Source organism: Megalobrama amblycephala, linkage group LG13 (assembly GCF_018812025.1).
Source record: "Megalobrama amblycephala isolate DHTTF-2021 linkage group LG13, ASM1881202v1, whole genome shotgun sequence".
NCBI classification, from domain to species: domain Eukaryota; kingdom Metazoa; phylum Chordata; class Actinopteri; order Cypriniformes; family Xenocyprididae; genus Megalobrama; species Megalobrama amblycephala.
In genome coordinates, this window is record NC_063056.1 from 36,549,864 (window position 1) to 36,620,915 (window position 71,052).

The 71,052-nt window shown below is 37.4% G+C and overlaps 7 protein-coding genes and 1 long non-coding RNA gene across 8 annotated transcripts in view; 2 read left to right on the forward strand and 6 right to left on the reverse strand.

Moving 5' to 3' along the window:
- The window catches only part of LOC125243692, a 5,960-nt gene extending 2,850 nt beyond the window's left edge, over positions 1–3,110 (forward strand). The window contains exon 5 of the long non-coding RNA XR_007179086.1: positions 1–3,110. This exon is cut by the window's left edge and continues 601 nt beyond it. This is a non-coding gene — a long non-coding RNA (uncharacterized LOC125243692).
- A 2,257-nt stretch (positions 3,111–5,367) lies between these two features.
- On the forward strand, positions 5,368–9,396 carry LOC125243524 (1-phosphatidylinositol phosphodiesterase-like). Its single transcript, XM_048153250.1, has 3 exons — positions 5,368–5,498; positions 6,179–6,231; positions 8,052–9,396. Exons 2-3 carry the CDS (start codon positions 6,191–6,193, stop codon positions 8,896–8,898), a joined length of 888 nt encoding a protein of 295 aa, XP_048009207.1. The 5' UTR covers positions 5,368–5,498; positions 6,179–6,190; the 3' UTR covers positions 8,899–9,396.
- Positions 9,397–16,836: 7,440 nt separating this feature from the next.
- Positions 16,837–20,575, reverse strand: LOC125244011 (transmembrane protein 176A-like). The gene is made up of 7 exons (XM_048153920.1): positions 20,429–20,575; positions 19,883–20,112; positions 19,125–19,241; positions 18,965–19,021; positions 18,624–18,860; positions 17,239–17,358; positions 16,837–17,152 (listed from the first exon to the last, which is right to left on the reverse strand). The coding sequence occupies exons 2-7, from the start codon at positions 20,054–20,056 to the stop codon at positions 17,096–17,098; spliced, it is 762 nt and encodes a 253-aa protein (XP_048009877.1). The 5' UTR covers positions 20,057–20,112; positions 20,429–20,575; the 3' UTR covers positions 16,837–17,095.
- Positions 20,576–20,719: 144 nt separating this feature from the next.
- Positions 20,720–23,106, reverse strand: LOC125244010 (1-phosphatidylinositol phosphodiesterase-like). Its single transcript, XM_048153919.1, has 2 exons — positions 22,824–23,106; positions 20,720–22,405 (listed from the first exon to the last, which is right to left on the reverse strand). The coding sequence occupies exons 1-2, from the start codon at positions 22,904–22,906 to the stop codon at positions 21,565–21,567; spliced, it is 924 nt and encodes a 307-aa protein (XP_048009876.1). The 5' UTR covers positions 22,907–23,106; the 3' UTR covers positions 20,720–21,564.
- Positions 23,107–29,786: 6,680 nt separating this feature from the next.
- LOC125243666 (transmembrane protein 176A-like) lies at positions 29,787–38,642 on the reverse strand. Its single transcript, XM_048153461.1, is given in 7 exon segments — positions 29,787–30,135; positions 30,248–30,367; positions 34,722–34,952; positions 35,029–35,085; positions 35,198–35,314; positions 37,910–38,139; positions 38,500–38,642. Coding segments are annotated over 6 exon segments (762 nt in total). The 5' UTR covers positions 38,084–38,139; positions 38,500–38,642; the 3' UTR covers positions 29,787–30,072.
- Positions 38,643–40,605: 1,963 nt separating this feature from the next.
- LOC125243665 (1-phosphatidylinositol phosphodiesterase-like) lies at positions 40,606–44,748 on the reverse strand. Its single transcript, XM_048153460.1, has 3 exons — positions 44,679–44,748; positions 43,041–43,093; positions 40,606–42,312 (listed from the first exon to the last, which is right to left on the reverse strand). The coding sequence occupies exons 2-3, from the start codon at positions 43,079–43,081 to the stop codon at positions 41,466–41,468; spliced, it is 888 nt and encodes a 295-aa protein (XP_048009417.1). The 5' UTR covers positions 43,082–43,093; positions 44,679–44,748; the 3' UTR covers positions 40,606–41,465.
- Positions 44,749–51,860: 7,112 nt separating this feature from the next.
- On the reverse strand, positions 51,861–60,062 carry LOC125243667 (transmembrane protein 176A-like). The gene is made up of 8 exons (XM_048153462.1): positions 59,936–60,062; positions 59,159–59,507; positions 58,602–58,831; positions 55,665–55,781; positions 55,495–55,551; positions 53,310–53,516; positions 52,067–52,186; positions 51,861–51,958 (listed from the first exon to the last, which is right to left on the reverse strand). Exons 3-8 carry the CDS (start codon positions 58,773–58,775, stop codon positions 51,902–51,904), a joined length of 732 nt encoding a protein of 243 aa, XP_048009419.1. The 5' UTR covers positions 58,776–58,831; positions 59,159–59,507; positions 59,936–60,062; the 3' UTR covers positions 51,861–51,901.
- Positions 60,063–65,733: 5,671 nt separating this feature from the next.
- Positions 65,734–71,052, reverse strand: part of LOC125244245 (1-phosphatidylinositol phosphodiesterase-like) — a 5,905-nt gene continuing 586 nt past the window's right edge. The window contains exons 1-3 of the mRNA XM_048154323.1: positions 69,803–71,052; positions 69,147–69,199; positions 65,734–67,381 (exon numbers count right to left, since the gene is read on the reverse strand). The exon at positions 69,803–71,052 is cut by the window's right edge and continues 586 nt beyond it. Coding sequence (XP_048010280.1) covers positions 66,535–67,381; positions 69,147–69,187 — 888 coding nt within the window. The 5' untranslated portion in view covers positions 69,188–69,199; positions 69,803–71,052 and the 3' untranslated portion in view covers positions 65,734–66,534. The remainder of the gene's footprint in view (positions 67,382–69,146; positions 69,200–69,802) is intronic.

The window sequence follows — 71,052 nt, forward strand, 5'->3', positions numbered from 1 at the left end:
TATTGACTACCATCCAATTCATGAAGCATGAGTACTCTTGCTGCACTCTGCCTCAATCTTTTTACTTTTGCTGAGGCTTGCATAGCAGGCGATGCAGCACTTCCTAATGGCCTGGTTCTCAACCTGGCAAGCAGGGCAATGTCTGAATATTGGCTTTGTCATTCTGAAATATACAATACACACACACAAAGGCTATTACAATATTTTAATATGTTACGATATTTTGAATTAAGCACATTTTTAAGGCAAACAGGTTGTCATACAAATATAACCACAACAAACACATACAGAAATAGCCTAAAGGCACATTCAATGTCAAAATTAAATTCATTTAGACCAACCCAACTGTGAATGGACACTGTTGCCCTACTATTAGGCTTGGAATAAGGTCTTTATTACCGTCAAAAATACACAGGTCTGAATGGTTTCAGTCATTGAATATACATGTGGAAGCCGTCTAACACAAACAAAGCCATTCTTGAATGAAACACTCCCTGTCATACCAAAGGCACTGGGATGGCTTGATAGTCTCAGGTTATCTACTGTTGATCTAAAAATTGGGTAGGTGATGTCAGTCAGGGAAATTTCACACTATGAAAGAAAAAAAAAACACTTACTGGATTACCAATGATGAACTTCATCAGCAATTAGGGTATATTTTAGCTGGACTAATTCCATGTCTTGAGTGATTTTAAACACTCTTAAATAGCCACGCTCTACAGTGTATACATCATCCAAACAAACACAGCATTGAAACTCCTGGCCGAGAGTTTTGTTAAACGACACCTATTCAGCTTTCGACTGAAGTACTGAACAGTGTTGTAGAGTTGAACACACTAGCCTAAAGGCCTGTTCACACCGGGACGAATATCGCGCGCGATTTTCGCCGACGTTTAACGCCTCGTGACTAAACAACGGCCAATGTGTCAATGTGAGTGTGCACACCGACGCGAAAAACGCAAGGCGTAAAAGCGTCATTTTTTAAAAAAACGCCTCGGGTTCTGTTTTTTGGTTTGACGCGCCGCGTTAAAAACTGGCCGACCAATAAGATTGGCGCATTTGTTCACGTGTCTGGAGCTGCTGAAGTCACAGTAAAACACGACTTGGTGGCGCTCAAGCACAAAACAGTCTTGCCGAGCACACATTGATACAAAGACGACCAAGAGGAAGTAAGTAGACAAAGAAGACCCCTACAAACTATCGGTTATGGGTGTGGGCTATGGGTGCTCTGCCACTTCTTGGCCATACCAATAGTTGTGTAATATTTCTGTATTTTTGCTGTTTTTTTTTTCTTTTACATTCAAGAAATATAGTTGAGAGTGTCTATTTCATAAATGTTTATTTGCACTACCATTTCTGACTACCATCTCTCATATATATGCCATTTCTAATATCTGCATTTTTTATCTTCTTTAACTTTATTAATATCATAAATATGTTTAATTGTACTACCGTTCAGCACCAGCGCCACATACTGTCAGGGAGTGAATTTGCACGTTCACTCTGCGCATTGCCAGTGAAAATCGCTTGGGTGTGAACACAAAAAAACGTCTCGAAAAACGCTGGCGAAACGCGTGCGATATTCGTCCCGGTGTGTACAGGCCTTAATGCTGCACTTGGTGAAAACACTATAGACCACAAGCTAGAGGCATTAAAATCCCCACAACCTGTTACAGACCCATGAATGGATTTACATTGAAAATCAATGCGTTTCAAAAACATTCAATACAATGGAAATGCATTTCAGGAACTTTCCTTGACTTAAACTGAAGGTGGGACGTGTGTTTAATCACATCTAGACAAGATAAGCTTTCTGAAAATGTATAGTTTATATGGATTTGAAGTTAGCTTACCCTATTCCCAAGATGCACGTAGACTAATCTTTAATGTTACTGTCTAGAATACTGTAAGGTGACCAGATTTCTGAAATGGAAACCAGGGACACTTCCATTTTTTTTTTATGTTTTTATTTTAAATTGTTGTGGGTCTCTTATATTATTACATTAATAATTATTATGATTTAGTTTGATTATTAGGATTTTTGCTCTGGTTTTAATACAATTTACCAAAATACTATTACAAGATTAATAAAGCATTGTAAAAGCAGTTCAAAACAATATGCTTGTTATAACACTATAACACAAGTATGACTTTACAAAATGACTTTACATTACAAAAATAAAACATAAGTATAAGATGATAAGACAAATAAAACGCCATTTAACAAATATTTTTTAACATTTTAGATTTAATATTTTACTTTTAACAATCTGTTTTTACAATACAGAAATTACAACTGTTTTAACTTTTAACTATTTTTAACTATTGTTTTGCATTTTAGACTTATTTTAAGCACAAAGTAAGTTGCACATGTATTATTTTTTACTTTATTTTATTATTATCACCTGTACCACGTGATATAGTTAAAAAATTAGTTCACTTTCAAATAAAAATTTCCTGATAATTTACTCACAGGCGCTTCTCTTCTGAAATGCTTCTAGTGTGAGTTGACCGCGTAGAGGACGGAACAAAACCTTAACGTAACGCACCGCAGACGTGTGCAGTGTAAACGAGGCTTAAAAAAGCATTGTCCGGAGTCCTCCACTGGGAAGCGAATATAGAGGCCGGACCTCTTGGAACTTTAATTGAATAGACCAAGCAAAGTGACAGAATCCTGACACTCAGGCATCGTTGTAAACTGCCAAATGAAAAAAATGTGGAGAGTTAGAAATGAAACGTCTAGATAAAATGTGCAATAAAAAAAGGGAAAAAAATGTATTACCATTGCATCATGCAGTGCAAAAAGGAAGTAGATTGACGCAGGCAGCAGAAATAATATGTGTAAATGTATATTATGAGTGAAAAGGGCAAGTTGCCGGTCCTGTTCACCTCCGGTAGGCTAGTAGATTTCACAGATCATAATAATGATGTTAACGACTCAGGGAAGTGTTATGGGTTTCTCCCTCGGCCGAAATCGCGTTCCGGCCCTAGTGAAAAAAAAGTATACTTTATTGTATTTGAAATATATTCCCTTTTTCTATAGTACACTGCAAATATACTAACAAAAAATGTACTATCATTAAATATATAAAAAGTATATTAGTATCATATTTTCACAAAGCAACTTTTAACACACTTTAAAATAATTGTACTTTAGTATATTTTCTAAAAATATATTTTAGAAAAATATACTTGAAGTGTAAGTTCAGTTTATTTTTTAAAAGTGTATTTATTTGCACTTTATAAAAATATATTTGAGGTATATTTTAACAGTGTGCTGAAAATGATCATTGTAACAATGCACTGAAAGTATATTTAAAAAATACATTATTTAATATCCTGAAGTTGTAGTGTATCTAATGTTAAATTTGAGTGTATTTTTAAGTTTACTTCTTCATCCTTGGAATTCATTATATTACTTGTGCTATTTATTTCAGTATGAATGCATTACAAGCCCATTTAGTATATGCAGTGTAGACTATACAATTTCCAAATATGTGTAAATGTTTATTAAGTTTACACTGGCAGAATCATTTTACAATCGTACACACAAATCTATATTAAACAACACACCAGCAGCACAAGTAATGCGAAAAAATATGTTGAGTGGTTAAACTCAAATGTCTCTTCAACTTGGTCTGTGACCAATCAGATTTTGTTGTTCACTGCCTTCAGCCAATCAGAGCTGCTGACGTCACGGTCGTCATCTGAATCCCCTCGCTCAGTCAGTCAGGTGAAGTATAATGTCGCAATGTATAATTTATTTAATAAAACACTGAAAGCGCAATACATCGCTCAATCTTGGGGATTCTGACCAGTTCAATCAAGTGACATCGCAGCCTGACCGTGATGGCGACGACAACCGGCTAATCTAATGGCCTACGCGATCCTGAAAGAACCGGAGAAAAGTGCTGCTATTGGGAGGTGAGTTGTAGTCTACCAGTTAACAAACTTTATTTTATTTTCTTTAACAAACGGAGAGCGATATTTCGGCTTGATATTTCCTTTTTGAGTTTTTGTGTGGTGTTTTATGGCACATGTTTGTATGCAGCACCAAAACATTCATATGATTGGTCAAATCGGCCCGTATTCTGTACGATATTAATTCATAAAGTGTTTTATGCTTGACTATGTACCGAAAACAATATCGACATGCCATTCTGATACAGTTCCTTGCTGCTAATCCTCATTTACTGTTCAAAAATAGTAGCCTATTGGTTCAGTGTAGGATTTTGACAGACTATTGTAAACGTGAATAAAGAGTTGAACATGCTGTCTTATATCTTTGGTATATTCTGTCAACAGATGCTGTTCTTCACGAGCCATCAGACACAATGAGAAGCTCATCAGAACATGGAATATAATGTGTAATTTGTATTTGTGTACAGAGGGTCACCATGGTCCAATATTTTTTTTCTTTAATGAAAAACATGGTAAGTTTTGCTGAATGTATATTAAGTTTAAATAAAAACCATTGGATTTGTCAATGAAATATGTCTCTTCATTATGTTCTTATATTTTATTTAATTTAGTGGCCTTGAAAACAAATGCATTCAACTTTGGGAAAATGTGTTAAACTGTATTTAAATGGTAGCACAACTGTATTGTGTGAGATTATGTAATTCAAAGTACAGTAGTCAACATTTGAAGTGGATCAAAAAAGTTAGGACAACTTTGATTAAAGGTTTTGATCCGCTTCAAATGTTGACTATATTATACAAAGTAGAAGTAATAACAAAGTGTATTGTTATTGACTGCAAAGTGTGTAATGTTTAATATTTGGAATAAGCCAAAGGTACTGAGCATACAGTATATACTATAATATATTCAGTGTATATTGCTTGTGTTTTGTAATGTACTTAAATCACAAATAAAGTGTACTTATAACACAAAGTGTACTCATAACAGAAATAAAGTATACTTATAACACAAATAAAAGTATACTTATAACAGAAATAAAGTATACTTATAATACAACGTATATTATAACAAAAAATATACTTTTAACACAAATGAAGTATACTTATAACACAAATTAAGTACACTTTAATATCACTAATCAAGCATGTAATTAGTCCCTACACAGACATATACTTAAAGTGTATTAAGTATACTTGAAGTTGTTCCAATTTAGTACACATAAGTATACTAAATATACTTAAAGTTGTATTTTAATACTACTTAATTTCAACTTAAATATACTTAGTACAAAATTAGTTGTTTCAAAATAGCACACTTTAAATGAACTAATCATTAACACACTTGAAATATACTAATAATTAGTCTTGCTGCAAGTATACTTAGTATACTTTTTTTCACAAGGGGGGGGGGGGGGGGGGGCGGGTAAGGGCACTTTCACTTTCGCGATCAAGGGGCAGGGGCTCTATAAGAAGAGGCGCTTACTTTAATGTGAGAGAAGAGCACACAAGCATCTCGACGAAATCAGCGCTGATACACAGACACCTGACAGTCTCAGAGACACACAGACGAAGGCTAGGGTAAGCTTCATGTGTACTTGTATTTTCTGGTCCACTGAATTCATAGGAAAATGAATTGATGCCGTTGATTGAATTCCCGACCCCAGAATTCCTGACTATTCAACATAGAACCAGAAATATGAATTATTTTGATCAACATGACATAAGCAATAAGGAAACAGCAGACAACAATCAATTTAATGAATGTAGGCTACCACAGCATTGGCAATTTGTTGATTTTTTTGTTGTTGTTGAAACTTTTGATGTGCACAAGTGAGTCGGTATAGAGGTTGAACAAGCTAGTTTTGACAATTTCAAATTTTTATCTAAGAAAAGTAGGTACCAAAACGACTGTAAAAAAAAAAAAAAAAAAAACATTAAGCCAACATGGCAAAGCAACCATGAGAGCAACTGATTATATTTAATTGTTGTCAATCGATTAAAAAACTAATTAATTGCACATTTTCTGTAATTAATCGTGATTAAACAAACACAACTTTCTTGAAATGGCTTAAACAACGTAATTTGTTGTTTTTATTTGATCAAAAATGTACCATTTGCAAATAATAATAATAATATTTGACCATTGTTTCCTCCAACTATAATCTCTGTGTAAATACACTCATGTCACCTCTGTACAGCATTAAAAAATTGTAAATGCAGTTTTGTATTAATGTATTGTTTTATTCTGCTATCCTCAGACCACTGAGAAGATGGCAGTTCCTGTGAAAATTATGTGTATCCTGATGCTGCTGTGAGTATATAAAAAACTGAATTAATGCATTTTTATGTGCTAAAATTGGGTAAGTTATTGTAAGTTCGGTTAATTAAAAAAAAGAAAAAGAAATCGAGCGTAGCATAGTGTTAGTCCTGGCAGGTCACGTTAGTCAAGCTCGCATCAGTTGACACTCAACTGATTCACATTTTCCTATAGGAATGCGACGCAGAATCTGGCAGTAAGTTTTGGAAGATCATTTTTAGTCCGACGGACTAAAGACGGACATTTCAGGATAAGAGATGGACTAAAAGTGAACTCCCACACCTTACTGCCAGATTCTGGAAGATAAATTCTTCAAACAGTGGTACAAGAGGATGTGCTGCTGGTACTTCAGGAGTCACTCTCAAGCTGTCTGTCTATAAGGCCTATAAAAACCCAGTCTTCATGTATTTTACAACACTTCAGCATGTGATTCTTATTAAGAGCGGGCCAATTTTTAGGATTTTTAGCTAACCTAAGTCTCTGAGATCCTGACACCTTGCACTTCTGGAGACTCCAGATAGGAGTGGCGCAATGCGACGCAAGGCGCAGCGCAAGTGTGTTTGCTAGTTTGCGTCCGGCGCCGTTCGCGTTTTCCCTTTCAGCGCCACGTCCTTAAATTAGTAAATGCATTTGCGCCAGTTAGTGTGCCCGTGGGCGTGCTGGTCTAAAAAAGAGGTGTGTTCAGGCGCCTTGCTATTTTAAGGAGCTGAAAATAGACTGTGCCATAGACCAACTCAAACCTGGTCTAAAGTCTAAAGTCAATGGCGCAATATTTTTTTGTTAGAGCGCGTTGGTAGAAACTGCGCCTCTGGGCGCGTCCACAGTGTGTGTTGACTTTGCTTATTACACACAGGGATGCGCATCACACAAACATGCCAAATATTAAAACCAAAAGGATTACAGGATTACAGTGTAAAAGAATATTATTGTGTAGGCTACATAAATATAAAAATGTAATGATGAATAGTCATTGCGTGTATTAGAATTAGGCTACCTATTTTCAATTCAGCCTATTACTACTTATAATGATGAACGAAATTGACTAATTAATTGAACAATCGTGCCAATACACACACATATATATTAACTGACTCATCGCGTGTACGCCATGTAAACAGCAATCCGCCATGGCGCGAGCGCATCTCGCTCTTAAAGGGAATGGGAGATGACACTCTGATTGGTTTATTGAACGTTACGCCCATTACTCATTAAGAGAATAGGGACAACCCATTTCAAAAATGCGCCCCGGCGCACGGACCGTTTTTCCGTCGTTAAAATAGCAAAAGTGGATTTGGACACGCCCTGAGTGCACCTGCACCGTGCTCTTTACACTTTGCGTTTAGATCGTTAAAATAGGGCCCATAGAGTTAACATTCATTAGTGTATACATGCAGGCTATTTGGTTTGCGGCGGGTCTACGTGTACACTCATTCACTTTACACATTATTGCGTATAATTTTGTGCTTTACCCTGGCTCACCTGTTAGGCTATCCAGCAAACATGAATGTCATACTATTCGTTAGATATTTGTAGAGCTGCTTCCCCTGATTCATTTGCACTATAATATGTTTTCCTTTGAAAAGCAACAGGATTGCACATAAAATTTCATTGTGCACAACTGATATGTCAGAGTTTCTGCCTGCTTTTTCCACTGAATTCTATTCAAACGTAGCCTCATTAAAACTTTTGGAAGAGCCTGCCTGCCAACCTGAATTTGATTTGTGTTTGGATTCTTGTAGTTTTTTACTCACCTGAAGTCTGTACTACTGTACAAAGTCTGTACTACTAATTCATATTCTGATTTTGTTCGACAGACTGCACAAGAGTAGTCAACAAGAAGTGTTTAATGATGGGAAAACACCCAATCTCCCTGCAAATTATTCAGTTGGCTGGATGAAAACTCTGGAAGATGAAAAGTTAATATCCACCATCACCATTCCTGGTACCCATGAATCCTTGGCTCTTTATGGAGGACCACCAGCAGAATGTCAGGCATGGTCACTAGAGAACCAGTTAATGGCCGGGATACGATACTTCGACTTGAGAGTGTCTGGGAAAAACTTGAAAATTAAGCATGGATGGATTGACCAAAAAACAACTTTCCCCGATGCTCTCGAAACAATTCGAAAATTTTTATCTAAGTATAAAACTGAGACCGTGTTGGTCAGAGTGAAGCCTGTTGACCCTGAGTTAAGCAAAGTTCCCAGTTTAGTTGAAAACAAGATCAGAAATGCTAAAGATATCTGGGTTAAGAAGTCAGTTCCAAGGATTGGTGAAGTAAGAGGAAAGATTGTTTTTGTTCAGAAAGAAAGCTTTAAGCTAGGCATTCTTTTGTCTGAAACTGACAAAAAAGGAGACTATAAAGTAACTAATGTTAAAGACAAAGAGGAAAAGATTAAAAAGCATCTGGAAGAAGCTGCCAATCTATGTAGAACAGGTTCTGCTCTGAGTCTGAGCTACTCGAGTGGCACGAGCTTAGGTACATATATGTTGATTCGTTTTTTGCCAAATGCATTGGCAAAGCAAATCAATCCTTGGTTGTATGATCATCTTGAAAAGGAATTTAAAAAGAAACCTAAGCCTTGTTTTGGGATCATAGCCATGGACTTTCCAGGTATTGACTTGATTCAAAAGGTCATCAAATTCCATAGGCTTACCTAAGATTTTTCAGTCTTTACTTTTTCCCATGGGTTTATCAGGAAATTAATGTTCTTGTTGCTTTCATCAGATAATTGAGAATGTTTAAACTTACAGATTATATAATCAATATTTCAGGTGTGTTATGTTATTTCAATAATAAGAATTCATTGTTGTCTCATGGGTTTGGAACAACATTAGTGTGAGTAAATGATGACAAAAGTTTCATTTCTGGGTAAAAAAGGTTTAATTCATGGGAAAACCATCTATGGCTCAACAATTGCCAGAAGTTTCAATTTTGATTAATTGGTGATTAATTTTTATTTTCAGTAATGAATTTTAATAATGGCTAGAAATATTTTTATATTTTTTAAAGTATGATCTAATTAAATGTTACATTTGCTAAATATTTTATTCATATTGTTTTCTTCACACAAGTTGCAACAGGCTGGAAATATAATGTCCATAAATGTATAAACACAGATTTGCTGGAAAATAATGGAATAAAATGTCAATTACTAATTGGTGTGTCGTTTGATCACTTTCTTAACTGTCTGATATGGTGATCATTATTTCTGAACTAAATAAAGCATTGCAATCCCTGTCTCATTAGCTTCTTCTTGAAGGTGACAAAGTCAACATGAAATCATAATGAATTACTTTTTAAATACATGCTCTTGTTATTAGCTTCCATCAATTGATCTATTAAAACATGAACAAAAGCTGAAATTCTTGGTGTTGTTTGGCGCATATATTAATGAGTCTTACACAAAACACACAAATAATCCACACTAAATGCATCGTGTGAATAGAGCAATCATTTCTAATAAATAGAAAACAGGATGCATTCCAAATACATGAAAACAGCTTCTTAACATGTTCATAGATCATTTGCAATGTAGTAATTTGTAAATTAAGTTATTTAATTTAACCACTTGGAAATGATACATGTAGTGGGACAGTGACAGTTAAGGGGGTACTAACACAAGACATGCATAATAGCATCCAACTGCAGAGCTGCAGTGCTGATGAACGGAAAAGAAGGCATGGCGCAATGGTCAAAGATGTCCATCTAGTGCATATTTACATAGTAAAACTATTAAAAAGCAGCGGAGCTTACTGTAAACAGCGTGGAGTAATCACATCATCTCAATAAGAACCTTAGGATTGGCCTAAAGCAGACTTCTTCAGACTACATCAGCGCGTTCTGACTTTGTATGTGCTCATACCAGTAATCTTCATTCTGCATTCACACAGCATCATACTGGTAATGTAATGGTAACTTTACAACTTCCATTACTGGTAAATTGCCAGAACTGATTTACTGGTATTTTTGAAAAGGTCAAGATCTCTTAACAGTAATTTACCAGTAGACTGTATGTGTAAAAGGTGCTATTGTCATGTTCAAGAAACCATTTTGAGATGAGCTTTGTGACATGGTGAGTTATTCTCCTGGAAGTGTTTAAATGATGCTCAATTGGTACTAAAGAACCCAAAGTCTGCCAAGAAAATATCCCCCACACCATTACACCACCAGCATCAGCTTAAACCATTGGTGCATGGTGCTTTTATGTTGTTATATATATATTATGACTCTACCATCTGAATGTTGCAGCAGAAATTGAGAATCATCAGACCAGGCAATGTTTTTCCAATTTTCTATTGTTCAATTTTGGTGAACCCGTCCGAATTGTAGCCTAGCTTCTTGTTCTTAGCTGACAGGAGTGGCACCAGTGTGTCTCCTGCTGTTGAAGCTCATCTGCTTCAAGGTTTGACGTATTGTACTTTTAGAGATGCTCTTCTGTATACCTTGATTGTAAGGAGTGCTTATTTGAGTTACTGTTGCCTTTCTATCTACTCAAACCAGTCTGGTCATTCTCCTCTGAACTCTGGCATCAACAAGGCTTTTTCGCCCACAGAATTGCCGCTCACTGGATATTTCCTTTAAAAAAAAAAACACTCTTTCTAAACCCTAGAGATGGTTGTGCATGAAAAGTTTCTGAAATACTCAGACCAGCCCATCTGGCACCAACATCTATGCCACATTCAAAGTCACTTAAGTCACCTTTCTTCACTATTCTGATGCTCAGTTTGAACTTCAGCCAATTGTCTTGACAATAGGTGTGTTCGACTTGAAGTGGCGCTGCACAGACCGATCGGCGTATGACATTAAAGTACCATGAGAGCTATTAGAGAGCAGACGGCTCTATATGCTTTCGAATCTCTCTCGTGGTACTTTGATGTCATACCAATCGGTCTGCACAGCGCCACTTAAAGTCAAACACACTTAGGCTGTGTAAGGAGCCCTTCACATGTCACGTATAAAACACGTGGAAAGCGCGGCCTCACCCCTTTCTAGTTCTTTCCAAAGCACTCCTGAGGCATCTGTAATAACTATGTAACCATGAACTGCGCTCTCCATGACGATGAGGAAGTTTCAGCAAAGGATAAATTGATTTTAAGCCCCAGTGAAGTCCACTATATGGAGAACAATCATGGAATGTTTTCCTCAAAAAAAAACTTAATTTCTTTTCAACTGAAGAAAGAAAGACATGAACATCTTGGATGACATGGGGGTGAGTAAATTATCAGGAAATGTTTATTCATGAAATATCCCTTTAATGACTACTTGGTTGCTTTGTGTTTTTTTGTGTGTGTTTTTTAATTATCTACAAAGTGAAACATAGTGGGGAAATTGTAAAAAAAAATAAAAATAAATAAAAAATAAAATGAAAAGAGTTGATGTCGAAGTGCTCCCGTCATTTATAATATTTTTTTTTAAAAACAAAGCCCCAAAAGTCACACCAAAATTGAAAAAGGAAATAAAAAGTAACATATTAATCTATATAGAGAGATCAACTTCTGTAAAATGGGGAAAAAAAAATAAGTGTAATTAAATAATAATAAAATACAGTGTTGCAGATGGAGCATCTGCATTAAATCATTTCACTACGATATTGAGACATTAAATGCCTTTCCGTTACTAAAAAAGAAGAACTGTTTATTTTGTGTGTTAATCTCGTCTCTCTAACATGCAGGAACAGCAATGGCGTCTTCCATGAGTGTAACGTGTGGTGCTGTATGGAAGAGGCAGTACTCGGTAATCCACAATAAAGGGTACTTTAATCAGACGAAGAAGAGATAAACACACTTTACACACGATAAACACAACAGAGAACGGACAGGGAGTGAAGGGAGTGAGTCCATTATAAAGGCAGTGATGATGATTAAGTCCAGGTGTAGATGATGAGTGCTGATGGGGAGATGACGAGGGAAGTGAGTGCAGGTGTGGAAACAGGAGGATCATGGGAGATGGAGTCCAGGAGACGAGGGAACTGTGACAGTAGCTCCCCCTCCCGGTAGGCGCGTCCTCGCGCCGTAGATGGAACAACCGGGAAACCCGGGGGGGTGGGCGCCCTGGAAACCTCACGCAGGTGCAGGGAGAGGAGCGGACTGACACTGAGGTCTCCAGGGCGGATCAGAGGTCGTGGATGACCATGGCGGGTCGGGGGCCAAAGGCAGCCATGGCGGGTCAGGAGCTGAAGGCGGCCATGGCGGGTCAGGGGTCTTGGCAGGCCATGGTGGGTCAGGGGTCTTGGCAGGCCATGGTGGGTCAGGGATCTCGGCAGGCCATGGCAGGTCAGAGGCTGTGGGCAGCCATGGAGAGTCAGAGGCTGTGGGCGGCCATGGAGAGTCAGGGGCCCTGGTCGGCCCTGGCGACCCCGAAACCCCACCCAGGAATTCCCCACCAACAGGTGCAGGAACTGGTACTTGGCCCCCCCCCCCAAAAAAAATACTTGGGGAGATTTAGGAGAGTCTTCAGGAGTCTAAGGAAAGGAGTGGGTCTGTGGGCTGGAGCGGGCTCGGGACAGGCTGGAGCTGCTGGCTCGGCGGCTGAGACTGGAGCTGCTGGCTCGGCGGCTGAGACTGGAGCTGCTGGCTCGGCGGCTGAGACTGGAGCTGCTGGCTCGGCGGCTGAGACTGGAGCTGCTGGCTCGGCGGCTGAGACTGGAGCTGCTGGCTCGGCGGCTGAGACTGGAGCTGCTGGCTCGGCGGCTGAGACTGGAGCTGCTGGCTCGGCGGCTGAGACTGGAGCTGCTGGCTCGGCGGCTGAGACTGGAGCTGCTGGCTCGGCGGCTGAGACTGGAGCTGCTGGCTCGGCGGCTGAGACTGGAGCTGCTGGCTCGGCGGCTGAGACTGGAGCTGCTGGCTCGGCGGCTGAGACTGGAGATGCTGGCTCGGCGGCAGCTACTGGAGCGGCTGGCTCGTTCAAAAAGTCTATTAGCCACCCAGCATTCCCTGGCGGCCCATGAAAGGCTTGAGCGGATTCTGGGAAGGTTGGTGATGGCTCGAAGAAGGCTGGAGCGGGCTCAGTGAAGATTGGGACTGCTGAGTCAGCCCTAAAATCAATTAACCATTCCTCCTCTTGGAAGGCTGGAGTGTGCTCGGTGATGGCTGGGGTGAGCTCGGAAAAAGCTGGAACAGGCTCATAGGAGATTGGAGCGGGCTCGTGACAGGCTGGAGATGCAGGCTTCTTTTGCTGTCTAGACTTCCTCCTCTTGGGTGGCTTGGGTTGAGGGTTAGGCTGAATCCTTGGTGCACACCCACTGGAGCGATAGGTGGAGGAAGTTGGTGGCTGGTGAACTGGCCCGGCCACCATTGTTTCTGAGGGAGCTGGACGAGGGGAATACGACTGCCTGTGAACATCTTCAATTTCAAATTCGGAACCATTAAGGAATAGAACCAGATTAATAACTTAGACAAGAGAATAGAGGCATTCAGGTTCACAGAAGCGAATCGTATTCTCATCCAGACCCCTCAGAAAACAGGAATTTAAAACAGCATCGGGCCAGCTCACCTGAGAAGACAGCTCAGCAAATTCCTCTACTTATTTCTCCAGTGGGCGACCATCCTGCCTGGCCATCCAGAGCCGATCTTCAACAGTGTCTTTTGGCTGGCATTCACGCTTCTTTGGGGAAACGGGAAGTAGGAATAACCCCATACTTGCTGTGGATATCCGGCGGTTAGGTCCGTTCTTCTGTAACATGTGGTGCTGTATGGAAGAGGCAGTACTCGATAATCCACAATAAAGGGTACTTTAATCAGATAAACACAACAGAGAACGGATAGGGAGTGAAGGGAGTGAGTCCATTATAAAGGCAGTGATGATAAATCCAGGTGTAGATGATGAGTGCTGATGGGGAGATGACGAGGGAAGTGAGTGCAGGTGTGGAAACAGGAGGATCATGGGAGATGGAGTCCAGGAGACGAGGGAACTGTGACAATGAGCTGCTTGTAAAGTTCTGGATCCTACAAAAGCACAAACAAACATGAACACACAGAGCAGCTCTCAGAATCTGTCATGATCACAGTGGATTTGACTGATTGTTTGATGTGATTGTGATGATGATACAGTACCTGTGCATCTTCATCCTTCTTCCACAAAGCTTTCCCAGTCAAAACACAGAAACTGATCGTCACACAGAGCTGAAGGACCAATTTATAAATCAAGATTTCTGTCAGTGCAAGTCTCTCACTCACCCCAGAAGTTCTCTGGGTGTCTGTCAGTTTTTCTTTACTATCCTCAGATACAGAACACACTGGACTGTCACTGCAGAACAGAGAACCCAGAATCTGACAAAATATGGGCCATTTGTTCTTTGGGTTTGAGGTGATAATGATGATCGTCGTTCCCTCATCCTGAGACACTGTCAGAGACATGCTGCTGCAGACACTGTGATGGACTTCAACTTTCCCACAAGGTAAAGACAAGAGAAACAAAGTAAGGCTTATGCACCAGAAAATCACAATGAGCCAAACAAAATGTTTCTTATGATAGTTATGTGATATCATAATATTTTATTTCCCATTCTCAAACAAGCTCTAGAATATTAATAATTATTCAAACATCATTGTTGACTGTCGTTTTCTCATCGACTGCATCAACGTTTTTTGTTTACAAGGAAGTGAACATCCACCTGCGCATGTTTGCTATTAAAACAAGTTGTTTTTTAGTAGGCTACTTTTTATTAGTAGCACGTGAATTTCACAGATCTTAAGAAACACACACATAAACTCAGACTCACCTTATGAATAACCTTTGTGGCTTCCTAATATTTAATCAAAATCTGAAAATGCTCCTCCCCTTTGCAACGGTGCCCCTTCTCTGATGACATCAGTTTGACGGCTTGGGTTGAAAACGTGTAAACCACTCCCCTAAAACCGTTAGTCTGCTATGAGCAAGAGATGGAGAGGAGGAGCGCTGAAATAAAACTCTGCCCTCTATTCAATATTCCGTTTCACTTGTAAATACGTCACAACACTGGAGAAAACTCGTTTGCAACTTCTGGTTCACGCGGACTTTAACAATAAAATATTAATAAACATCTGGTTTATATTTAGGTCAAGATAAGGTATTTAGAAAAATGTTTTATCCATACAGTGGAGTCCAAAACAACACTCTTGACTTCCATTGTATGGGCAAAAAAAAAAAAAAAAATCTTTTGTATTCCAGAAGAAAGAAATGAATACAAGTTCTGAACAACATGAGGATGGGTAAATAATTACAGCCTTTTCATTTTTGGGTGAGCTATCCTTTTATGCATAAATTTGCTTTGGTTTGATTGAAGGTGGTACCAGAACAGGTGTTGTGCTGAATTCTCTCCCCCAGATTATTATTACGCCCCAGTATAGGTAGGTTTAGGATTAGGTGTGGGGGTGTGGTTAGGATTAGTCTGTCAGGAACTGACTTCAGTGATGGGGGTAATAATTGGCATGGAGTTAGGAAGTTTGTGTTAAAAGTGCCAATCAAAATGTGACTTTGTGAAACAAAGTGTCCTTAACTAAAATGTGGCAATAGCCTAATATTAATGCCAGAAAGCCTATCCACTTGGCAACTGTGTTTATTTGAATATTATATTCTGTTTTCATTTTTGGGTGATCTATCCCTTAAAGACTTAAAGGAGGGGTAAGTAGTTTTTCAAAAACGCTGTTGGACATTGTTGATATTTGAAATTAACCCCAACCCCTTCCAAAACTCACCCTCCAATCCTAACCACCCTGCTCCGAGTCGGTCTCGAACCCCGGCCCGAACGCTGCTGGCATGTGAGGCGAGAAAACAATGTCACTAAACACCACATTCTCTAGCAATCGTCAGTGTGCAGTGGTTTACCTGCACAAATCTCACTATCTGGCCACTGTTACACAAGCAATGCGAGTGGATGTCCGTTTATCAGAGCTGACGCGCAACAAAATGCTTCACGAAAAATAAAGCGCAGACGATGAACGAACGACAAGGAATCACAAAAAATGATTGTAGAGTACACAAGAGTAAATACAAACAAGAGTTTGTTGTTAGTCGCCAACAGCACAGCAGCTCCAGACAATCAATGACACTCAAACCCAGTGTTACTCACTTGTGAAGCGGAATCAAAGCAGCCTCCACGTCTGTTTTAAGGCCTTCCCACTCAGCTCTCTCCAGCCCTGGAAAGCTTTTATAATATTAATGCGGGTTAATATTAGAACACTTGCCCAGTCATAAACCTTCATTCCAGGTTTTTCAAATCTCCCTCTTGCTCGTTCTGTCTCCTCGACCGTCATACGCCCCCTAATGCTGATTGGTTACACATTTGTTGTTGGTGTCGGCCCGACTAACTTCCAAACAGCGTTTTTGAAAAACCACCTTCCCTGCCTTTAACGACTAGATCGTAGGCTACTTGGTTGCTTTGATTTGATTAAAGAAGGTTTAGACTTTGATTAAAGTAGGTTTAGATATCCTTGAAATGGACTTTGGTGGTTCTTGGCCTTAACAGTTTGCGAACGACTGCTTTAGATAAAATCATCTGCTAAATAAATACATTTTTGTTGTTTTTAATTGTTCTACAAAGTGAAATATAGTAGGGAAGTTATAAATACACAAAAAGGGTTGATGCCAAAGTGTTTCAGTCATTTATTTAAAAAATAAAATAAACACAGCACCAAGATCACAGCAAAATTAAAAAGGACAATAAAACACCCATTCATCTATATTTATATTAATCTATTAATCAACTTTTTTAAAGGGAAAAAAATAAGTGTAATTAAACATGCAATTTACTGAGTACACTATTGCAGGCATCTGCTTTAAATCATTTCACTCCAATATTGAGACATGAAATGTCATTCCATTACACACACACAAAAAGAAGAAGAACTGTTTATTTTGTGTGTTAATCTTGTCTCTCTAACATGCAGGAACAGAAATGGCGTCTTCCAGGAGCTGCTTGTAAAGTTCTGGATCCTACAAAAGCACAAACAAACATGAACACACAGATCATCTATCGATTTGACTGATTGTTTGACGTGATTGTGATGATGATACAGTACCTTTGCATCTTCATCCTTCTTGCACAAAGCTTTCCCAGTCAAAACACAGAAACTGATCGTCACACAGAGCTGAAGGACCGCCAACACTATCATCATGATATCTAGTCCTCTGAAGACCATCTAGAGGTGAGTAAATACAAAGATTTTAGATATAGAAAGATGGTGCATTTACATTATTTATGAATTGGAAAAAATGCACTTTTTCTTTTTGATATTTTCAGTGTGAACACAGTACTCGCACTATTTATACTATACAACAGCATAAGTATGCAAATTGGGACAGATCTAGTCAGCATTGGCTGGTCTAGCCTGAAAAATAAGCTTTTTTAACAGTATTTGAGCACAAGAAACAACATTTATGGGTCAGTTCATGTCAGATTTTGTTGCTGATTTGAAATTGTTGCTGATGTAAAGTTATTTAAATGTGAGTGTGGTGAGCAGTTTTTGAGATTTCAGGACTCCTCTGTTCTAGTAGATAAGACTTAGTCTTGGATGCCCGAAAGAGTGCAACAGTCTGGTCCCGGAAGTAAAAACTCCATTCATTTTCCCCAAGGGGAAATAGATTTTTAACAATAACTTATAAACCTTCAAATACAGACCTACTGTGAACTACAAGATTGTTAATCATTGGTTTTTGCTTCTGTTGAAGACATTAGCCCACATTATTTCAACTTATTTTTAAAGTAATTATGTTTAACAGATGAATTCATGGTGAAAAACTACATTACCCATGACACTGTACAGAAAGATTCCACCAGAGAGTCGAAACAAGCAGCTCCAAAACAGACCTTTAGCTCCGCCCACTCCCATGAAGCACCGTGAATGCCTCGATCGAGTCGGTCTCCCTACACTCTTTAAATACTTAAATATTTGTATATATAAGCATATTTTGCATCAGTTTGTATAATGTTATGATTCACCTCATAGCTGTTTGACTTGGTTCATGGCTTTATAATTCTTTAACAAAAACTTTTTTTAAATCCCCATGTAGGAAATGAATGGAAAACTAATTCTGGAACCAGCGCTGCTGAAAAAGTTGACAGGCACTGTTGCGCTCTATAGTTGCCCGGAGATGTTGCAAATATGGCTGCAGAGTAAACAGACTTTCCTTGAAAGGGACTTTGGACTTTTAGTGTCAACTTATTAAAATGAAAATCATCCATAAATCCTGTGAGAAACATAAATCTCTATCACTACTCAGACTCAGTGCAGCATATATGAACCACTTTTGTGGTGCTATTTGTCTTTTTGGAGCTTGGCATTACATGGAAAGGAGTGACCAAGAAATTCCATTTTTGCCTTTTTGGAAAAGAACTTAAACTGTGAGAATGTTTGGAAGAAGATTTGATGAGCAGTATCTTGTCTTACCGCCATAGTATCATTACCTCAGTGAGATTCTTGTAGTACAGACAGGTCTCCATTCTCATGTTCTCTTCAGGGGAAGGGGTTCTATATCTATCATAATCATAGCGTGAATAGCCTGAATAAGAATTGTAGCTTTGATCACAAGAATAATCATAGTAATATCCATTATGACTATTTGCAAGGTCCACTGAATACAGCGCAACAGCTGTGATAGCCAGTGCAGCACTGACTACATTCACAATCATTCCGATGACCAGCTGTAAAACACAAACAATATATATAAATGTATATATATATATATATATATATAAACTTGCAAAACTGGAACTGTCAAAAACACAAATGCCTTTCAGAAACTTACCAGACAAGAACTGGGAAACTTAGCTGCAAGAATACACACAATTCCAGCTACAAGGAACTATAGACAAAAGCAAACAAACAAAAACATTTTTTTCTTTACATTTTTGCTTTAAATTTTGAATAAATCAAATGAATGATACAAAATGAGACCCAGGTCTTACCAAACTACCGAGCCAAAAGGGTCCCATGGCCATCATATACATGTTCCAGTATAACCCAAGGCATGTAAACACGATCCCCACCACAATATTGAGGATACCAACGATCATCTGCACAACCTATGGAACAAGAGAAGAATATTTTTTATGCCACCATCTATCAAGAATCTTAAAATAAGAATATCTCTAGTTTGGCACAATTACATTACAAGTAAACCAATCAAATTTTTGCTTTCAGTGTGGACAGGCGAATTACTTCACAACTTTTCCAAAATGTTGTATATTTTTTGAATAAATTTAATTTGCTTGCATAAATAAATTTGCAACTAAAATGTAACTTTACTAAAAGTTGCAGCATGGTACCAATAATTTTGACTAATCCAAAAACTGCGTTAGATTTAGGTGTTTTTAAAAAAGTTTCTAATATATTATACTGAGAAAAGCAACTGCAACCAAATTGTAAAACATTTAAAGCATCTTAAATCTTATGTCTTTCCTACCCCCAGTTTGAGGTTAAGCCTAAATGCAATTTGCATTGACAAATCTTAAAATATCTCAGTGCCATTGTTTTGTCTCAAGATGAACAACACCAGTAATGTTTTTTTCTAATGCACATTTAAAAAGACACTTACATGCCCTGATTGAACTAAGGCCTAATCCTGGCTTAATCTCAGCCCTCTCTGTGAAACCGGGCCTTAGTGTTTAAATGAAATATATTCAAAGTAGCCTAAAATGACAAGACCTTAAAGTGTCTGACTCACCCCAAGAGCTATGTGGCTGTTTGACAGCTTTCCTTTCATATCCTGAGATACAGAACACAATGGACTGCAGCACAGAAGTCTCAGAATCTGACACAGAACGGGCCATTTGCTCTTTGTGTTTGGGGTGACGGTGATGACCGTCATTCCCTCACCCTGAGACACTGTCAGAGACATGATGCAGACTAAAGTCTTCCCACAGGTAACAATAGCTGAACCTCCTGTTTGTTTAACTGCATAAAACAAAGGACAAAAAATGATTACTGCTCATCATTTTTGTACATAACATCATTATATCAGGTTCAGAGAACACAAAGCATAGACATTTAACACTTTAAATAGATGTTTACGTATAATAGGTTAATATGTTTAATTATCAAAACAAATTTAGACCTGAATCATATATCACATAAGGAAGTTACTGCAGTCTGTTTAAGCATGCACAGTTTGTTCATTAATATTAAAATTATTGTCTTTTTTGTTGTTGTTTTCAAGTTCATTAGTATATATTTGTTAATTATCTTAAGAAACACTGTAACTCAAACTCACCTTGTATAGCAGTGGCACGTCTATGCGAGTCTCAGTCCGGATTATAGATGGCACGAGTGTCTGTGGGGTTTTTAAAGGCGGAGTTTTGTTTTGTTTTTCCGGCAGTGACTTCCTCATAGAGTTCAAGTTTAAACTGGTATAACTGGAATGATGCTCATGATGACTTGTATTAGTGTTTAATATGGGAGATGTAAGAAATGTTGTTATTGTTAATAGTAACAAATGTTACTCTCACTCCACAATGGTGAATTATATAAAAGAAAATGGTTTCAGGGCGAATTTGAAATGCACTGTAAATAATTGATTATTGTATACAGTCAAACAGCGCCATCTATCTGCTGGTTATTGCTATTACGGTAGTAGAGCGAGACTGTGGGTTCATAAGGTACATGTATCGTTTCCAAGTGGTTAAATTAAATACCTTAATTTACAAAGAAGCTGTTTTCATATATTTGGAATGCATCCTGTTTTCTGTTTATGATTGCTCTGTTCACACGAAGCATTTAGTGTGGATTATTTGTGTTTTGTGTAAGACTCATTAATATATGCATCAAACAACACCAAGTATTCCAGCTTTCGTTCATGTTTTAATAGACAAAGTGATGGAAGCTAACACCAAGAGCATGTATTTAAAAAGTAATTCAATAATGATCATACATCACATCAGACAGTTAAGAATGTGTTAAAACGACACACCAATCAATAATTGACATTTTATGCCATTATTTTCCAGCAAATGTGTGTTTATATGTTTTTGGACATTGTAGCTGTATATTTCCAGCTTGTTTCTTTTTTTTTCCTTTTTTTTTTCTTTTTTTGTGAAGAAAAAATATGAATAAAACATTTAGCAAATGTAAAATGTAATTAGATCACAATTTACAAATATTAAAATATTTCTGTTGAGCCAGATGTTTTGCCCTTTCCTACTTTTTTTTTCACCCAGGAATTAAACTTTTGTCATCATTTACTCACGCTAATGTTGTTTTAAACCCTTAAGACAACAAAGAATTTTTATTATTGAAATAACATACATTATTAAATATTGATAATATAATTTGTTAAAATTCTCAATTATTTCCAACAAGAACATTAATTTCCTGATAAACCCATGGGGAAAAAGTAAAGACTGAAAAATCTTAGGTATTGAATTTGATGACTGTTTGAATCAAGTCCAAACCTGGAAAGTCCATGGCTATGATCCCAAAACAAGGTTTGGAATTATTTTTAAATTCCTTTTCAAGATGATCATACAAGCAAGGATTGATTTGCTTTGCCAATCCATTTGGCAAAATCCAAATCAACATATATGTACCTAAGCTCGTGCCACTCGAGTAGCTCAGACTCAGAGCAGAACCTGTTCTACACTGATTGGCAGCTTCTTCCAGATGCTTTTTAATCTTTTCCTCTTTGACTTTAACATTAGTTACTTTATAGTCTCCTTTTTTGTCAGTTTCAGAAAGAATAATGCCCAGCTTGAAGCTGTTTTTCTGAACAAAAACAATCTTTCCTCTTACTTCACCAATCCTCGGAACTGACGGCTTAACCCAGATATCTTTAGCATTTTTTATTTCGTTTTCAACTAAATTCTGAACTTTTCCCTTCATTGGAAAAATAGGCTTAACTCTGACAAGCACTGTCTCAGTTGTGAATTCAGATAAAAATTTCCTGATTGTGATGAGAACTTCTGACAATGTTGTATGTTGGTAAATCGGTCCATGCATAACTATTAATTCAAAGCCAGACACTCTCAAGTCGAAGTATCGTATCCCGGCCTTTAGCTGGTTCTCTAGTGACCATGACTGACATTCAGCTAGTGGTCCTCCATGAAGGGCCAAGGACTCATGGGTACCAGGAATGGTGATTTTAGAAATTAACTTTTCATCATCCAGAGTTTCCATCCAGCCAATTTTGTAATTTGCAGGGGGATTGAGAGTTTCCTTATCATTAAACACTTCTTGTTGACTACTCTTGTGCAGTCTGTCGAAAAAAATCAGAATATCAGGTCAACAATGTTCCTGTCACAAGTTCTTCATCTCCAAAAAAATAAAAGTTACTTTAAGAGGTAAGAATATCATAACATCATCCTGCCCACAGGAATTCACAAAATATTAAACAAAAATTAAAAGCCATCCAAAAATAAAATCAGTGGAAAAATGCAATGCTGTCATACATTCACTTTTTTCCAAACAGAAAAAAATTTTACAATGTAAGAAACTAAGAGCTGTTAGAAAAATAGCTTTATTAAACTCCTTATTAAGCCCTTGCAATGATGAGTATTCAATATAAATCTAAAATAACATTCCCTTTGTTGTAGTTTTTTAACTAACCAAACCCTAATAACATACTCAGTTTTAGCACATAAAAAAATAAATTAGTTTAGCGATTTCCTACTCACAGCAGCATCAGGATACACAGAATTTTCACAGGAACTGCCATCTTCTCAATGGTCTGAGGATAGCACAGAATAAAACAATACATTATTACAAAACTGTGTTTACAAAGAGTTTAACACGGTACAGAGGTGACATGATCACTCACAAGGTCTTAATTTTGTGTTCTGAAGATGAATGAAAGTTTTACGGGTTTGGAACAACTTGAGGGTGAGTAATTAATGATAGAATTTCCATTTTTGGACGAACAATCCCTTTTCAAGACTTTTTATGGCTTAAAATTTAATACATACAATTTAGCTGACCTTTTTTTTAAAAAACAATTATTACTGTAACAACAACAACAACAACAAAATATCTAAAATAATCAAAAATAATCTTGATGGTAACCCAGAGACATATGTCAAACCCAGCAGCATTTTAGTTCTGGTACATGTAGAGTTCTGTCTGGGAGATAAGAACTCATTGATATCGATTGGCTATTTGCATATAAAATGGCTCCTAAATATTTAAGCCACACTTTTATGGATGTCCTTGCTTTACTTAACCAAAAATATCAAACAAATTATCCTTTATTTTAAAGAGCACATGCAAACTATTTCATTAAGTTAAGTGTGCAACGTTTTAAATTGTAAAACAGACACACAAAATAGACACACTGTTCAAACTGAAGACAATAAGTATTAGGACTTTATGGTTGTTAAACATTAGTGGAACATTTTCAAAGTTAATGTGATGAACTACTTGTGGCTACCCTTACAAAAAATAAATGTAAGTATTCTTCATTTTATTAAGTATATTTAAGTTCAAGTATTTTAAGCACACTTCATGTAGTCAGTAAACCAATATCAATGTAGCAGTACAGGTCCGTAGCCAGCCTATTGAAAGGGGGGGTTCTTTTTTTCAAAAAGTGGACCTTTTTACAATTTTTCTCCTCCTTTTGTTATGAGGTTCAAATACTTCATTTTGGTGACCTTTTATACACTAATTTGTGCTGGATTAGCTTGTCTGCTGGTATATAACGAGCATGCTTTTTGATGCACCAAAAATATTTACTGCATTTTTGTCAAATTGCTTCCTCATGTACCATTTTTAATTTTTTTTTTGTATTTTTTATGCAATTATATATATATATATATATATCGTTATATATGGGAGCGTTTTTGCTCCAATTTATTTTCACACATCGATCACAGTGCATACAAAGTTAATCCCAAAGAGCGCACAACTGGAGAAATACACGATTACGTTGATTTCGTTAGCTAGAAAAGAAGCAGGGCCGTACGCAGGGTTTTATATTTACCGAGGTCAGAAAATGTTTTATGCCCCCCGAGAAAATTGTGATTTCCTTGGTGTACATATATGCATTTTAAGACGTTTTAAGGCCAACAAATTGGATAACAATAGCTTTAAAACCATGTCAACAAATACATACATATATGCACAGTTTTGAGGCAGCTTTAATCGCATGTTTGGTCATTTCATGACTTCATTTACAACAGAATAACGACGGTGCATGCCCGTAGTTTCTTTAGCGCTTTAGTTTTCCCATAATAAAGTAATATGCAGCGCGCGCCGGCGCATTTGCGCGAGCAATTCTTGAATTCACGCTTCGAGCACAGTAGGCTATAGCCTAACGGCTGATTGGAGTTTTACTGACATAACCTGACGACATCTCATCTGACTGTTGTTCAGCTGAAGCTACTCGTTTGACTTGCGGCTGGCGCTGAGGCGAAGTCGGAATGCGCGTCTGAAAAGCGTTTGTGGTGGTCGTAAAGAGACAGTTCTATATAAACGCAGCGTTTTACTTGGCGCTTGGCCTAGACGCTGGTGACTGGCAGATGGGTGATCAGGACCGAAGAAGAGGACTGAGGAAGGTTGAAAATGGTGAGGATCATGCGTGTAGCAAACAGGTGAGGAGTCAGGTAAGTTGAACGTTAGGTATCAACGAGACCAGACAAATGGTGAAGGGAAGAGTGACTGCTTAAAACTGGTGTGCTGACAAGCTGGTGCAGGTGCGTGCAATTAGTATTCTGGTGATGCAGAACGAGTTGGTGGAGCTGAAGGGTCTGGTGTGGAAGATGGTGTGGCCTCCATGACAATTTGGCTTAGTTGTACATGCGTTTACTCTTTTGATTGAGTAGCTCATTAAATAGGCCTAATTTTTTCCATAGTTTTACATACTATACACTTACTTGTTTGGGCATCCAATAGAATAGATTTGTTGGAAAATATTGATTTATAAAGAAAACAGATATGTTACTAATTCTCAGTATGTGAATTTTTGTGTAGTCTGCTTGTAGTGTACATAGGAATTTACTTCAAATCTTAAAGAGTTAGTTCACCCAAAAATCATCCTCATGTCGTTCCACACCCGTAAGACCTTCGTTAATCTTCAGAACACAAATTAAGATATTTTTGATAAAATCAGAGAGCTCTCTTACGGAGCCCCAGACATGACATGCAGGAAAAAAATAGTAGGCTAAATCGTTCCCTCGATTTACTAAATTGTGCGCCTCGATTTACTATTTTGTTCCCTCGAATTAGTAAATCATGTGCACGATTAAATTTTTTTTCTTGCATGTCATGTGCGGGGCTTCGTACTCTCTGACTCCTCAATAGAAAGTAATTTAACCACCACTTTCAAGGTCCAGAAAGGTACTAAAGACACCATTAAAATAGTCAACATCACTGCAGTGGTTCAACCTTAATGTTATGAAGCGACGACAATACTTTTTGTGTGCAAAAACAAAACAAAAATAATGATTTTATTCAACATTTTCTTTTCTTCTGTGTCAGTCTCCTACACTGTTTATGTTCAACACTTCCAGGTTCTACATCAGAATGCTGAGTCATTATTTGCCAGCTCCTGCGTTAGCAATACAAGCATGCGTCGAGCTGCTCACGTGAATAGTGTCGGCCAATACTGAGCCAGCTGTCTGATGTAGAACCAGGAAGCACTGCACTGTGTTTACTGTCAACTGCATAGGAGACTGACAGAGAAGAGAAGAAATTGTTGAATAAAGTCGTTTTGTTGCTTTTGCACACAAAATATATTCTTAGCGCTTCATAACATGTTGAACCACTGTAGTCACATGGACTATTTTAACAATCTCTTTACTACTTTCTGAGCCTTGAAAGTGGTAATTGTGTTGCAGACTATGGTAAGTCAGATAGCTCACAGATTTCATCAAAAATATGTTAATTTGTGTTCCGAAGATAAACTAAGGTTTTACGGGTTTGGAATGACATGAGGGTTAGTAATTAATAACTGAATTTTAAATTTTGGGTAAACTAACCCTTTAATACTCACGGGATGTGCCATCTGACAGCCAGCTTTCTGTGCACGCGGTTACAAAACTCAGTTACGCACTCAGAAAACCATGTATCAGAAGTTTAGACTGATACGGCTTTAAAATGCATGCAGATAATTAACTTTCAGGATGATGAAGAACTGGAATGTCACCTGAGCGTGGCCATGAAGGAGATGATAATCAAAACCAAACCTTACATTATGGGGACAAAATGGCAATATCCGAAATATTTGTCCTTGTGTCCCCATGAGGAAAACAGCTTATAAATCATACTTATGTTTTTTGAAAATGTAAAAATGCAGAATAGGTAGGTTTAGGGGTAGCGTCTGGTATATAACCGCTTGTTTCCTGCTTCTTGCTGTGCGTCAAGATGCTTGTGTGCTCTTTCTCTTACATTAAAGTAAGTACCTCTTCTTATAGTCAGTGTTCAGGTGTCAGGTTCTGACTCACATTTGCCTTAAATTTTCACACATAATATCTTTATTTGCACTTGGTATTTCTGCCTACATCAATCCACTTCCTGTTTGCATTGTTGTAATGGTAATACATATTTTTTTTCTTTCTTTATTACACATTTTATCAAGAAATTGCATGTAGTAATTTGCACATTAACTGTAAATATCAAAGATAAAGTAAATCATAGTTTAATTTTGAATAAAAAAACTTCTGTGTTGAAGTTTTATTCACAAATATAGGCTATATTTAAAAAAAAAAAAATGACATTTACAACAAACCTGTATTATTAAAATTGTAAATACACTGTCATGTTCAAAATTGAAAAATAAAAGTGTCTGGTTGTCTGTGTAGAGGGATTGACACAAGTTATCTTCTTTGGAAAAGAATCAAGGTGATATACATTAGATTGGTTATCACATGCATAATTCATCATGCCCCATTAAGACAATATTTTATTTAAGTACATTAAAGGGATAGTTCACCCATACCCCCTTTCCACCAGCACGAACCAGGTGCTAGTTCAGAGCTAGTGTTAGTGCCAGTTCGGAGTTAGTTCAACTGACGAGCCTTCTAAGAACCAGTTTGCCTTTCCACAGGCTAGAGCCACCACAGAGCCAGGTCTTGCGTCACTGTATACGTCTCATATTTCACAGCAAAGCTAGCGCCGCAGCGCCAAACACAAACACACCAGGCTCGTTTGAGATGCATCGGCTTCTCGCAAAGCGATCGGCGCATGACATCAAAGCTCCGCGAGAACGATCCAAAAGCACAAGGAGTCGTATGCTCTACAAACGCTCCCGCCGAATCGGTCCACGCTGCTCCGATGCATCTCGAACAATCAACAATCGCGGATGTTTCACTACTGTTGATGCTCATGGCTTTGCGAACCTACATCGGCATCCAAAAACGGCTCGCCGTAATTTGTATATAGACGGAGATTACAATCGAGCTACTATTAGCTCGATTAGCTGCTATTTCAAAAATGGCGGTCACAAGTTTCTTGTTGGTCACGGTAACTCCGCCTCCAGCCCCTGACGCAAGCGGTTCTTACTTTTAGCCCAGCAATGTTTTGGTGCTACTTACAAGCCACTTTTCCTGGTTCGGAGCTTGTGCTTTGTGTGTCTAAAGACAAAGAACTGATTTGAAACTAGGCTCTGGCTCCGAACCAGCACTCAAACCCCGCCCCCAGCCCCTGACGCAAGCGGTTCTTACTTCTAGCCCAGCAATGTTTTGGTGCTACTTAAGAAACACTTTCTGGTTCGGAGCTGGTGCTTTGTGTGTCGAAAGACAAAGAACTGATTTGAAACTAGGCTCTGGCTCTGAACCAACACTCAAACTGCCTTGGTGGAAAAGGGATACCAGATGTTTATCTGCTTACCCCCAGGGCATCCAAGATGTAGGTGACTTTGTTTCTTCAGTAGAACACAAAGGATGATTTTTCATATAATGCATGGCAATGGGAACTTCGTCTATAAGAGTAAAAAAAAACATGCTCAGACAAATCCATATTAAAACCTGTGGCTTGTGATGACACATTGATGTCCTAAGACACAAAACGATCGGTTTGTGTGAGAAACCGAAACATTTATGTAATTTTTTACCTCTAATACACCACTATGTCCAACTGCCTTGAACATCCGGTTGGTGAGGTCAGAATGCGCTCTGAAGTGATCTCTCGCACTCATTGAATTATAAGCGCGAGAGATCACTTCCGTCATTAGAGTGCGTTCAGACCTCACCAATCGGATGGTTAAGAGAAGGAGAACACTTCCCCAACATAAACAACCAGGTGTGCTCAGCTGTATATAAAAGACAAAGACGTAAAGAAAAGGTAATTTACAGCTGAAGCAACATATTCCCATTGTAAGGACAAGTCCCCTAAGATAGAGAGACTCTGGGTCACTTACGTTGGAAGTTTCATTCATAGCGTGAGTGCACTTGCTACTTATTTTTGTTTATACTTACAGTGCTCAGCGTAAATGAGTACACCCCCTTTGAAAAGTAACATTTTAAACAATATCTCAATGAACACAAAATAATTTACAAAATGTTGACAAGTTTAATATAACATCTGTTTAACTTACAACATGAAAGTAAGGTTAATAATATAACTTACATTACACATTTTTCAGTTTTACTCAAATTAGGGTGATGCAAAAATGAGTACACCCCACAACAAAAACTAGTACATCTAGTACTTTGTATGACCTCCATGATTTTTAATGACAGCACCAAGTCTTCTAGGCATGGAATGAACAAGTTGGCATCATTTTGCAACATCTATCTTTTTCCATTCTTCAAGAATGACCTCTTTGGATGCTGGATGGAGAGTGATGTTCAACTTGTCTCTTCAGAATTCCCCATAGGTGTTCGTTTGGTTCAGATCAGGAGCTACTGAATCACTTTCACACTGTTCTTCTTCAGGATCACTGTCATGTCAAATGCAGCTCCCTGACACCAGCAGCACTCATGCAGCCCCACATAAGGACACTGCCACCACCATGTTTCACTGTATACACCATGCATTTTTCTTTGTGTTCCTTGTGTTTTGAAGCCATCAGTTCCAAAAACATTCATCTTGGTCTGATCACTCCATAGTCTTCATCTTTGTCAGCATGGGCCCTGGCAAACTCTAGGCAGGCTTTTTTGTGCCTGCGATTTTGGCAACGATTTGGTCATCTGAGACAAATTTTGCAAATCCTAAAAGATTCCTAGCCTAAAATCTGTAGTCCTTGATCGCTAGTTTGACATGTTCACAGACAGCCGTTTAATGACCGCTGCGATCAAATTTTACCTCCGATGAAATTCTGGCAGTGTCAGAAGATTTGGCGTACAATCCTTCAGTGTGACCTCTCCTACGACGAACATCAAATTGTCTTTGTTTTTCAAGACAAGCTGTGATCAAAATTAAGAGATGTCTTTGTTAGCCACCATTTCAGTCCCGCGTGTAATGCAGCTCACTGTCACCGATTGTGTGTGGGTTGATGATGTAATACTCCGGACAAGTTTTCATGTGCGCGTCCGTTTTTAACGCGTCTTGACTGTCGTACAGTCTGACTTAAAGGACAGTTGAGATCCCACAGTGTGACATGAGGATCATGTTCATACAGTCTGACAAGCAACCATCGTAAAGGACTATTATAAATCACACAGTGTGCACCCGGCTTTAGTAGGGAAATGAAAACAAACATGAAAAGGTTTGATGCAAAAGTGCTACAGTCATTTATTTCTTAAAAAATCAGCCCCAAAGATCGTAACAAAACTGAAAAAAGTAATAAAAGTTAACACCCACTAATCTATATATAGAGATCAATGGTAACACCACTTTTGTAAAAGAAAACAATTTGTGAAATGGTAATTAAACATGTAATTTAACAATGTTGCGGATGGAGATCTGCTTTAAAATCATTTCACTACAATATTGCCATTCCATTACAAGCAAAAAAAAAAAAAATGACTTTGACTATTTTGTCTGTTAATCTTGTCATGCCGCTCCGGCAGTGGTGTCTTCCAGGAGCAGCTTGTGAATTTCTGGATCCTCCACCGCCTGCAAAACCACAAACAAACAAACATGAACACCCAGAGCAGCTCTCAGAATCTGTCATGATCACAGTGGATTTGACTGATTATTTGATGCGATTGTGGTGATGATACAGTACCTTTGCGTCTTCATCCTCATTGCACAAAGCTTTCCCAGTCAAAACACAGAAACTGATCGTCACACAGAGCTGAAGGACCGACAACACTATCATCATGAGATCTAGTCCTCTGAAGACCATCTAGAGGTGGGTAAATACAAAGATTTTAGATATACAAAGATGGTGCAACATGCACCATTGGAGTCTGATAGCTCCTCCCCCTCTGCTACATAATAGGTTGTTTGCAATCACATGGTTCTGGTGACATGCGAAATTAACATGGAGGGCAAGCAGTGAAAATTAGAATGGAAGAGATGGAGAAAAGTCCATACTGTGCTGGTTTAGAAAGGTATAAACAGAAAATCACAACATATTTTGGACGTGAACCTTATGGTATGAAGAGGAGCGATTTCTCTACTTAACTGAAAGACTTGACTGCCATCGAAGCGGTAGATATAGAGAATGTGAAGCTGCTGTCACGCCATGTCAAGTTCTAGTCTGGTTTGTTTATATCGCGCTGCCTTTCAGCTTACACGCAGCCACTTCAAAACTGTTCACAAGCTTATATGGGTTTGATTTTGGTTGTCATTTGTTAAAATAAATACATAAAAAAATAAATAAAAACACAGTGTGTCGGTTTCTGTCAAAGATTATTAAAGGTCCCGTTTTTCGTGTTTTTTTGAAGCTTTGAGTGTGTTTATAGTGTGCAATATAACATGTGTTCATGTTTCGCGTGTAAAAAAACACAGTATTTTTCACATAATTTACTTATCTGTATACCGCTGTTTCCACTGTCATAAAAACGGCCTGATGACTTCCTTGTTCTGTGAAGTCCCTCCTTCAGAAATACGTAACGAGTTCTGATTGTGCCAGCGGTTCCTGTGTTGTGATTCGACAGCAGCTTAGCGAACCCAGAGCGAACCTTGCCCAGAAAGGTCACGCCTCTTACCATAACGTATGCTGCACATAGTTTTACATGTGGATTATTGTGGTGCCGTGCCGAATGAACACAAAAGACAATAATTCCCGAGAGACTGAACTCTTTAATCTCCACAAGCAGCGACAGAAAATGTACAACGTTAGCACTCACTCAGAAGAGTACCTCATACGGCAGGGATGGGCAACTCCGGTCCTGGAGGGCCAGTGTCCTGCAGAGTTTATCTCCATCCCTGATAAAAACTCACTTGCCTATAACTTTCTACTAATCCTAAAGACCTTGATTAGCTGGTTCAGGTGTGTTTGATTAGGGTTGGAGCTAAACTCTGCTGGGCAGTGGCCCTCCAGGACCGGAGTTGCCCATCCCTGTCATACGGAAAACAGCCATATACATAAGCATAGTCCCCTCTTGTGGCCATTATGTGCACTGCAGTCCAACATTAACTATTGCAGTAAAGATACCACAATTATAATTTTCGGGAACCGAGTTAAACATAAATTGTAACCATTGAGCTCTAAGTACAGTGTCCCTGGGAAGGCCAAACAAAGGTGATTGGACTGCGGGATGAAAATAACAGCGTTTCGACGACATGGCGACAAACACACTCTACAAACGCAACTCTTGCTCTTCTCCGTGGGAGCGCAACAAGACCACGCCCCCTTTTTTGTGTATTCCTGTGGGCGGAGGTTAGTCAAAAAACTGTTTTAGTGACGTCATTAAAGAAGGAAGTAGAGGGATGTAGTCCAAACTGGCCGTTCGATGTAGGCAACTTCTGTTAAATAAAATATCTAGCTTGGCATTGAACTTTGAGCTTTAAAATTTTACAGATTTTATTTATACTATAACAACAACATTACACACTAACTAAACATGTTTTGAAACATGGGATCACGAAGAACGGGACCTTTAAAAAGGGTGGCTGTCCGCTGAATGTGACCCTCCGATTCTCCTCTGTGGTCATATGGGAAAGTGAATATTTACAAAGAAAACATTAAAACTACAGTTACATTTACACCCTTCCAACAAAGAAATGGATCGACTTCTGTCAGCTTGTTGAACACTTTTTTTTTATTTGGACATTTTCTACCATATGATGGCTGAAGCGGCAGCGCATGACACTGTTTTCACAGTAACCAGATCAACATTGTAAACGGAATTCTACAAAACTGAAGTGAAAACACCAAATGATCATGAAATGGGATAAAATAGTTTCACTTCCCTGCAAACGATACCATGAAGGATGTGAATACTAAATCAAGTCAAAAACAAAAAAGGTAAGCAGGTATCCGTATTCATTTCAGTTTTAGCAGACGCAAAATGCTATAAAAGGTGACAACTTTTAAAGTTAAAAAATGATATAAGTTGCGTAAATGAAAAAAGCTCATTGTGGTTTCTAAGTTTGATAGATTTGAGCAACCATAAATGACACAAAACATAGGAATTTTGAATTTGTGATAGGATTCCTATATAGAAAAATCACTCCTTGCCCTCCAGCCGCATTTCGCATGCAATAATGACATCATGTGCAAACAACCTATTAAAGGATTAGTCCACGTTCAAATAAAATTTTCCTGATAATTCTCACCCTCATGTCATCCAAGATGTTCATGTCTTTCTTTCTTTGGTAGAAAGAAATTTAGGTTTTTGATGAAAACATTCCAGGATTATTCTCCTTATAGTGGACTTCAGTGGCCTCCAGAGGGTTGAAGGTCAAAATTACAGTTTCAGTGCAGCTTCAAAGGGCTTTAAATGATACCAGACGATGAATAAGGGTCTTATCTAGAGAAGCGATCAGTCATTTTTGAAAAAAATACAACTGTATATGCTTTAAAAACACAAGTGATCGCCTTGCACGTGCTTCCGCTTTCCGCATTCTTCAAAAGGCTTGTGCTGTATGTCCTACGCCTTCCCTATTCAACTTACGGAGCGAACGCGGCGCCAGTTCCGTTTTTTTCTGTAAGTAGAATAGGAAACGTGTAGGACATACAGTGTATGCTTTTTGAAGAATACAGAAAGCAGAACCACATGCAAGGCGATCATTTGTGTTTATAAACATACAGTTGTATTTTTGTAGAAAATGACCGATTGTTTTGCTAGATAAGACCTTAATTTCGACTGAAGAAAGAAAGAGTAAATTATCAGGAAAATTTTATTTGAAAGTGGACTAATCCTTTAAAGCACATGTCCCACATAAAATTTAAAAAATGCACTTTTTCTTTTTGATATTTTCAGTGTTACTCGCACTATCTATACTTTCAAAACGGCATAAGTATGTTAATTGGGATGCATCTAGTCAGTGTCCTGAGACGCACTCTTAGAACTGAACGTGAGCATTGGCTGGTCTAGCCTTAAAAATAAGCTTTTTAACAGTATTTGAGCACAAGAAACAACATTTATGATACAGTTCATGGCAGATTTTGTTGCTGATTTGAAATAAGTGATTTAAATGTGAGTGTGGTGAGCAGTTTTTGAGATTTCAGGACTCCTCTGTTCAAGTAGATAAGAATTGGTCTTGGATGCCCGAAATAGAGTGGAGCAGTCTAGTCCCGGAAGTAAAAACTCAATTCATTTTCTCCATAGGGAAATAGATTTTTAACAGTAAATTATAAACCTTCAAATACAGACCTACTGTGAGCTACAAGGTTGTTAATCATTGGTTTTTGCTTCTGTTGAAGACATTAGCCCACATTATTTCAACTTATTTTTAAAGTAATTATGTTTAACAGATGAATTCATGCTGAAAAACTACATTACCCATGACACTGTACAGAAAAATTCCACCAGAGAGTCGAAACAAGCAGCTCCAAAACAAACCTTTAGCTCCGCCCACTCCCATGAAGCACTGTGAATGCCTCGATCGAGTCGGTCTCCCTACACTCTTTAAATACTTAAATATTTGTATGTAAGCATATTTTGCAATAAACTTAAAATATATTGTTTTATACACATAATCAACAGTTTTAAATGAGTAGTTTTATATTTCTCCATCGTTTTTAAGTTTCATGGGATTGTAGTTCTTTCCCTCACTAAAGATATTAAGTACACAGTTTTGTATCTTTGTGCTTTTGTCTGCTGATCAAATACTTTTTTGTGTGTGTGTGTGTGTCAGTTTGTATAATGTTATTTGGTTATAATGATTTATAACTCTTCAACAAAGACTTTTTTTTAAATGCCCATGAAGGAAATGAATGGAAAACTAATTCTGGAACCAGCGCTGCTGAAAAAGTTGACAGGCCTGGAGATCATGTTGCAAATATGGCCGCAGAGTAAACAGACTTTCCTTGAAAGGGATTTTGGACTTTTTAGTGTCAACTTATTAAAAGGAAAATCATCCATAAGTCCTGTGAGAAACATAAATCTCTATCACTACTCAGACTTAGTGCACCATATCTGAACCACTTTTATGGTGTTATTTGTCTTTTTGGAGCTTGGCATTACATGGAAAGGAGTGACCAAGAAATTCCATTTTTGCCTTTTTGGAAAAGAATTTTAACTGTGAGTATGTTTGGAAGACGATTTGATGAGCAGTATCTTGTCTTACCGCCATAGTATCATTACCTCAGTGAGATTCTTGTAGTACAGACAGGTCTCAATTCTCATGTTCTCTTCAGGGGAAGGGGTTCTATATCTATCATAATCATAGCGTGAATAGCCTGAATAAGAATTGTAGCTTTGATCACAAGAATAGTAATATCCAGTATGACTATTCCCAAGGTTCACTGAATACAGCGCAACAGCTGTGATAGCCAGTGCAGCACTGACTACATTCACAATCATTCCGATGACCAGCTGTAAAACACAAACAATATATATTAACTTGCAAAACTGGAACTGTCAAAAACACAGATGCCTTTCAAAAACTTACCAGACAAGAGCTGGGAAACTTAGCTGCAAGAATACACACAATTCCAGCTACAAGGAACTATAGACAAAAGCAAACAAACAAAAACATCTGTGCATTTTTTTCTTTCACATTTTTGCTTTAGATTTTGAATAAATCAAATGAATGATACAAAATGAGACCCAGGTCTTACCACACTACCGAGCCAAAAGGGTCCCATGGCCATCATATCCATGCTCCAGCATAACCCAAAGCATGTAAACACGATCCCCACCACAATATTGAGGATACCAACAATCATCTGCACAACCTATGGAACGAGAAGAATATTTTTTATGCCACCATCTATCAAGAATCTTAAAATAAGAATATCTCTAGTTTGGCACAATTACATTGTAAGTAAACCAATCAAATTTTTGCTTTCAGTGTGGACAGGCGAATTACTTCACAACCTTTCCAAAATGTTGTATATTGTTTGAATAAATTTAATTCTGTCAGACCACTACCAATAAAGATTATTAATGATAATAAAGAATGTTAGCAATAAAACAATTTAAACGATAGTAATAAGCAATAGCAATTCAAAGGATTAGTTCACTTTCAAATAAAATTTTCCTGATAATTTACTCACCCCCATGTCATACAAGATGTTCATGTCTTTCTTTCTTCAGTCGAAATTAAGGTTTTTGATGAAAACATTCCAGGATTATTCTCCTTATAATGGACTTGAATGGCCTCCAGAGGGTTGAAGGTCAAAATTACAGTTTCAGTGCAGCTTCAAAGCCGAACTTTATATGATACCAGATGAGGAATAAGGGTCTTATCTAGCGAAACGATCTGTCATTTTCAAAAAAATACAACTGTATGTGCTTTATTAACACAAACGATCGCCTTTCACGTGCTTCCGCTTTCCGTATTCTTCAAAAAGCTTACACTGTATGTCCTACGCCTTCCCTATTCAACTCACGGAAAAAAAAGGAAACTGGCGCCACGTTCATTCCCTAAGTTGAATAGGGAAGGTGTAGGACATACAGCGTAAGCTTTTTGAAGGTTCTTGCATGTGCAAGGCGATAATTTGTGATTATAAAGCATATACAGTTATATTTTTTTCGAAAATGACAGATCGTTTTGCTAGATAAGACCCTTATTCCTCGTCTGGTATCGTTCACTATATGGAGAATAATCCTGGACTGTTTCCATCAAAAATCTTAATTTCTTTTCGACTGAAGAAAGAAAGACATGAACATCTTGGATGACATGGGGGTGAGTACATTATCAGGAAAATTTTATTTGAACGTGGACTAATCCTTTATGGTTGGTGGTACTCTTCTGGGCAAAACTCCCCACTCATTCAAGCAGCCATGCCTGGACAGAGCAGGGAGCGCAGTGATACTGCGAATTACGCATATCATCCTAAACGATCCAGCCGGAGGTGGTATGATTCTTGCAACAAGCATGATGCTAATCACATAGCAACAAGCGTGTTGCCAATTGAGTATCGTGCACCTTGGCAGCAAGCATGCTGCCAAAACACGTATCAGCAATAGTAACAAGCATGTTACTGAGCCCCGTTGAGCCTTTATTGCAACAAGCATGTTGCAAACCTAATTCGGATGGGTTTTTCCTTCTCTAATGGGGAAGCTTACACCCCTAGTGGCAGCAAATCTGATACAACAAGCATGTTGAAAATCACTAACTAGTATAACGGTACGCGTACTCGTACTGAACAATGTTGTTGGTGTCAAGCAGTTTCTCTAAATAATGCTGCTTGGCTCCATTTGTCCATTTCTTTTTACCGTATTGCAAAAGGCAAACAAATATCAAGCTGTTTCACGATTTTTCTCAGTCTCACTGTCGAAGTAACCATGGTAACGGATAGCTATCCTTCTAACATGGCGATGCCTTCCCAAAATGAAATGAGGAGTGAAAACATTGTGACATAACTCCTCATTCTCTATAGCAACTATAGCTTTAAGGCCGAGCATTTTCCAATGTCAGGTCAGGTCACCTTTATTTATATAGCGCTTTTTACAATGCAGGTTGTATCAAAGCAGCTCTACATTGATAACGGGTACATAATTTTTGCTGCACAGCAGCTCTTCAAGAATAGTGTCAATGCAGGCAGATCAAAGCACTGTTGAATAAATGTCAAGAATACTGTTGAATATCAAATGTCAAGTCAAATGTCAAGTGTCCCCAACTAAGCAAGACAAAGGCTTGATATAACAACTATAGATTTAAGAACAGCATGTTCCCACTTCCCAATAGCAACTATAGATTTAAGAACAGCGTGTTACTGGTGTTACTGAATACTGGAAGGTGTATTTGAAAGACGCGGTCTAATCTGAAATGTATCATGGATAAGCTGAATGTCAGATGACGCGAGCTTGACTGACGTGTCTGCCAGAACTGACGCTTGATTCTGCTTGCATAAATAAATTTGCAACTAAAATGTAACTTTTCTCAAAGTTGCAGCATGGTACTAATAATGGTACTAATAATTTTGACTAATCCAAAACTGCGTTAGATTTTGGTGTTTTTAAAATGTTTCTAATACATTGTACTCATTGTACTGACAAAAGCAACTGCAACCAAATTGTGAAATGTTGTAAAACATTTAAAGCATCTTAAATCTTATATCTTTCCTACCCCCAGTTTGAGGTTAAGCCTAAATGCAATTTGCATTGACAAATCTTAAAATATCTCAGTGCCATTGTTTTGTCTCAAGATGCACACCAAATTTTTTTTTCTAATGCACATTTAAAAAGACACTTACATGCCCTGATTGAACTAAGGGCTAATCCTGTCTTAATCTCAGCCCTCTCTGTGAAACCGGACCTTAGTGTTTAAATTAAATCTATTCAAAGTAGCCTAAAATGACAAGACCTTAAAGTGTCTGACTTACCCCAAAAGCTATGTGGGTGTTCGTCAGCTTTCCTTACATATCCTGAGATACAGAACACACTGGACTGCAGCACAGAAGTCTCAGAATCTGACACAGAACGGGCCATTTGCTCTTTGTATTTGGGGTGACGGTGATGACCGTCATTCCCTCACCCTGAGACACTGTCAGAGGCATGATGCAGACGAAAGTCTTCCCACAGGTAACAATAGCTGAACCTCCTGTTTGTTTAACTGCATGAAACAATAAGGACAAAAAAAATGATTACTTTTCATCATTTTTATACATAATGTCATTATATCAGGTTTGGTGGATACAAAGCATAGACATTTAACGCTTTAAATAGATGTTTACATATAATGATACACAATGGATGAATATATTTAATTATCGAAACAAATTTAGATCTGAATCAAAGTTAAGGAACACAATCCATCGGCTTATGTTTCCTATAAGGAAGTTGTGGTACTGCAGGCTGTTTAACCATGCACAGTTTGTTCAGTAATATTAAAATTATTGTCTTTTTTGTTGTTGTTTTCAAGTTCATTATATATTTGTTAATTATCTTAAGAAACACTGTAACTCAAACTCACCTTGTATAGCAGTGGCACGTCTATGCGAGTCTCAGTCCAGATTAGAGATGGCACAAGTCTCTGTGGGAGTTTTTAAGGCGGAGTTTTGTATTGTTTTGTTTTTCCCAGCAGTGACTTCCTCTATAGAGTTCAAATTTAAACTGGTAGAATTGGAATGATGCTCATGATGACTTGTATTCTACTTGTGAGCAAGCTCATTCTATTCAACTGTTTAATAATTTTACCTTGACAAATCCAACCTTAATTGCTGAAATAATAATTAAACAATTTTTCCATTGGCTACTGTCAGAAATGTAGGAGTTACTCTTGATCCTTCATTGACTCTGGATGTTTACATTAGTAAACTTTCCAAAGATGGATTTTTACAGCTTCACCGTTTAGCCCAACTTCTTGCTTATGTCTCCCCAAAAGATGCTAAATCATTGAATCCAGAACTTTTAGAAAACTACAGAGCAGTATCCATTCTTCCTTTCATTGCAAAGACACTTGAGAGAGTTGTGTTCAACCAACTGTCTACTTATCTCACACAGAACAACCTCCTTGACAACCACCAGTCTGGCTTCAAGAGTGGCCACTCAACTGAGACTGCCTTGCTCTCAGTCACTGAAGCCCTGAGACTGGCACGAGCAACTTCAAAATCATCAGTACTCATCTTGCTGGATCTGGAACTCACTACTTCAGACTTATGCGCCCTCCAGAAACTTGCATTCTGCAAGTGAACGGCGCCTTGTGGTGCCATCACAAAGGGGCACAAAATCGCTCTCACGGACCTTCTCCTGGTCTGTTCCTGGCTGGTGGAATGACCTACCATGCTCTATCCGAGCAGCTGAGTCTTGAGCCATTTTCAAAAAAATGCTAAAGACGTATCTTTTTCATCAGCACTTAACCCAGTAATAGTAGCACTTACCTTGATTTCTATTCTTGTTCCATCTATTTGTGTATTTATTAAAAAAAAAAAAAATTCCTTTCTACGAGCACTTTACTGAGGTAACTGTGACTTCACACAGCACTTACATACTGTTGTTCTCATGTTGATTTGATTGATTGTACTACTCTCATTTGTAAATCCCTTTGGAGAAAAGCGTCTGCTAAATGACTAAATGTAAATGTAATTAGTTTTTATTACATCACGCCTCGACTACTGTAATGCTCTTTTTGCTGGATCACTCTATTTCTCGTTTACATTACATTCAAAATTCTGCTGCAAGAATATTAACCCACACTAAACGATCTGCTCATATTACCCCTATCTTATTTAAACTCAATTGGCTTGCTGTATCATCTCGCATTACTTACAAAATCCTTCTGCTTACTTTTAAATCACTCAATGGCCTTGCTCCTTATCTCTCTGATCTACTGTCTCCTTATGTTCCGCCTCGATCACTTCGATCCTCAGGGAGCGAACTTCTTATTGTACCTAGATTTTGTCTATCTTCAATGGGCCGCAGGTCATTTTCCATCATTGCACCTAAACTATGGAACTCTATACCACTAGCACTAAGGACAATAACCTCACTCTCTGTATTTAAATCACAACTCAAAACCTACTTGTTTACCCAATACTATCAGTCATAACATGTTCAGACACTCTCCTCATCCTAACAGCTGTAATTCTCTGAGTACTATTTTTGTTCTGTGTATTTGTTGCATCTACTATTCTTTGTTTGTCACTTATTGACACAATCCTTTTTCTGTTGTTACTTATGATGTATCTCTGTTTTATATATGTAAATTGTACCATGATATGCAACTGCATTCATTTCTATCCCTGGACTGGGCAAATGTCTACTGTCCACTTGATTATGATACGACTGTTTTTGTTCATGTGAATCGATTGTCTATTATGTTACTGTTTTTGTAAAGCGTCCTTGAGCTTGGGAAAGGCGCTATATAAATTAAACATATTATTATTATTATTATTATTATTATTATTATTAATAATAATGTTTAATATGGGAGATGTAAGCAATGTTATTATTGTTAATAGTAACAAATGTTAACCTCACTCCACAATGATGAATCATATAAAAGAAAAGAAAGATGGTTCCACAGCGAATTTGAAATGCGCTGTATTGATTATTGTATACAGTCAAACAGCGCCATCTATCTGCTGTTTATTGCTATTACGGGACGTGCGTAGAGCGAGACTGTGGGTTCATACTGTATATCGTTTCCAAGCGGTTAAAATAACTTAATCTGCAATGTAGTCATTTTTAAATTATCTATGAACGTGTTAAGAAGTTGTTTTCATGTATTTGGAGCATACCCTGTTTTCTATTTATTAGAAATTACGTTGCTTTTAGTGTGGATTATTTGTGTGTTTTGTTTTGTGTAAGATTTATTAATATATGCAGCAAACAACACCAAATATTTCATATCGTGCAGCTTTCGTTCTTGTTTTAATAGATAAAGTGAAGGAAGCTAATACCAAGAGCATGTATTTTAAAAGTAATTCATTATGATTTCATGTTGACTTTGTCACTTCAACAAGAAGCTGATGAGACAGGGATTGCAATGCTTTATTTAGTTCAGAAATATATGATCATCACATCAGACAGTTAAGAATGTGTTAAAATGACACACCAATCAGTAATTTTCCATCAAATGTGTGTTTATACGTTTTTGGACATTATAGCTGTACAAGCTTGTTGCGTTTTTTTTTTTTTTTTTTTTTTTTGTGAAGAAAAAATAAGAATAAAACATTTAGCAAATAAAAAGTAATAACAAATTAATCAAAATCAAAACTTCTGGTAGTTGTTGAGCCGTATGTTTTGCCCATGCCTTTCTTTCTTTCTTTCTTTCTTTCTTTCTTTCTTTCTTTTGAGTTCACCCAGAAACTAAATTTTGTCATAATTTACTCACGCTAATGTTATTCCAAAACCATAAGACAACAAAGAATTAGGCATATTATTATCTGATGAAAGCAACAAGAACATTATTTTCTTGATGAAACCATGTGAAAAATCTTAGGTAAGCCCATTGAATTTGATGACCATTTGAATCAAGTCAAAACCTGGAAAGTCCATAGCTATGATCCCAAAACAAGGCTTGGGATTCTTTTTAAATTCCTTTTCAAGATGATCATACAACCAAGGATTGATTTGCTTTGCCAACTTTTTTGGCCAAAAACGAAACCACCAAACTGTATTTAAGCTTGTGCCACTCGAGTAGCTCAGACTCAGAGCAGAACCTGTTCTACACTGATTGGCAGCTTCTTCCAGATGCTTTTTAATCTTTTCCTCTTTGACTTTAACTTTAGTTACTTTATAGTCTCCTTTTTTGTCAGTTTCAAACAAAAGAATGCCTAGCTTAAAGGTGTTTTTCTGAACAAAAACAATCTTTCCTCTTACTTCACCAATCCTTGGAACTGACTTCTTAACCCAGATATCTTTAGCATTTCTGATCTTGTTTTCAACTAAACTGGGAACTTTGCTTAACTCAGGGTCAACAGGCTTCACTCTGACCAACACGGTCTCAGTTTTATATTTAGACAAAAATTTTCGAATTGTTTCGAGAGCATCAGGGAAAGTTGTTTTTTGGTCAATCCATCCATGCTTAATTTTCAGGTTTTCCCCAGACACTCTCAAGTCGAAGTATCGTATCCCGGCCATTAACTGGTTCTCTAGTGACCATGCCTGACATTCTGCTGGTGGTCCTCCATAAAGAGACAAGGATTCATGGGTACCAGGAATGGTGATGGTAGAAATTAACTTTTCATCATCCAGAGTTTCCATCCAGCCAACTGCATAATTTTCAGGGAGATTGAGTGTTTTCCCATCATTAAACACTTCTGGATCACTACTCTTGTGCAGTCTGTGGAACAAAATCAGAATATGAGTTTAACAATGTACTGTACCTGTCACAAGTTCTTCATCACCAGCATAATGTATAGCTTGAATGCACTGTAAGCTGCTTTGAATAAGTGTCTGCCAAATTAATAAATGTAATGAGAAGTAACAGACTTAAAGTTAAAACTACAAGAATCCAAACAGAAATCAAATTCAGGTTGGCAAGCAGGTTCTTCCAAAACTTTTAATCATGCTACATTTGAATGAAATTCAGTGGAGAAAAGCAGGTAAGTATTCTACTTAAGTAAAGTTGGCCGCATATTCACAGATTTGAACTTCCCGAGTCAATAACTCCTGAGCTAAACGCTGTTACTACACAAATAACACTTCTTTTCTATCATAGTAATGTAGAGAGGCAGCTACAACCCAATTTTCCTCAAAATCAGCTTTCTTCCGTGGTGGACAAAATACACAAGTCTCTATGTGCGGACGACTGAGAGACAGATTACAAGGGACCGTCTGCAAAGTGCAAAACTCGAAAAGCGAATACTACAAAAGTAACTTAACTGTAATACACTGTACTGTCACCAAATTCAGCTCACGCAGCACTGATGTCCTGATAGTTATACTACAACACTTATTTTGAGTGAATCACAATGTGAATCAGCTGAGTGTCAACTGATGCGAGCTTGACTTAATTAACCAAACTTACAATAACTTAAAATGCATTAATTCCGTTTTTTATATACTCACAGCAGCATCAGGATACACATAATTTTCACAGGAACTGCCATCTTCTCAATAATCTGAGGATAGCACAGAATAAAACAATACATTAATACAAAACTGCATTTACAATTTTTTAATGCTGTACAGAGGTGACATGAGTGTAATTACACAGGGATTATAGTTGGAGGAAACAATGGTCAAATATTATTATTATTATTATTATTATTATTATTATTTGCAAATGGTACATTTTTGACAGATAAAATAAAAACTGCAAATTAAGTTGTTTAAGCCATTTCAAGACTACATTAAATTTTGCTGACCTTTTTAAACAATTGTTACTGTTACAAAATAAATAAATAAACAAACAAACAAATAAAAAAAAGATCTTGATGGACACCCAGAAAAAAGTTTCAAATACTGCAGCGTTTTAGTTCTGGTACAGAGTTATGTGGGACCTATAAGAACTCATTGATATCAAGATTGGCCAAGTATTCTTAAGTAAAGTTCAAGTATATTTTAAGTATACTTTAGTCACTAAACTAATATCAATGTACTATTAATATACTTTTAAGTGTACTATTTCAATACTTCTTGGGACTAAATTGGCCCTCTTTTAGTGTATAAAAGGATACTAAATAGAATATAGTGTAACAGTAGTAAACTTTGAGTATACAACTAGTTTCCAATACGTTTTTCGTTTGTACTGCCACCATACTATAAGTGAACTTACCTTTACTAGTTAAATAATAATAGCACTTTTTTTTTTAGTTTATGAAAGTACACTTTGAAGTATGCTTTCAGTAAACTACTAGTTATTAGTATTAGTATTAGTTTTATACTATAGTATACTTGTACGTTTTCTTTGTAAATCAATATTTTCAAACAATGTTAGTTTATAACACAGTATGTAAAACTATGTGAAAAAAGTATTTAGCTACTCAATCGAAAGATGTTAAATTAAAGCCTATTAAATGTTATAATGATAGCTTTCAAATGTTGAATGGCTATAATTAATGGCTATTATTTAATAGAGACTTTAATAGAGAACAGTAACAATACTGGTATTGTGAATGAAGGCCTTCATTCATAGTGTGTAGTAAAAATATGCCATTAAACACACATTTAAAATACTATCTTTATGTTTTTTCTACATTATTTCAGAGATTCAATGTGAAAATATTACAATATAAAAACAGGCCTATATTACAAACATAAAGTTGTGTTCGATTAATCACGACTAATTACAGAAAATGTGCAATTAATTCGTTTTTTAATCGATTGACAGCCGAATTAATTAAATATAATCAGTTGCTCTCATGGTCACTTCGTCATGTTGTTGGCTTAATGTTTATTCATTTTTCTCAATCAGACATACTTTTCTTAGATCACAATTTGAAATTGTCAAAACTAGCTTGTTCAACCTCCATAATGTCTCACTTCTGCACATGTGCACATCAAAAGCTTTTTTTTTTTTTTTTTTTTTTGCCAATGCTTTGGTAGCCTATGATTATGTACAGTTGTCTGCTGTTTCCTTATCAATTGCTTATGTCACGTTGATCAAAATAATTCATATTTATGGTAGTCTTCTGCGGCAATGGCATCAATTAATTTCCCTGTGAATTCAGTGGACCAGAAAATACAATTACAGATGAAGCTTACCCTGTCCTTCGTCTGTGTGTCTCTGAGACTGTCAGGTGTTTGTGTATCAGCGCTGATTTCGTCGAGATGCTTGTGTGCTCTTCTCTCACATTAAAGTAAGCGCCTCTTTTTATAGGCCGGTAAGTAGGCTAACCGCATAAAGATAGTTTGCGGTTTGATATTCAGATATCGTTTGGCTATGAATCTGCAGTGTGCTGTCGTAGACATGCAAATAATAGGCCTATTGCATTCTTCATGATCTGTGAATTCAGGTGACGTGGCCCTCCGGTCTAAAATCTGTTGTTTTTCCCCCCTTCATAGTGACTCTTAATTTTATAATGTGCATAGCTCCAAAAGATTGACACTAAGAAGACTGAAAACAGTGTCATCTTGACCTGCTTGATTTGTGAATTTTTTCACAGAAAAGCACTTGTCAATAAACCCCGTGGTAAGTTCGCTAGTCAGGAATGTGAAAAATAGGCATCCTTGTTTAATGTTAATACAAAATCACTTGTTTTATATTGAGCCTGATTTGTGAAAACTTTCACAATCACATTTTATTGTGTTTCAGTGTGTTTCTCACTGCTCTGTCCTCTATTTCTTGTGTAATAATGACAGGCTGTGTCATTGAATAATGGTCCAAGCCATGAAATCTGGAGGTGACCAGGACCGGCAACTTGCCCTTTTCACACATAACATCTATACATGTTATTTCTGCCTGTGTCAATCTACGTCCTGTTTGCATTGCATTGATGCTATGGTAATACACAATTTTTTCTTTTTTTATTGCACATTTTATCTAGATGTTTCATTCCTAACTCTCTACATTTTTTCATTTGGCAGTTTAAAAAAGATGCCTGAGTGTCAGGATTCTGTCACTTTGCTTGGTCTAGTTCAGGAGTATTCAATTAAAATTCCAAGAGGTCCGGCCTCTATATTCCCTTCCCAGTGGATATCCTGCCAATGCCTTTTTGGAATAGTTATACATTTCCATCTGGGCAGCAGTAATAACCAGTCAAAGTGTAGTTCTTAAACATAATTTAGGGAAGAGTGAGCCCATCTAATCTTCCAATCAACAGCCAGAGTAGCAGCTGCTTACCTCTCTTCAGTCTCAGCTGTTCCAGCATCCCTCCACCTTCATCTCAGGTACCTTGCCCTATCTATGTAATCATATCTTATATTTATTCATACATCAGAGCTCAAGTTGAAGCTGCTTCATCAAGCCACTCATCGGTGGACAGCAAGCCAAATTAGCTAACCTGGGTAAACAAACTCGTTAAATAGTCATAAAAGATTGCTTTGGGCCCTGAGATATTGGGCCCTGAGAGCCAAAGAAGTGGTGTCTGAGAATTTTATACCAGCGTATATGATCCTATGATGCTGGTTTTTGCCTTCTCATTCAGCGCTCCAGTTACTCCAACAGTACACTGAACTGAGGACAGTACAGACATGTCCAACACATTGAGTACTGACTGCCAAAGGTTTCGAAAAGGGGGCAAAATGTTTCTGATATCGATATATAATCACCAGCCACTTTATTAGGTACACCAGTACTGGGTTAGGCCTCCTTTTGCCTTCAGAACTGCCTTAATTATTAATGTCATAGATTAATGTCAACAAAGTGCTGGAAAAGTAGTTGCTGTAGATTTGCACATCCATGCAAATATCCTGTTTCACCACATCCCAAAGGTGCTATATTGGATTGAGATCTGGTATCTATGGAGGCCATTTGGTTATGGTGAACTCATTAGCCCCTTTCACACAGCAATCCTGGTAAATTACCATAGAATATTACCTATGACGTATAAGAAAAAATTATTCTTATGATTATTATGATTATTCTTTTATGGTTAGGCCTATGCCTATTAATCCTGTCAAACATTATTCTTGAATCAATCCATTTATGAATGTTATTTTTATTTATTATATCTTTTGATGTCATATACTCATAGTTCATATATTCATATATTCTATTCAGACATTCAGTTCACCTCTTTAAAGGTTCTTTACATGTTGTAACAGCTCTATTTGGAACTATATCATCCTGAAGAACCCTTTACATGCTGAAATGGTTCTTTGTGTTAGAGTTTAGGGTTCTTTATTCAACAAATCTGTAACTGTCAAAGCTTCGTTACTGATTTTCAAGAGCTCAGCTATACAACACAGACTGTCAACACACTCTCAACATTTCTTTCTTATAATTTTAACTTTAAAAATTGTAACTGGTTTCCTACCAATCATGTCTTTTTCTCTTTTCAGAACATGTGTGACCAGCTTAATTGTGTATTTCAAATGCTGTCACATACCATAACTTCATCATCTGCAGAGAGAAACCGCCACTCAGAATACACACATAATGAAGGACGTAAAGATATCATAGAGGAATGTGAAGATATTTCACTGGAACTACATCTTCATTTCATCTATATTATGTTCAATGTCAATTAATATTTATTAATGTATTCAGCTAACAGTTGTTGTTAGAGCACTGTCGTTTTTGCTACAATTTGCCATGTCAAATTGTATGTTCTATATGGAACTTTATAAAAAAGGGTTCTATTTAGCATCAGAAATGGTTCTGCAATTGTTACAAGCCAAAGAATCCTAATTTGGTACTGTTTAGAACCATTTTTCTTAAGAGTGTGCCCTGAAGATGTGAGTCTAAATTTTGTTGCCACATCTCCAGAAGTTGAGACATACTATGTTATCTCCTATATTGATATTTCATATCTTTATCTGCAAAGTCTGGTATCCTGTCTCATATCACATGTGTCGCATAAACTCGTTGTCTTACTTGGAATCAAAGTGAAAAAAAGTATTCTTATGGTTTCCAGACATCAAAATCAGAATCAGAGAGAGCTTTATTTTCAAGTGCACTTGCACATACAAGGAATTTACCTTGTGTAGAACCTCTGCTGGGCCTTTTTCATAAAGGAGTCTATGTGATTGTCCTACTTCAGGTCCTGAAAGATGGTGGAGCCCAGGAATGACTCCACTGCTTCCATGGTGCTGTTCATGATGGTGAGTATGGGGAATGCTGGGCTGTTTCTCATGAAGTCCACTATCATCTCCACTGTTTTGAGCATTTTAAGCTACAGGTTTTTATGACTGCACCAGACAGTCAGTTTTTCGACTTCTTGTCTGTAGACTTGACACCATCCTGGATGAGGCCAATGACTGTGGTGTCATCTACAAACTTCAGAAGCTTGATTGAGGTCATGGGGTCATGTACTTGGTGATGTTCCTTAGACCTGGTTACACAAGATTTTTTTTTATCCCCACTTCTGTAAGCATCCTCTTTGGCGTGACAAAGCTGTTTGAGTTTCCCAGTAAACCATTATTTATGATTATTGAATGATAAGAATGTCCTGGTAGGAATGCATGTATCCTCACAGAAACAGATGTATGATGTTACAGTCTCTTTAGCTCGTCCAGATAAAAAAACACTGCAATAAGTGCAATCGAAGGCTTGTAAATCCCACTCTGCTTCATTAATTCATCTTTTAACATGATGAAAATGTTTATTTGACTCTTTCTGCTTCAAGAGTGTTGAACCCACAATGCTTATCTACTCTTGCAGGATGTAGAACCAAGAGGTCAGAGCTGAGGTTATTTTTTGACAGTGATCGACTTTACTTTTTCCTTATCTGATCTTAACATATGTATGATCTTAAGTGTTGCCTCTCTTTCTTGCTCTTGCATCCCGCTTGTAGCAAGAAGGGCCCTTTTGCTCCTTTTACTTTCATGGCAATATTATTTTACTCAGATGTATTTTGTTATTGGTTTATTGTTACTTTGTTACTTACTTTTAAAAAGCTGATTATTACTTAAGTTCATTTAACGATATATTGTTTTATTATTTATATTATTCTTTAATTAAAAAAATAAAAGTATTTTTTTATCCATTAATTTCTTCATCTGACTGGATCTCACTGCATCACAGTAAATACACAAATATGCTGTTCACACAAGCAACGGCATTCTGACTTTTTACTTTTGAGAGATCATTCACACATTAGCAACAAAATACCGGTAAACTCTGTGGTGTCAGTTGTGGAAGAAATTTTGAGTTTCTGTATATTTCCGTATGATTTTACTTATATGCTTATGGTTAAATGATTTTGTTTGTCTCAGAAGTGCTTAAGTATGCATTCTTTGGGTGACAAGTGGAAAAACACTGAAGTGGTAAACATGTTCCTAATATGGTAAAAGGACAGAGGCTTCAGTCTTGGAGGTTAGAGATATAAAAGTGTGGGGAAGCTTTCATTCTTTACACTCTGCAGCTACTTGTGTTTCTGTATGACTGTCTGACCTTTCTTGCAAGAAAAAAAACTTTCGAAAGACAATTGGAAGTGTTTGTCCAAGTCAGTTTTTATTTTGCCACAACAGTCATCTGAAATGATCTTTAAACGCTGCTCCATTGTTTTTATTCACCTGCATGAGGAGAAGTGCTTTAGTTTCATTATCTATTCAATTTGACAAAATGTTTTGATGTTTGAGTGATAGACATAAGGGGATGATCAAACAGAATGTGTGTTTGCTTGTAATCCCTTAAATGTCACTCCCATTTTTGGGGAACAGACCCCAACTTAAATTGTTTTAAATCTTGAATACTTTTGAGAACAAACTTAAGTCTGGTCTCCTTTTAAAGAGGACACTTATTTTAAAAGTGAAAGAAAAAAATAGTTATTTAAGTTTTAGTTTATGTAAACTGTAAAAATATGATTTCTGATCATTTATATAAAATATGTTTTACAAAAAAGCTAGAAAATCAAAGTTAAAATCTAATCAAGTTGTGTTTAAAATTTTACGTTGATATCTCAAAAATTAAGCTTTCAGTAAGACTTTGTTTTGATGCACTTCAAAACTTTTCCATTAGATCCAGGGTCTGTTGGTGACTACATAAGGACTCTTCCATTTCCATATAGCCTATGGTTTGAATAACCTAAACCATTTATTTCCATAAAGTTCATACAATTTATGAAATTTATGTAATATGGGCAGAATGGCAGTATATGTTATGAATTCGACCTTTAACAAACATAAAAGACATCCAAAAAGAACAAGATTTTTCATTTCATGAAAAAGACGTGGACATAAAAAAGACGAGATGTGGCGCAATGGTCAAAGATGTCCATCTAGTGCATATTTACATAGAAAAACTATTAAAAAGCAGCAGAGCTTACTGTAAACAGCGTGGAGTAATCACATCATCTCAATAAGAACCTTAGGATTGGCCTAAAGCAGACTTCTTCAGACTACATCAGCGCGTTCTGACTTTGTACATGCTCATATCGGTAATCTTCATTCTGCATTCACACACCATCATACCGGTAATGAACTGGTAACTTTACAACTTCCATTACTGGTAAATTGCCAGAACTGATTTACCGAAAAGGTCCTGCACATGATCTCTTACCAGTAATTTACAGACATTAAAAAAATCATCTTTTGTATTCCACCAAAGAAACTACATACATTCATACATGTTTTGAATGACATGAGGGTGGAGAGTCTTTTTATTTTTGGGTGTACTCAAGTTGTTCCCAACTTGTATGAATTTACTAATTCTGCTAAACACAAAAAAATATATTTTGAATAATATGGGTAATCAGAAGAAAGAAACTCATACAGGTTTGAAACAACTTGAGGGTGAGTAAATGATGACAGAATTGTCAATTTTGGGTGAGCTATCCCGTTAATGACTAGGTATTACTTGGTTACTTTGTTTGGTTTTTGTTTTTTTAATTATTCTACAAAGTGAAACATAGTAGGGAATTGTAAAAAAAAAAAAATAATAAATAAATAATAATAATAATAATAATTTTATTTTTAAACAAAGCCCCAAAAGTCACACCAAAATTGAAAAAGGAAATAAAAAGTTACACATATTAATTTATATAGAGAGATCAACTTCTGTAAAAAGGGGGGGGGGGGGGGGGGGAGTGTAATTAAACATGTAATTTAAAGAGTACAGTGTTGCAGGCATCTGCTTTAAATCATTTCACTCCAATATTGAGACGTCTTTTTTGGACGTCTTCTGAACATCCGATATAGACGAACACGCAGAATCACCAAAGGAGAAAAATCACAATTTTTAAGCCACCATCGTGGAGATGAGTGTTTGCTTTAGTTGGGCTCTTGACCCTTGCCTTCTTAATATTAGAGTTTGTTTGGGCTGTTAACTAAGTCATAATAGCCAGACAAGTAAAGAGAAATGGTCAGGTGTTGGTTATGTTTTCACATAATCATTACTTTGACCTGAACTCATAAAGAGCCCAATCTCTGAGTTAGATTTACATTATTGATTACAGCAGCACTGTGATTCTACAGGATCAGTTTTATCAAAATAATAAGGTTTTCACATGATAAAAAAAAAGTCTTTCTTTTAGGCACACACAGACATCAAGAATCAGCCTGTGAATCTCAACGACGGTGACAAGCAACATATTCTGATCAACAGATCAACTCTGAACATTAGAAAACAAGCTACTAAAAAGTCACATAAAAACAGAAAAATTTAAATAGTGAGAATAAAGGAAATTACTAAGATAATTCAGCTCATAATTTATTCATGAAGCAATGCATGATGGGAGCCATGGGTGAATTTTGATTGGTGGCTCCCAGAATGCACTGCAACATGCTTTTTGATGGCCACCACTGTTGAGATTCACAGGATGATTCTTGATGTCTGTGTGTGCCTAAAATAAAAACTTTTTTTGTTGTTCAACACACCTTTTCTGAAATCACATTGTAAAAGCAGATCTTGTGCTGTAGAATCACAGTGCTGCTGTAATCAATAATGTATATCTAACTCAGAGATTGGGCTCTTTATGAGTTCAGGTCAAAATAATGATTATGTGAAATCATAACCAACACCTGATCATTTATCTTTACTTGTCTGGCTATTATAACTTAGTTAACAGCCCAAACAAACTCTAATATTAAGAAGGCAAGGGTCAAGAGCCCAACTAAAGCAAACACTCATCTCCACGATGGTGGCTTAAAAATTGTGATTTTTCTCCTTTGGTGATTCTGTGTGTTCGTCTATATCGGATGTTCAGAAGACGTCAAAAAAAGACGTCATAAAAACTTTCATTCTGGCCCCTCAGTGGACGTCTTTTCAACCTGAGACAAGACCTCAAAAAGACGTCTTTTGGACATAATTTGCTCAGTGGGAAATGTCATTCCATAACACACACAAAAAAGAAGAACTGTTTATTTTGTGTGTTAATCTTGTCTCTTTAACATGCAGGAACGGCAGTGTCGTCTTCCAGGAGCTGCTTGTAAAGTTCTGGATCCTACAAAAGCACAAACAAACATGAACACCCAGAGCAGCTCTCAGAATCTGTCATGATCACAGTGGATTTGACTGATTGTTTGATGTGATTGTGGTGATGATACAGTACCTTTGCATCTTTATCCTTCTTGCACAAAGCTTTCCCAGTCAAAACACAGAAACTGATCGTCACACAGAGCTGAAGGACCAAATACACTATCATCATGATATGTAGTACTCTGAAGACCATCTAGAAGTGGGTAAATACAAAGATTTTAGATATACAAAGATGGTGCAACATGCACCATTGGAGTCTGATAGCTCCTCCCCCTCCGCTACATAATTAAAGCCAACATTCCACACTTCATTTTTTCAGTTAACTAAGTGTATCATCATTCAAAGTGCACTTTTTCTTTTTGGATATTTTCAGTGTTACTCATACTATTTATACTAACAAAATGGCATAAGTATGTGAATTGGGACACATCTAGTCAGTGTTCTCAAACACTGTGTTTTTTTTTTTTTTTGTTTTTTTTTTTACAGTATTTGAGCACAAGAAACAACATTCAGTTCATGTCAGATTTTGTTGCTGATTTGAAATAAGTTATTTAAATGTGAGTGTGGTAAGCAGTTTTTGAGATTTCAGGACTCCCCTGTTCAAGTAGATAAGACTTAGTCTTGGATGCCCGAAATAGTGTGCAGCAGTCTGATCCCGGAAGTAAAAACTCCATTCATTTTCTCCATAGAGAAATAGATTTTTACAATAACTTATAAACCTTCAAATACAGACCTACTGTGAGCTATGAGGTTTCATGGGATTGTAGTTCTTTCCTTTGTATCATTGTCTGCTTTTCAAATACTTTTTTTTGCGCCAGTTTGTATAATGTTATGATTCACCTTGTAGCTCTTTGACTTGGTTCATGGCTTTATAACTCTTTAACAAAGACTTTTTAAAAAATCTCTATGTGAAAAATGAATGGAAAAAAAATTATTCTGGAACCAGCGCTGCTGAAAAAGTTTGACAGGCACTGCTGTGCTCTAGTTGCCCAGAGACGTTGCAAATATGGCTGCCGAGTTAACAGACTTTCCTTGAAAGGGACTTTGGACTTTTTAGTGTCAACTTAAAAGAAAAATTATCCTTAAATCCTGTAAGAAACCCTATCTACTCAGAAGACCTGGAATATAGTCATTCAGAAATGAACCACTTTTATGGTGCTATTCATATTTTGGAGCTTGGCATTACACGAAAATAATTGATGAAGGAATTTCAATTTTGCTTTTTGGAAAAGAACTAATCCTTAAACTGAGAGTATGTTTGTAATAAGATTTGAAGAGCAGTATCTTGTCTTTACCGCCTTCTAATGTATCATTACCTCAGTGAGATTCTTGTAGTACAGGCAGGTCCCCGTTTTCCTTTTCTCTTCAGGGGAAGGCATTATATATTGATCATAGCCTGAATAGTCACAAGAATAATCGTAGTAATTTCCAGTATGACTATTTGCAAGGTCCACTGAAAACAGCGCAACAGCTGTGATAGCCAGTGCAGCATTGACTATATTCAGAATCATTCCGGTGACCAGCTGTAAAAAAAAAAAAAAAAAACACAAACAACAATATATATTTATATCCTGCATATTGACCAATGACACCTTGCACTTCTGGAGACTCCAGGTAGGTTGCAGTTCTTGAAAATGGTGGCGCTGGAGACTAAAGGGTTCCTGGGTTCCTAAAGGGTTCCTTGCCGCTGTCGCCTTTGGCTTGCTTAGTTGGGGACACTTGACATTTGACTTGACATTTGATATTCAACAGTGCTTTGAACTGCCTGCATTGACACTATTCTTTATGAGCCGCTGTGCAGCCAAAATAATGTACCAGTTATCAATGTAAAGCTGCTTTGACACAATCTACATTGTAAAAAGTGCTATATAAATAAAGGTGACTTGACTTGACTTGATGGTTTCACACTTGATTATTCACCTTAATTCTTAATTTTTTTGCATGTCTCTTTTCTCCACCTGTTTTTGTCTGACCCTGCTGACCCAATGCGCATTTTGCTCTCCACTGGTCATGCCTGAACAGCAATTTCTAGTATTGCATCCTTCTCATGAGCATTTAATCATTAAATCTCTTTTTTGGCTCATTTTACCTGTGAAACAAAACCTGCCTAATAATTATGCACACTTGAATATAAGGCGTTTTTCATTTCCAGATGATTGAATACAAAATTAATAGTAGTTATTAAGATTGATGTGGTTTGGAATTGGTAAAATGTGCCTGGGAAAAAAATGATCAGAAAATCAACTTGCATAATAATCAAATTATTAAATAAATAAATAAATGCATGCACTAATATATATATATTAGCTATATTATATTAGGGGTGTGCACAAATAGTCGAATATTCGACCTGTAATTAATATTCGAAAAATAAAAATACTATTCGAATTTTACTATGTTGCTTTGCTGGCCGTAAATGCAGTGAATCCATGATAAATCCTAAGCACTAAAACTCGCAGTTATAACTAAATGCACCGGGTGGCGCTGTGGAGCGTGTTTAACAGGTTTCTTTTATTTGATCGTCATAATGTTGTCGTCTGTCTCGCGCAGTTTGGAATTACTTGGATGAAAATTATCTTACAAAATGGAATTACTTTTGATCAAATTAATTAATGAAACTGAGTTATCATAATATCACCACCATATTGAGAAAGCGCATGAAATCTAAACACCAGAGAGGAAAGACGGCTGACCATCACTGCATTCACGACAGATAAGCGCAGCTGTAAGTTATCCCAGAGTGAGCCGAGATGATAACTTATCTGATAGCAAAATGATTTTGAGACATATGTTTCCTTTAAGTTTAGTCGAGGGAAACATATTTACTAACAGAAAACATAGTGCTGCTGTTAGAAACTTAGCTTAGCATACCGTTATGTATTAATGTTAACTTTGTCTCTGCAACGTCTGTCAGCGCAGCTCGTTTTCTCACCCGAGCATGTGGATATTATTGTTTTTCTCAACATGAACGTGACAAAATATAAACACGATAACCATATACTGACTCGAGGGTATTATGTAGCCTACGTTACGTTTTGTACGATAACTGGCGCTGTCTGCTTTATAAGCGTTTTTCCCATTCGCGCTGCTTGAGCTTAAATGCTTTTGTTCTTAATATTTTCTGTTTACACATATTGTTTAATGCTTTGAACTAAAAGAAAACTTTAATGTATAATATAAGCTTGTTGTGTATTACCTAATCGTAAGTTTGATCAGAAATGGTTACAAAATCTTGATAAACATAAAGCAATAACGTCCTTCTCGTTTAACCTAATTTAAATAAACGAATATTCGAATATTCGTTTTTTACGAGCCCAAATATTCGAATACAATATTTTGGAAAAATGCCCATCCCTAATATATGTGTGTGTGTGTGTGTGTGTGTGTATATATATATATATATTTATATTTATATTTATATTTATATTTATATTTATGTATACTATGTGTGTGTGTTGCAAAACTGGAACTGTCAAAAAAACAGATGCCTTAGAAACTTACCAGACAAGAAGTGGGAAACTTAGCTGCAAGAATACACACAATTCCAGCTACAAGGAACTATAGACAAAAGCAAACAAACAAAAACATCTGTATTTTTTTTTTCTTTCAAATTTTTGCTTTAGATTTTGAATAAATCAAATGAATGATACAAAATGAGACCCAGGTCTTACCACACTACCGAGCCAAAAGGGTCCCATGGTCTTTATATCTGTGTTCCAGTGTAACCCAAGGCATGTAAACATGATCCCCACCACAATATTGAGGATACCAACGATCATCTGCACAACCTATGGAACAAGAGACAATATTTTTTTTATGCCACCATCTATTAAGAATCTTAAAATAAGAATATTTATAGTTGGCACAATGACATTGTAAGTAAACCAATCAAAATTTGCTTTGTGTAGACAGGCAAATTACTTCACAACTTTTCCAAGTTGTTGTATATAATTTGAATAATTATTTTTCCTTGCATAAATAAATTTACAACTAAAACCGAAGTTTTCTAAAGTTGCAACTTGGTACTAATAATTTGGACTAATACAAAAACTGCATGTAATATTTTTGTTAGATTTAGGTGTTTTCAAAATGTTTCTGCTGACAAAACCAACTGCAACCAAATTGTGAAATGTTGGGTGTACTCACACTAGGCACTCTGAACCGTGCCCGAGCGCGTTTGACAAGTGTGAGCGCTCCGTTCCGTGTCCTGGCGCGGTTTGTTTAGCCGGCCCTGGCCCGCTTGGAAGAGGTGGGCCAGAGCGTGGTTCGGTTGGGCTCGAGCATGGTTCACATGAAGTGTGAGTGCTAACCGTGTCTGAGCACGGAACAGTTACTACTTTTGTGTGCGCTACTGTCATCAAGACCCAACCCACAAAGTAACTTGCGACTTTTTTCTCTTTGGTGTATTTGGTGTGGTTTTTTTTTTTACTTTCCTTTTCATCATGGATCTCCCTGCCATTTAACTCCTATGCCTTGAACAGAGAAATCACTCCCTCAAGGAACTTTTAACAGATTATTTGAATCTCGCCCATCAAACCACCTTCCCGCACAGTTGTCTGGGGAGGCACCTCGAGGGAGTTTGAGGAGTGGGTGCTGGTTTTCTGTGGATCAGCATTCACTGTCAAGGACACCGCCAGCCCCACTCCCAGCCCAGTACCACCCTGCTGTGAAGAATGACAGTACATGCCCACCTCAGACGGAGGAACACTTCAGCCGCAATGTCGGAGCCCACACCAGAAGAAGCAATCAAGCCTGACATCAAACCTGAGCCCGAGGGGACCCCGTCATCCATCACCGCAGGAGTACAAGGGAATGGAAGCGAGAACCACTGAGAGTGAGTACTGCCTTTTGTGTGCGTGTGGAGAGTCAAATTCCCTGTGCCCCTTCCTTTCATCAGAATCTTCTTCTTCAGTCCTCTTAACCCCACCCAGCCTTCCTCTCCCACTACCTCTCCAAACTTCTCCCACTACCTCTCCAAACTGCCTTATGGACCTAATGTTTTTCATCAATGTTGTTCATCAGTCTCCTCTTCAGCCCTCAGCCACTCCTACCACCCAGTCATTGCTACTTCCTATCAATCCCTCAGCTTCACCTCAGCCTCCTCTCAGTGGCATGGTTACCCCTCGGACCTGCTGGGAGCCATCGCCGCCTGGGTGGCGCTGCCTCCATCTTCTGAAGGCTCTGCTCCACCTCGACCCGTCTGGCTCCTGCTCCTACACTCCTTCCTCCCTCTGCTCCAGCGTAGACCATCAGCCATTTAGCCTCGCCGAGCTCTCTCGGAATATCGGCCTCACCTGGGTCAGACATTGCCATGTCTCCGCTGCAGACTTGCAGGTCATTTGCTACTCTCCGGCCCTCCACCCCTTCAGCTCTGGCAAGCTCTGCCCTCCCTCAGGCCCCTCCACTGACCTTGATTGCTCCAGCACCACCTCTGCCCTCCATATCCCCACTTCCATCTCAGGGGGGTCGTCACTGCAGCTCAATCGTGGCTGCCTAGGTCTTCAGTTTCTCTCCACCCCATTGGCTCTCCGTCTGCGCAGTGGGCTCCACCTCCATCACTGTTGTCGCCTCCAGTTGTCCCAAAGGTGACGTCTAACATCTTCACTTCATGGCTCCTCCCTCCATCGATGCCACCATGGAGCACATTCCTAGCTGTGGCCTTGGTCTCCATCCTTTCCTGGATTTATCCAACATCCTCACCACCCTGGACTGTCCTATCCATCCCCCTCCCAGATCTTTGCCCTCCACCAAAGCCTCCTCCTATCTGCCTGTTCTCACCATCCCTTTGCCATCTCCTTATCCACCTCCAGAGCCACAACCCTCCTTCCCTCATCTTTTCCGTTATGGCGCAAGTTCGCGCCTTTCAGGCGGGGCGTACTGTCACAGTTTCTCTTTGTTTGGACTTCGTGTTCGTTTTGCACTGTCTATCTGTCATCATGGACACTAATGTGATTCATTATTCAGTTCAGGTGTCTCTTTAATTATACTCATTTACCTCAGTATTTAAGTTTCCTTGTTTCAGTTCATTGTTGTCAGGTCTCGTCAATGTGAAGGGCCATAGTGTTTAAAGGGATAGTTCACCCAAAAATGAAAATTTGATGTTTATCTGCTTACCCCCAGTGCATCCAAGATGTAGGTGACTTTGTTTCTTCAGTAGAACACAAATGATGATTTTTAACTCCAACCGCTGCCGTCTGTCAGTGGTATAATGCAAGTCAGCGGGAACTTGGAATATAAGAGTAAATAAAACACGACAGACAAATCCAAATTAAACCCTGCGGCTCGTGACGACACATTGATGTCCTAAGACACGAAACGATCGGTTTGTGCGAGAAACCGAACAGTATTTATATCATTTTTTACCTCTAATACACCACTATGTCCAACGGCATTCATCACTCGATTCGTTTGGTCTGATCGCGCTCTGACAACGGCAGTGATGTCTCGCGCATATACTTCAATGAGAGCGAGACAAAGACACCTACATCTTGGATGCGCTGGGGGTAAGCAGATAAACATCAAATTTTCATTTTTGGGTGAACTATCCCTTTAAATTAAATCTATTCAAAGTAGCCTAAAATGACAAGACCTTAAAGTGTCTGACTTACCCCAAAAGCTATGTGGGTGTTCGTCAGCTTTCCTTTCATATCCTGAGATACAGAACACAGTGGACTGCAGCACAGAGAAGCCAGAATCTGACACAGAACGGGCCATTTGCTGTTTGGGTTTGAGGAGACGGTGATGACCGTCATTCCCTCACCCTGAGACACTGTCAGAGACATGATGCAGACGAAAGTCTTCCCACAGGTAACAATGGCTGAACCTCCTATTTGTTTAACTGCATGAAACGATAAGGAGAAAAAATTATTACTGCTCATCATTTTTGTACATAAATTCATATCAGGTTTGGAAAATACAAAGCATAGACATTTAACATTTTAAATAGATGTTTAATTATAATGATAGTATGTAAATACAACAGATGAATATGATTATTTATCGAAACAAATTTAGAAACAAATTTAGACCTTATGTTTCAAATAAAGAAGTTGTGGTGCTACAGGCTGTTTAACCATGCTCAGTTTGTTCATTAATATTAAAATTATTGTCCTTATTTTTTTTTTATTTATATATTTTTTAAGTTTTAAGAAACACTGTAACTCACCTTGTATAGCAGTGGCACGCTATGCGAGTCTCAGTCCAGAATAAAGATGGGAGTCTCTGTGGGATTTTTTTTTAAGGCAGAGTTTTGTTTTGTTTGAGGCAGAGACTTACTCATAGAGTTCAAGTTTAAACAGGTATAACTGGAATGATGCTCATGATAACTTGTATTAGTGTTTAATATGGGAGATGTAAGCAATGTTGTTATTGTAGGATTTGGAATTGGACTTTTGAGTTCTATCTCTTAAGGACTGTTTGATAGGAAACACTCGCCCTGGTGGGCCGGTCAGAACCCAGTAACTCAACCACAGTTCTTTCTTTTGAGGTCTTTACTGAAGCATTAGGTGTGTGGTCTGTACAAAGATAAATAATTACAATAAGTAAATAATACAGATCCAATTATTTAACAATCCAATATATTAAACATTAATACACGCAGTATGGAATATTACTTGCAATAAATGAAATAATATAATTAGACATATTAGCATCTGAATAAGCCATTTAACTATAATCTTCAACTCACACTTATACTTGCAATTTCCTACAAACATCTAAAACGTGAATAACAATCTCTCTCAACAGAAGATATAACATCAGTATAATTAAAGTGATCATATAATCTGACGACAGATGTAAATATGCACGTGCATGTACCAATCGCTAGTTAAACATGCTTAATCACTCGAATTTAGTTACATTAACTTCAACACTCAATGATTATATGCAAGATTACAAGCTAAACTTTATCCTAATTGTATATTAACAGTGAATAACTCACTTTATAAGATGCACACACACATATAACACTTCAACTTGGATCGGCTCGCATTTTCTCCACGCAACTTTGCTGCGTCTTCTTCTTCTTCTCTTGATTATTGGCGGATTGCAAACAACTTCAAGGTGCATACCGCCACCTACCGTACAGGAGTGTGCAACATCATGTTATTTAACTGTTCTCAAATTCTGTGCATCAACCCTGTGTTTTTAAGAAATTTAAATAGAGCCTCCCTGATACTTCTTATCCCCTTTCCCTCTCCTTCTGTGCCCAGTATCCCCTTCAGATTCCACTCCCGTTCTGCCTCCTGCACCCTATCTTGAAACACTCGTCTTTCCACCTCATCCACTCTCAATCTTGTCATTATGATTTCTTCCCGCCTGGAACTTTCCCTATTTTAATATTGACAGATTTTTGTATTTTGTAATATCCCCTTCCTTTCTTATCTTCCTCCCACCATTTCTGCCATATTTCAATACCTTTCTTCTTGAATATTGCTTTTCCCTCTCCTTTCCCAAGTGGAATTGGAATTGTTATTTCTTTTTGTAATGCCTCCTTTGTGCTGGTACCCAACAAAAATGAACATCTATGCCGCCTTGATATAACCTTAACAAACTGTGATGTAGTTCTATAAGTAGATCTTCTCTGACAGATGCCATTGACTGGATGCTTTTTATGACAGCTAAGGAGTCTGTGCATAATACCACTCTATCTGGTCTAACCTCTTCCACCCACTGTAATGCAATGATGACTGCTACGATTTCTGCTGTATATACAGATAACTGATCCGATAATCTTTTTATTATATTAATTTTTAATTCTGGGATATGTATTCCAATTCCCACACATTCCTGTTTGTTCTTTGATCCATCTGTATAAATTTTGAGATAATCATAATAACTGTTTCTTAGATAATGGCTCCAATTTCCTCCATTCCCCATTCTTTTTTCTTTTCCAGGATATTAAAATCTATCTTTACTTCAGTAAAAAAACATGGTGGAATATTACTAACTGGGGTAAACATGGTAAAACCCAAGTCCTCTAATCCATATTTCCTCATTCTCTTTTCCCCGGTCCATCCAAACCCATGTCCTTGAAAATTGGAATACTCCCAGCAATCCTGAATTGTCTCCTTTGCTAGATTTTCTTTCCCACTTCCTTTCAGTCGAATCCAATATGCTAATGTAAGTTTGTCCCTTCTTAACCTCTCCTGCTTCAATGAGAATTGCATTAATGGGTGTTAATTCTATTGCTCCAATGCAAACACGTAATGCTCTGTACTGTAATCTATTCATTTTTTCTAGTGATGTTATTGCTGCTGCACCATAAACTATACAGCCATAGTGAATTGATGACCTCATGCATGCTCTATAGATATCAATTAGTGAGTTTTTGTCTGCGCCCCAGTCACATCCAGCCACAGCTCTCAGTAAATTAATAACCTTTTTGCATTTTGTTTCTAAGTGTTTTATGTGTGTTTTCCATGTATACTTACGTCAAACCACATACCCAAGTACTTAAATTCATTTACTTTCTCCATTGGCTGCTGATATAATGTTAACTTTCCATCATGACACTTGCGTTTGTGAATTTAGGCTGCTGCAAGGAAACGGATAGAACCCCTCAGAGCAGATCTAGGCAGGTGGTGCTGGGGAAGGTGGAGAGCAAGCGAAATCCCATGGTGCGCTGCAATGAACTGATCCAATGCGAAGTCAGGAATAAATAGGTTGCGTAGTTTGAACAAACAATGATTGGATGACCCATTGTCTTTAATTGAACCAATCAGCTGCTCGGAAGAGTTTCATGACTGAACTATATATGATTTCTGAAGGATCGTGTGACACTGAAGAATGGAGTAATGATGCTGAAATTTCAGTTTTGCCATTCACAGGAATACATTACATTTGAAAATATATTTAAACAGTTATTTTTAGAGATTTCCTGAGCTGTTCTCAAAGATCGGTATCGGGGCCGATTAAGCATTTTTTCCTTATGAACAATTTTGGAAGGAATCACTCGACCCTGCCGCCGCCGCCCAGGCCGTCAACAAACATCATGTAACAGGATTTACTTGTTGATATCTTAAACCCCCATTCATATGACCACTTCTCTACATTTCTTACTGCTTTCCTTATGTTCTCTAACACATATGCCACATTCTTTCCTCTCATCCATATAGCCCCATCATCCGCATATAAAGCTGATTTGATGTGATCATCTAAATTTAAAAACATGTCATTTATCATAATGTTAAACAGGACAGGACTGATTGCACTCCCCTGAGGAATACCATTATTTACATTAAACTCCATGGATACCTCTGATCCAACTTTCACTCTAATTTTCCTATCTGTTAAAAAGTCCATAATCCAATTATATAATCGTCCTCCAAAACCCATTCTACTTAGTTTAATAAGCAGTCCTTCTCTCCACATAGTATCATAAGCCTTCTCGATGTCGAAATATACAGTTGTCATCAGCTCTTTCATTTTCAACGCCTTTTCCACCTCATTACTTACTCTTACTAAAGCATCTGTTGTGGAATGCCCTTTTCGAAATCCACTTTGTATGTTATTAGTTCTCTCTGCTCTAGAACATGTGAAATCCTGCAAACTATTATTCGCTCCATCCATTTGCATAAGCGAGAAGTCAGTGCTATGGGCCTATAATTACCAGGGTTAGTTGGATCTTTACCAGGTTTGTTAAGTGGTAGTATAATTGCATTTTTCCAACAACTCGGTATCATTCCATCCCTCCATATTATATTGAATAGTCTTAAGCACTAGCTTTAATGATACTATTGGCAACTGTCGGAACATGGCATAACATAACATAATGTTAAGTTCAGACATTGTAAAGTCTACATCTATCGTTGATAAACCATCCTTCCTCTTTAATTTCACATCTTTATTTTCTCTCAGTGCAAGTTCTATCTGCTGTTTATGAATATCTGTAAGGTGATCACGACTGTGCACTGCAACAAATGCCCTACCCAACACCACTGCTTTTTCTTTGTCAGACACTACCACCTTTTCTCCATCAATCAAAGCTGGAATTTTAACATCTTTCCTTTTCCCATTCATTCTCTTAAACATAGACCATATATCCGCTAAATCTACTCCTCTACCTATTGTGGAACAGAACTCTCTCCAATTTCTCTTTTTAGTATATTTAATTATCCTGCGTGCCATTGCTCTCTTCCTTTGATATTCTATAACATTCTCTTGAGATTCTTCTTCAACGTTCTAAATGCCTTATTTCGCTCTTTAACAGCTCTGCTACATTCTTCATTCCACCAAGGAACCACTTTCTTTTTCCCTTTTGTTATTCTTTTTGGTATACTCAAAATAGCTGCATTTAAAATATGTTCTGTAACTTGCCTTGTACATTCCTCTATGTCTCCTTCTTATGTAACCGTATTTACTGACACTTCACAACAAGTCTTGAATTTTTCCCAGTCTGCTTTCTCAAAACACCATCTACTAATTGAACCTCCTTCTTGAATACATACATTTGTATTAACTATAGTGAGGACTGGATAGTGGTCACTTCCTATGGTAGAATCATTCTTGGCATACCAGTCACATGCATTTACCAAACTGTCTGACACCAACGTAAGGTCCAAACATGATGTATTACCTTTATTCACATCTATTCTTGTACCCTGTCCATTGTTAATGCAGGCCAATGATCTTTCTTGCATCATTTCTTCAACTATATTCCCATTTTTGTCTGTGTGATTGCTACCCCATAAACTGTTGTGCGCGTTAAAATCCCCACCCGATATTTCTTTCCTACATATACATTCCCTGCCATTTCATTTAATTTATTTACATCCAAATTTTTGCATGGATTATAAAAATTAACTTAATATTTCCTTCTTTCCTTGGACCACAGATCTCAACTATTACACATTCCAAATCTTCTTTACAGGGAATCTCCCTATAAGCCAACCCATCCTTAATAAAGGTAATACACCCTCCACCATTTTGATTGTTAGATCTAGCATAGCTTACAGAATTAAACCCTGGAATCACAAAATCTAGTTGTGCTCGTAACCAAGTTTCCTGAACACATACTACATCTGGAACAACATCCAATTCATGAATGAACTTTTGAAATTCTTGACCGTTAGTTATAAGGCCTTTAGCATTCCACTGTAGTATGTGTAATACCATAATCAACATCTTAACCATCAGCTTGTGTGTTTTCACCATTTTCAGTTAATGTCAACAATGCATCTGATCTGCTTTGACATCCCTCATATCAAGGAATTTCCCTGCTGCCTCTACAATAGCCTTAATTCTATCACTTTTCTTTTTCAACTGTGATGCAACATTAATGATGTGACAAATAAAACCAACAAAATTCACTTTCTTAACTACTAAAGTATCATCATCAACTTTACATTTGTGTTCACAACCATTTCGCATGTGGCCTGGAATCTGGTTTTGTGTCTCATTAACTTTTGCTGTTATGTTTCTTTCCACCATTCCACTGGAGATTTTATCATTTGATCCTGTTTCTCTTACTTTCTAAAGAGCTTCTGCATATGATACTTTATTCAAAATCCTAACCTGCTGGATTTCTCTGGCTTCTTTTTGTACTTCACACCCTCCAAATGCAGCACTATGCTCCCCTCCACAGTTACAGCATTTAACCTTTGCATCCTTTTCACTTTTACCATACTCATGCTGACCTCCACATCTAGCACATCTTAGCTTTCCTTTGCACTGCTGTGCTGTGTGCCCCATTCTTTGACATTTGTAACATCTGAGTGGTTTGGGGATGTATTCCCTCATGCTGTAATTCATGTATCCCATTTGAACTGAGCTAGGGAGGGTTTTCTCAAATTGCACCACCACAGATAGCGTTTCTTTTAATGCTCAATCTCGTTTAGTTTTTAACTTTGTAGCCTCAACTACTTTACCTCCCTGAATCTCATTTTTGACATCTTGCATTGACATACTCAGTGGAACTCCTGAGATAACTCCTCTCACTTTTGCCATTGCTCCCGGTATATGAGCCTTCATCCTTTCACCTTGGAGTGTAGACATACTTAGAATCTTATCTTGTTGTTGTTTACTGAACTTGCATATACCAGTATTCTTTTATTGTTCACAAACCTTGCAAATTTAATTTTTCCAATTTCCTTCTCAATCGCCTTGGTATGTTTGATTGGGTGGTAATGTCCACCATCCTGGTTAAACTCAATTATAACTTTCCAGTCATTTTCATGTAATTTCTCTAAATTCTCAGGCTTCTGTTTCTCATGCCGGTTAGCTTTCATTTTCTTACTATCGTTTCCCTCACCAGACTCGCTATGCTCTGACCAAGTTTTTCCCTCTATTTCTTCCTCTCAAATCCCTTTTTAATCTTGCAGATCTAGCCATCATCCATTACATTTCATCCCCATCTGAACTATTAGACATGATGCTACATTCACAGTACAGTTTATGCAGATCCACCAAAAAAAGTTTTTCTCGTACCAAAAACCTCCGTACAGCAAATCGCCAACCCACCTTCACTTCTCTAGTCACTTTGCTGCGTCACTTCCATAGACTGTTAAAAAATCACTTCTTAATCACTTCTTAAAGGGGCAACAAGTCTTAAAGGGGCCACACACGCAAGCCGTTTATACAGTTAGTGTTAATAGTAACAAATGTTACCCTCACTCCACAATGGTGAATCATATAAAAGAAAAGAAAGATGGTTCCACAGCGAATTTGAAATGCGCTGTATTGATTATTGTATACAGTCAAACAGCGCCATCTATCTGCTGTTTATTGCTATTACGGGACGTGCGTAGAGCGAGACTGTGGGTTCATACTGGATATCGTTTCCAAGCGGTTAAAATAACTTAATTTAAAAATTACTACATTGCAGATTATCTATGAACGTGTTAAGAAGTTGTTTTCATGTATTTGGAGCATACCCTGTTTTCTATTTATTAGAAATTACGATGCTTTTAGTGTGGATTATTTGTGTGTTTTGTTTTGTGTAAGATTTATTAATATATGCAGCAAACAACACCAAATATTTCATATCGTGCAGCTTTCGTTCTTGTTTTAATAGACAAAGTGATGGAAGCTAATACCAAGAGCATGTATTTAAAAAGTAATTTATTAAGATTTCATGTTGACTTTGTCACCTTCAAGAAGCTGATGAGACAGGGATTGCAATGCTTTATTTAGTTCAGAAATAATGATCATACATCACATCAGACAGTTGAGAATGTGTTAAAATGACACACCAATCAGTAATTTTCCATCAAATGTGTGTTTATACGTTTTTGGACATTATAGCTGTATAAGCTTGTTGCGTTTTTTTTTTTTTTTTTTGTGAAGAAAAAATAAGAATAAAACATTTAGCAAATAAAAAGTAATCACAAATGAATCAAAATCAAAACTTCTGGTAGTTGTTGAGCCGTATGTTTTGCCCATGCCTTTCTTTCTTTTGAGTTCACCCAGAAACTAAATTTTGTCATCATTTACTCACGCTAATGTTGTTCCAAACCCATAAGACAACAAAGAATTAGGCATATTATTATCTGATGAAAGCAACAAGAACATTACTTTCTTGATGAAACCATGTGAAAAATCTTAGGTAAGCCCATTGAATTTGATGACCATTTGAATCAAGTCAAAACCTGGAAAGTCCATGGCTATGATTCCAAAACAAGGCTTGGGATTCTTTTTAAATTCCTTTTCAAGATGATCATACAACCAAGGATTGATTTGCTTTGCCAACTTTTTTGGCCAAAAACGAAACCACCAAACTGTATTTAAGCTCGTGCCACTCGAGTAGCTCAGACTCAGAGCAGAACCTGTTCTACACTGATTGGCAGCTTCTTCCAGATGCTTTTTAATCTTTTCCTCTTTGACTTTAACATTAGTTACTTTATAGTCTCCTTTTTTGTCAGTTTCAAACAAAAGAATGCCTAGCTTAAAGGTGTTTTTCTGAACAAAAACAATCTTTCCTCTTACATCACCAATCCTCGGAACTGACGGCTCAACCCAGATATCTTTAGCATCTTCAATCACGTTTTCAACTAAACTGGGAACTCTGCTTAACTCAGGGTCAACAGGCTTCACTCTGACCAACACGGTCTCAGTTTTATGTTTAGATAAAAAGTTTCGAATTGTTTCGAGAGCATCAGGGAAAGTTGTCTTTTGGTCAATCGGTCCATGCTTAATTTTCAAGTTTTTCCCAGACACTCTCAAGTCGAAGTATCGTATCCCGGCCATTAACTGGTCCCATAGTGACCATGACTGACATTTAGCTAGTGGTCCTCCATGAAGGGCCAAGGACTCATGGGTACCAGGAATGGTGATGGTAGAAATTAAGTTTTTATCATCCAGAGTTTCCATCCAGCCAACTGCATAATTTGCAGGGAGATTGAGTGTTTTCCCATCATTAAACACTTCTGGATCACTACTCTTGTGCAGTCTGTGGAACAAAATCAGAATATGGGTTTAAAAACGTACCTGTCACACTTTCTTCATCACCAGCATAATGTATTGAATGCACTGTAAGCTCTCATTAATAAACGTAATGAGAAGTAACATACTTAAAGTAAAAAAGTAAAAACTACAAGAATCCAAACAGAAATCAAATTCAGGTTGGCAGGCAGGCTCTTCCAAAACTTTTAATCATGCTACATTTGAATGTAATTCAGAGGAAGAAGCAGGCAAACATTCTGACATATCAGTGGTGCACAATAAAAAAATGATGTGCAATACTATTGTTCCGAAGAACCCGTTCATTTCATGAATAGCTTCGTGTTCGGGTCGGTTCGGGTTTGTGACTAGAAAAACTATAAGCTATATAAGGCTTGCGTACCGTCTAATCTGATGTGACCGAAAGAGCGCGTTTTGGGAGCACATAGTATATCATTTAGGCTATATAGAGTGACAGAAGTGTTTTGAGCATGAGCTCCCGCTCTCGCGCGCTCTTTTGTTCACAACACAGCAGACTGGACTCAAACCTTTAACTGAGTGCGATACGACCCAAAAAAAAAAAAAAAAAAGTAAAATAAAATAAAAATTCTGAGGGAGCTCCAACACGATCACATGAATGCGTATCAATAGTAGCATACGCGTGTGTAATCTCGTGGAATAGGTATATAGGCTACGCCAAAATGAGTTTTTCGCATGCATATGACGCACTTTATGGCGTCTATATAACACGCTCGGTAGTCTTGGGTAGGATTAGTTGCGTGGAGTTTGTGCGTATAATACGCCATAAAGTGCGTCTCATATGCACGCGAAAAACTGTCCGAAAAACTCATTTTGGCGTAGGCTATATAATCTACGAGATTACACACGCGTAGCCTACTATTGATACGCATTTTCGTGTGATCGGGCTCCATTGGTCAGACACAGTCACTTGTGTTTGCTGGATAACAGGTGAGCCACACTGTATGTAGCACACAATTATACACAAACTAAATTAAATTATTACGCAATAATGTAAAGAGATTAGGCTCTACACTGAGCACAGCCGCAAACCAAATAAATTGCCATCTCAGAAATCAGAGCTTTGTCAAGAAAAAACTATCATACAAACTGTCTACTATTTGATATATTCAAAAGTTTAAAACCTTGTACGGGTTGGAATGAAATGATCAAATAGACGCTATTTTCTCTCTCAGAAATTAGCTTTGTCAAGAGCAGGCTACTATCATCTAAAACACTACATAATACACATTTTTTATTATTTAATATGTGTATTTAAATCTTTAAAAACATCGTATGTTAAAATGATTGAGTGAAAAGCAGCATATGAAATAAAGCGCGAGCAAGTCAAATAGCCTTGTTGCCGCCTCTGTGCGTCTCTTCACTATTGATGTGTCTTTCTATCTAAACGTTTTACGATATGATCTTGCCGTTTTACTAGCCTTCACTTTTTTCCGAACTGATTTTTTTATATGAGAGAGAAAAAATGAAAATAACAATGTAAGAATCTGAAAGCATTAGGACACAGATATGTTAGAAACATAGATTTATATTAAATTCCTTATTGAACCCTTGTAGTGATTAGTAGCCTATTCACTATATAAATATAAAATAACATTTACTTTGTTGTAGTTTTCTCTTTCTTTCTTTCTTTCTTTCTTTCTTTCTTTCTAATTAACTAAACCGCAATAACCTAATTTTCGCACATAAGAAATTCATTTATTCAGTCTTTTTTTTTTTTTTTTTTTGATACTCACAGCAGCATCAGGATACACAGAATTTTCACAGGAACTCCCATCTTCTCAGTGGTCTGAGGATAGCACAGAATAAAACAAAACATTAATACAAAACTGTGTTTACAAAGAGGTTTAAGGTGATGAATGTATTTGGAATTCTAGTTGGAGGAAACATGGTCAGATGTTGTTATTTTTATTTTTATTTATTTATTTTGACAGATAAAATAAAAACAGAAAATTATGTTGTTTAAGCCATTTCAAGACTTTTTATGGCTTTAAATTTAGCTGAACAACTGTTACTGTTACAACAAGATAAAATACTTTTGATGGACACCCAGAAACAAGTGTCAATAACAGCAGAATTTTTAGTTATAGTACTAGCAATGTAGTAATGTAAGTTTATAAGACAGAATGTAAAATTATATATACATGTGAAAAAGTGCCATGTGTGAACTGAGTGAAATTTCTCATTCTTTTGAACAAATTGCCAATTTTCTTTGGTAAATTCATGAAATTTATTTTGTACAGTTGTCTTGCTGTTTCCTACATTATCAATTGCTTATAACATGTTGATCACAAAATATTATTCTGGTTTTATGTCATATAGCCTTAACAGCATCAATTCATTTTCCTGTGAATCCTGTGGACCAGAAAATACAATTACAGATGAAGCTTACCCTATCCTTCGTCTGTGTGTCTCTGAGACTGCCAGGTGTCTGCTCTATCAGCGCTGGTTTCGTGGAGATGCTTGTGCTCTTCTCTCACATTAAGCAATTAATAAGCACTTCTTAGTCAGTGTGAGGTCCTGGAACACACTTGACCTGATTCTTAACACATAATATCTATATCCACTTCCTGTTTGCAATGATGCAGTGGTAATAAACGTTTTTTTCTCATTTCTTCTTCACATTTGAGCTGGACTTGTGACAATGCACGTAATTCTGCTGAAAGTAACCATCAGAAGATCTGTGGTTCCTCAAAGGAAGGACACGGTCAGAACAATAATCAGGTCGGCTGTGGCTTTTAAATGATGCTCACTTGGTAGTAAGGGGCCCAAAGTGTGGCAAGAAAAAATCTCCCACACCATTACACCACCAGCAGCCTGAACCTTGATACAAGATGCTTTTTTGTTGTTTAAGGCAAATTCTGGCCCTACCGTCTGAATATTGCAGCAGAAATCATTCTATTGTCCAATTTTTGTGAGCCTGTGTGAATTGTAGCCTCAGTTTCCTGTTCTTAGCTGACATGAGCGTCACCGGTGTGTGTTCTGCTGCTGTAGCTCATCTGCTTGGTTTGATATGTTGTGTGTTCAGAGATGCTCTTCTGCAGACCTCAGTTGTAACAAGTGCTTATTTGAATTGCTGTTCTATCAGCTGGAACCAGTCTGGCCATTCTTCTCTGACCTCTGGCATCAACAATGCATTTTCTGACCATTCTCTGTAAACCCTAGAGGTGGTTGTGTGTGAAAATCCCAGAAGATTAACAGTTTCTTAAATACTCAGATCAGCCCAACAACAACCATGCAACATTTAAAGTCACATAAATCACATTTCCTCCTACAAAATTAAAATTTTATAGCATGGAAACTTAATGAACAATTAAGAAATTACGTATCACTGACATTTTCACAGTTATTACTCAGTGAGAAAAATATTCATCATAGTTTGCACTTGTGATGTGCAGGAAGTAGCCACGCACTTATAACCACAAACACTCTTCAGAACAATGGTTCCTTCCTTTAAAGGCAGAAATTTTTTATTCTTGAGTTATTACAGAGGTTATTACAAAAATTTCCTCAGTGACTGGTTGGTAGAGAATAAAGCAATACAAGTGTTATGATATTTATTTGAACAGAACATGGAATTTAAAGGTTTCAGCTGGAACAGGCATAAAATACTGGACATTCAAGTGGACAATATGCAAAGAA

What these genes read in the sequence shown, in the direction of transcription:
- LOC125243667 (XM_048153462.1), bottom strand. Translation starts at nt 58,775, where the DNA reads ATGTCTCTGACAGTGTCTCAGGGTGAGGGAATGACGGTCATCACCGTC. An exon ending in AGTTTCCCACTTCTTGTCTG is followed by an intron (nt 53,517 to 55,494) that starts GTAAGTTTCTAA and finishes TTTTTTTTACAG; the next exon opens with CTGGTCACCGGAATGATTCT. An exon ending in AGAAGGATAAAGATGCAAAG is followed by an intron (nt 51,959 to 52,066) that starts GTACTGTATCAT and finishes GTGCTTTTGTAG; the next exon opens with GATCCAGAACTTTACAAGCA.
- LOC125243665 (XM_048153460.1), bottom strand. Translation starts at nt 43,081, where the DNA reads ATGGCAGTTCCTGTGAAAATTATGTGTATCCTGATGCTGCT. An exon ending in ATGTGTATCCTGATGCTGCT is followed by an intron (nt 42,313 to 43,040) that starts GTGAGTATATAA and finishes TTTGTTCCACAG; the next exon opens with ACTGCACAAGAGTAGTGATC.
- LOC125243524 (XM_048153250.1), top strand. Translation starts at nt 6,191, where the DNA reads ATGGCAGTTCCTGTGAAAATTATGTGTATCCTGATGCTGCT. An exon ending in ATGTGTATCCTGATGCTGCT is followed by an intron (nt 6,232 to 8,051) that starts GTGAGTATATAA and finishes TTTGTTCGACAG; the next exon opens with ACTGCACAAGAGTAGTCAAC.
- LOC125244010 (XM_048153919.1), bottom strand. Translation starts at nt 22,906, where the DNA reads ATGTATTGTTTTATTCTGTGCTATCCTCAGACCATTGAGAAGATGGCA. An exon ending in CTGTGTATCCTGATGCTGCT is followed by an intron (nt 22,406 to 22,823) that starts GTGAGTAGGAAA and finishes TTTTTTCGACAG; the next exon opens with ACTGCACAAGAGTAGTCAAC.
- LOC125244011 (XM_048153920.1), bottom strand. Translation starts at nt 20,056, where the DNA reads ATGTCTCTGACAGTGTCTCAGGGTGAGGGAATGACGGTCATCACCGTC. An exon ending in AGTTTCCCAGTTCTTGTCTG is followed by an intron (nt 18,861 to 18,964) that starts GTAAGTTTCTGA and finishes TGTGTTTTACAG; the next exon opens with CTGGTCATCGGAATGATTGT. An exon ending in ACTACAAGAATCTCACTGAG is followed by an intron (nt 17,359 to 18,623) that starts GTAATGATACTA and finishes ACTCACCTCTAG; the next exon opens with ATGGTCTTCAGAGGACTAGA.